Source organism: Cornus florida, unplaced genomic scaffold (genome assembly GCF_030987335.1).
Source record: "Cornus florida cultivar Cherokee Brave unplaced genomic scaffold, ASM3098733v1 CherokeeBrave_3.0.0_Hap2_Chr03, whole genome shotgun sequence".
NCBI lineage: Eukaryota > Viridiplantae > Streptophyta > Magnoliopsida > Cornales > Cornaceae > Cornus > Cornus florida.
Window position 1 is genome coordinate 21,917,180 of NW_026775573.1, and position 72,089 is coordinate 21,989,268.

At 34.7% G+C, this 72,089-nt stretch overlaps 1 protein-coding gene across 1 annotated transcript; it reads left to right on the forward strand.

Annotated features, from left to right (window-relative positions):
• The first annotated feature begins 29,683 nt into the window (after positions 1–29,683).
• LOC132299893 (calcium-transporting ATPase 12, plasma membrane-type-like) lies at positions 29,684–33,147 on the forward strand. Its single transcript, XM_059796766.1, has one exon. The coding sequence runs from the start codon at positions 29,822–29,824 to the stop codon at positions 32,951–32,953; it is 3,132 nt and encodes a 1,043-aa protein (XP_059652749.1). The 5' UTR covers positions 29,684–29,821; the 3' UTR covers positions 32,954–33,147.
• The last annotated feature ends 38,942 nt before the right edge of the window (positions 33,148–72,089 follow it).

The window sequence follows — 72,089 nt, forward strand, 5'->3', positions numbered from 1 at the left end:
TCTGAAGAAGGATTTAGTACTAGTTTAGGTACTTATTGGAATGACACCGACTGAGGATAGCAGACGGACTAAATCTTTATCAAGCTATTCTTAACCAGGACACTATTCATGAGTATGTCATTTGGAGGGGTTGCTGGTGTTGCAATTGGAGGAGGAACCAAAATCTCTACACTGTAAAATATGGGGAAAAAAATTTAGGGTCATAATTCGCAACAATTAGCTGTTGCTATGAAATTGATGACTTGTTTGGATGATGGAGAGGTTCTATATTCTTTTGAAGTTAGACAAGAAGTCAGATTGACACTTACTTGTGTTAGAGAAGTAGGATGTGTCACAGACATGAAGGTGAGACCGAACACTTAAATAAAGAAGAGGTGTATAGTGTCTATGGAAAAAATGTAGTTAATTGACTTTTGATAAATGGATTTACCGATAGATTTTCCATATCAGTCGGTTTATCATGAATCAGTATGTAAGAATTTAGTTACAAAGTGAACTTTTAAAGATGCTCCAATTTAAACAATGGGTGCAGACAAAAGCTGGTGGTACCAGACTAACGGTACTTTCTGTAGAGAAATTAGAAGGAGGATGTAAGGACTGAGGTCCAAAACTCTTAGTACTTTAGTTATTCTGGTGGAAACATGCTATTTCACGGTATGAAGTAGATGTTTGGAGGGCAAGCAGGAGGAGAGACATAGTAATTTTGTATCCAAGTCTAATATCTATTAGATACTCAGGATAGACCATCAGAGATTACTAGATCCTTCCATTCATTTCTTATACTGAAGTGAAAATGACAGAGTATTTTTCAACGGATCTAGTTCAGAGATTGCTGACGTTACACAAGGGTCAGGATTCTGGTTGGAATATTGGATGACTGATAAATTAAATCAACTTCATTTTGTCTATTTTGAACTGGTAAGATATCAGTTCATACAAATAGAACGGATCACTAGATGGCTTAGATGGATAGAAGTGGTGATTCAAATTTTACATTAAGTTCCGTCTGGTAAAATTAAATATGGAAGTGGATACTCTTAACAACCGATATGGTAATTAAACCTTCGGGTAGTTGTTGAGAAATCAGTTGAACTTATAGCTTGTTTAATAATGACACTGACTATTACCAAGGAAATTAAGAAGGTCAACTTCAACTATCGGAGCTGACCTTGGAGGCGGTGTTACCTTACTCAGATAGAGCTTAAGGTACTGAAGGAGGATTAGTAGGTTCTGTGAATGATGTTGGAGTGACTGAGATGTAAAATTTGCAAATTTCTCATGGTGCACTAAGATGGTTATGCGTTATATTGAGACATCTAATGTTAGTTGTGGTGAATCGGTACGGATAGGGACATGTACATATCTATCTATAGGTTTAACACCTGGTGGAAAGGTGAAAAATTGATAATCGGATATCATTGGGGATTTTTCCCACTTCATTTTTCAAATTGGGAGTATGATTAATCAGGACTGGAAAGTCGGTAGAAATTATCGACATTGAATTGGAAATATTTTCAAATGGGATAAGAGTGATGGATTGAGTAGGTTCGCTTATAAACATTAACTAGAGTAATGTTCACTTTGGAGTTTTATATTAGTTCTACTTTGCACTGATAATGGAGAACGATATAGCATGTGGATATCTGTTATAATGGATGAAAGTGCTATTTCGAAGGAATTTTCTGACGATGTTAGAGCAGTAACTTTGCTTCACATCTCCGGATGGGGGATTTGATCGGGACATTAGATTTGATCATGGAGGATATGCTTGGGACATATATCCTAGGTTTTCATGGATAATTGGAAGTGTTTACTTCACTTTTTAGAGTATTTGTCTATCATATAGTTGGCACAGGAAGGTTGGTGTGACAACGATTGATGTTTTGTATTTTATAATGCAAACCTCTCATTTGTTGGTTTTAAAAAAAAAAAGTAAGGGTTGTACAATCAGACCTTGACTTCATTTAAGGATACGAAATGTGTTTATAATTTTGGGCAGTAGCCTATAATTTAGCATTACCAAAACATTAGCATTGGGTGTATAGAAGTTTTGCAAATCTATGCTATCGAATTTGGAGGAATATGGATTTGTACTCTGGTATAAATTTTGGGTACAGATGAGTTGTTGTTACTTTCAACCTACGTGTCGTGTATATATATATATATATATATATATATATATATATATATATATATATATATATATTTCTATGTGTTTCTTAAATATAGGAACCATTAAGTTTCTAGGAGGAGTTGGGATTCAGTGGAGCCCATACACAGAGGCAACATCCGCAACGGAACGGAAATGAAAAGAATTCAGAGTTTTGTGAATTTCGAGGATGAAATTCCTTTTGTTAGGGGGGAAAAATATAATACCCCTAGTTTTCAAATGGATATAATTTGAATTTAATTTTTATTTTCTTGTGTATTTTAATGGATTGTGTGGCTTGATGGTATGTGTTTAATTGAATTAATTGTTTAATTGATTATTTGGCTAGTTGTAATTGTTTTAATTGTTTAATTGTTATTTTGTATAATTGTTTAAATTGGTTTACTTGTTGAATTGAAAGTAAATGTTTATATTATTTTTATTTTTAAACGGAGTTGGACTGGGATAGGATCAATGGACTATTTGGATAGTGTAAATGGGTACAGTTTTTACCCATGGATGGATATACATGTATATATGGGTATATATGTATTTTGGGTTAGTTTAATTATTAGTAATTGTTAATAATTAAATTAGCTTCATTATTATTATATATATATATGTTATATCAAGTGTTTTAGATATATTCATTAAAATTGCCAACTTATATACATATATATATTTTATATTTTATATTTTATTTCTGTGATTTCTTTGTCGACTCCTCACACGAATAGAATTAGGTTAAAACTATTTTGCCTATATATATATACATGTATATATGGGTATATATGTATTTTGGGTTAGTTTAATTATTAGTAATTGTTAATAATTAAATTAGCTTCATTATTATTATTATTATATATATATATATATGTTATATCAAGTGTTTTAGATATATTCATTAAAATTGCCAACTTATATACACATATATATTTTATATTTTATATTTTATTTCTATGATTTCTTTGTCGACTCCTCACATGAATAGAATTAGGTTAAAACTATTTTGCCTATATATATATATCACAGAAATAAAATATAAAATATAAAAAATATATATGTATATAAGTTGGCAATTTTAATGAATATATCTAAAACACTTGATATAACATATATATATATAATAATAATGAATAGGGTTTGTGTTTTTAAACCTAAGCAAACATAATACGATATATATATATATCGTATTATGTTTGCTTAGGTTTAAAAACACAAACCCTATTCACGAATAGTGAGGTTTGAGAGAAAACAGAGAGAACGAGTTAGGGTTTGACCAAAAACAAGGGCTGAAGCAAGGAGGGGTATTGGACGCTTGCTTGTGGGTTGAACCAGGAGGAATAAAGGAGTTGAGAACAGTCTCGGATTGCCCAAAAAATTAGGAAGACGACGTTAAGGTTTCAAAATTGAAATTAGAGGCAAGTTATATTTCTTGCTCTTTTCCTTTAACCTGTGTTCTATGCATGCATAGATAATCTCCAGGACTAAATCAAAATTTAAAAATGGTTATTCTATGCATGTTAATTCAGACTTTAAACTATATATTATGAGTTGATTAATTAAAATTTAATTGTTGGACAAATTGTTGTTTAAATTTTATAACGATGCGTATTAAGATATATGATTTTTCTGGATGATTTGGGACTTAGTCGGACCTCTAGGAACTTGAACTAATGATTTCAGAGGGTTTTTAACGTCATCGGAGATGAAAACGATGATAGGAAGCAGGGACAGAGCCGGCTCCTAAGGGGAAAGAGCCTGCTCCTTTTATTTTTTAGCCCGCGACTCTCTGTGAGAGAGAGAACCGGCTCTATGGATTGAAGGAGCCGGTTCCCAAGGTAGGGGAGCTGGCTCCCTTGTGTGGGAGCTTGCTCTCCACTTTTGAGAGCAAGTGTTCTTACATAGTAACTTACTGAAATTTTTTTTTAAGTATGGTTTTGATATTTTTGGGGTTCCCAGACTGTTCTGGGTTATTATTAAGGATTTTAAACATTATTTCATGTTATATTAAAACCCTATATTATATAATTTATATCTATATGCTAACGGATTGAACAGTATAAAAGTTTAAAAAATTTTGCATGTTGTTAACAGATATAAGGGATTTAATTGCTTAATTTTATTTTAGCAATTTAATGGACTGTAATATGATTTTTAAACCTTGTTTTGGATGCATGATTGGGTCATATACTTATCAGACTTTATTTATGTTTACATTGGATTTGCTTTAATTGATGCATTATTAAATTCTATTATGTCAATTACATGGATGTTATTCTAGATTTTAATTGATAAACTATTAAATTCTGTTCTGTCATTTATATGGATGTTTTTGTGGATTATAATTGATGAGCCATTAAATTATGTTTTGTCAATTATATGGATTTTGTGGATTTTATGCACCGGTATGAGACGGTGGCATATTAGGTACGGATTAGATCAAAACGCTAACTCCTACCTACTCTGGAATAAGGAAATGAATTATAAAATCAAATCCTACTTATATTTAAGTCAGATCAGCTGAACAAGTTGAATGACTAACTAGATTACTTGCTACTTATATTAAGTCAGATCAGCTGAACAAGTTGAATGACTAACTGGATTACTTGCTACTTATATTTCTGTTAGATCAGCTGAATAAGTTGAAAGACCAACTGGATTCCTTATGGATGGATATGATAGGATTTTTATATATATGATTATGGTACCACGATATGAGCTTGAGTCTCAAAGTAGATTGTTAGGGAGTGTATATGCATTGGGATGCATAGCTGGTTATGATGGTAGAGGTATACCCTGTTAGGCTTAGGTACGTACACATGCCCACTTCAGGTGCGTTTTGCATGTTGTCTTCTATTCATGTTGAGACCCCCTTTATAGTCCAGTAAGAGTCATTTAGTGTGGATATATATATATATATATATATATATATATATATATATATATATATATTTATGGACTAGATAGTTATTGTTGAGTTATCTAGGATGTATCTGCGTATCGGGTCTCTGCTTGGATTGTAGTTAGAGTAGAATTTGTTTGTGGGCCTGACCCACCATCGTTTTTCAGGTATTTATGAGGAGTAGGGATTGTTCGTGCTGAGCATGGATCATCTACTTCACTCTTCCGGATTGTGTTACTTAGGAGTTTCTTTATGTTTCAGTTTTTCTGATGTAGGCAGTTTTGCTGTCATTTGGTTAGTTTGGTTTTCCAGGGGTCCACATAGTATGGATTCCTAAGTTGTATTAGTAATGGAGGATTGGATGTATCAGAGTATTTTCTTATTTATAAAAATTTATTCTGAGGTTTTCATAAATAGATTATTGTTTTAGTTTTCTTTCAGCAATTTTATTTATTCCTATTTCTCATATTTGTATTCTGTGTTTGATTATTGCCATTTGTTTTTATATCCTCAGGTATTCGGGCGTGGGCCTGGCTAACCCGTATCTGAAAATCTGGGGGTATCACAGATAATGTGTACTGGTTTGTGGGACTAGCTTGGGATCCAAATAACACTATCCTTCTCAGTAGAAGGTAAGGGCAGGGCCTGCAATTGGGATATAAACAGTTGTGAGTGGCAAACTTGCCAATGCTATAATGATTGTGGAATTACCCACTGATTAGTGGAAATTAGGCTATCAACTGTGATGCGAGGATCCAGTTGAAGAATTTCCACATCAGATAGGTTAAGTTGTGAACAAAGTGGTCCATTTAGTAGCCAATAATCAAGCCACATCATAGTGCTAGTGCCTATCCCAATTCTATGTTTTATCAATCCCCTAGCCATCTTTCTTACCTTAAGTAGCCTCCTCTAAAACCCAACCTCAAAGAAGACTACTTAACAGTCCAAATGGATTTTGCCTTGACAAGGAATCTGTAAGTCCATGCAACCCAAAGGTTGTCCTTCCTAGTAAAAAAATTCCATATATGTTTTAGACTTGTAATTAAGTTGACCATCTCAAGATCAGGAAAGCCTAAGCCCCCCAAACATTTTTTTCTACATACTGAAACCCAAGCAACTTTTGCTCCCCTCTTCCCCATCTCAACACCAGACCGGAAGAAAGATCTAATAACCTGATTAACCTACTCAATCCCTTCTTTTGGAATAACAAATGTATGAGTCCAATAAGCATTGATGGAGCATAAAATTACTTTAATGAGAACTGCCCTTCTAGCATAGGATAGGAATCTTAAGGTTCAGCTCCCTATTCTAGCTGTAATCCTTTATACTAGGGTTTGACAATCCCTAGCATTAATTGAGGTCGATAAGAGTGGCAATCCAAGGTATGTGACTGGGAGAGAACCAGCATTACATTGTAACAAGGATAGAATGGATGCCTTTGTATATGGTCCACCCCTGTGAAGAAAATAGTACTTTTGCTGTAATTAATTCAGAGCATTGAGACTAAGACTTGAACTGAAGTAAGATTTCCAAGTGAGAATAGAAGTACATCATCAGCAAACATTAAGTGTGTTAGGGACAATTTGCTGCATCTCCAATGGAACTTAAATATAGGATTTTGTATAATGGCATTATTAATAGACAAAGTAAGGACCTCCATAGCAACGACAAACAACATAGGGGATATGGGATCTCCCTATCTAAGGCCCTTTTTCCCTTTAAAGAATCTAAACAATTCACCATTCAAGGATAAGGAATAAGATGGTGTGGTGATGCATTGTGCAATCCAATGGACAAACAAACTTGGAAAACCAAACAGTGAGAGAGCATTAAGTATAAACTGCCAATAGACTGAATCAAAAGCCCTCTTAATGTCCACTTTAATAGTGCAATTGGGAGTATGTGAAGATCTGTGGTACCTATTGAGAGGTTCATATGCCATTAAAATGTTATCAGTAATGTTTCTTCCCATTACAAAAGCATTCTGGTTTTTACTTATGATTAAAGGAAGGGCAAGGCTGAGCTTAGTATCTAGAAGCTTAGATATACACTTGTATAAGATGTTGTAACAGGATATAGGCCTGAAATCATTGACAGAAGTTGGGTTGGCTATTTTAGGAACCAAAGTAATATAGGAGCAATTAATCTCAGAGAACATCCTTCCAGAAGTGAAAAAATCTCTAACTGCACTAATAATGTCGTTACCTATGATACTCCAAGCATACTTGAAGAAGCAGGCATTATAACTATCAGGGCCAGGACTCTTACAAGGGTGAAAGGATAGGATACACTTCAGGATTTCTAAGTTTGTGGGAATAACACTGATGGATAGTAGTAGATGAGTTGGGACTATCTTGGAGATCAAATTAGAGAAGAAGGACATACCTGGGTAAGCTGAACACTGGCCCAATAGATTTTGGAAATGGTTGAGCAAAGCATTCTACAACTCCTGGCCTTGTAGCAGTTCACCATTGGGGTCCTCAAGGGATAACATCTTCCTCCTATCAGCTTTGGATGAGAAAATTTTCATAAAATAGGATGTGTTTTGATCCCCTTCCTTCAACCATTGGATTTGTGCTTTTTGTTTGAAAAAGATTTCCTTAGCGAGACACAATGTAACGAATTTGGCTGCAAATTCTTTCTCTATAACCCTCAACTGGTCATCTGCAGAATTACAATCTAAGCTTTGTTGACATTGATACAGCTCACTTCTGCATTCTTCAACTCTTTCTAATATAACACCAAACTCATTCCTATTTAAAAGCCTTAGTGGAAGCTTAAGGGCCCTAAGCCTCTTAACCATACAAAACATCTTTGTGTAAGTCACCTCCAGTTGCCAACCTTAATGTATGAATAATTGTGAATGAATGATGATGTATGATTGGGCCATGGATGAAGCTTATAGGTTAAATTAATGTAATTTTATATTTAGATGAATGTAATTAAGGCTTTGATTTAGCCGTTTGAAAGTTCAATGATGTAATTTAATTTTTTCCATTGTATTTCAAATTGTAAATATTTTTAAAGCCATGTAATCTTCGTCAAAAGATGTTATGAAGCTTCAAGAAGGTCCAAGAGGGTTAAATTCCGGAATTTTTCTGGAATTTTTTTAAGGCCTAATTTAATTTCTGGAATTTTCCGGCGACCGGAGAGTTGTTGGCGGCAAGGTTTTGGCCGGAGATCAAGAGGGATTGATGGGAAATAATCCCATGTGACGCGGCTAATGATAGACCCTCGTGCATTACTTAAAGCATATAAATGTTAAAAGCTAAATCCATTGGCCATTTAAATTGATTCTGTCTGTTATTTATTTATTTAACTGATGCATGGAATAATTAATTGTTTATTATTATTATTTATGCATTGGATCCATGATATTTAATTAAATGACTTGATTTATATTAATTAAATTATGAAAATTAATTGGATTTGATTACTAATTAATTTGAGAGCACTTATTGGGAAACGAAAAAATTATTTTTGTAAATTATTTTTAAAGTGTGCCTCAAATTAAATATTAGTGAATCGTTTAAAGTCCAAATATTTTCTAAATTTAATTGGATTAAAATCAAGACGTTTTGCATGCATTATATCATGTAAATAGATAAATTCAAAACCCTAATTATGAATGATTAAAAATTGAGTGGGAGCAGCGATTTTTATACATTACCTCATGGCCTTTGTTATTAACACCATTGTAATTAGATCTTCAAAAATAAGGCCCTACGCATGATTTGAAGAGTCTTAATATTACAAGAATGGTTATCTTATGAAAATAATAATATTAAATGTTCATTGTAATTAAATCTTTAAAAATAAGGCCCTACGCATGATTTAAAGAGTCTAGATTATAATGACAAGATATTTAATATTTTATTTTTCATTAGAGCTTTAATAACGTTATACACTCAATCTAAAATCAATAGTGTTAGCTCCCCAATGGAGTGGTCTACACTAGGTGATTTTAGAAAGGCTAAACATAATCGGAAATCATTTCATATAGATAGACAAGACATTGTCTTAAGAAATATGGAGATGATGGGATTTGCCCGCCAATAACAATAATGAACTTCGCCAACCGAATAAGTTATTGGTGTATTGGTTATCCGATTTTTCAAGCAGTGGTTAAGGGACCCACATATTATTTTAATAGAAGTGCTCACCTAATAGCAAATGAATCTCTACAATAGTAATAATGAACTCCTCCAACAGGATAAGTTATTGATATATTGATTGATTGATTTATTATGCTACAGAGTTGAGGGATCCACATTAATTAAAAGGGATTGTTCACCAATAATGATAATGATCTCTTGTTCGATTGAGATTTATTATATTATGTGGTAAACAAACTCATTTTAATTTTAAATATGCATGACAGTATTAATAATTCACCTTGCATATTGTATGAATGCAATTATATTCAGACTAATTATGTCTAATCCATTTTATCTGCTTGCTAATTTCAATGTATGTGGACTTCATTTATAATGACTAGAAAAGGAATTTAGATATTTTATTCACAACGTGGTGGTACAAATGTATTTACTACTGCTAAAACCTAATCCTTTTACTTTAAGATACCCAAGAGAACATTAATGCTTTGAATAAGTGAAATAAGGCAAATGAGATGAATTGGTGCAATATTCTTAGAGTTTACCTCGAATACGCTCCAAAGCTAACATTTACATTATTTTATTTTCTTCAAGTATCATGTTAAATGTCAATAAGATGTTTTGATGAGATTAGATAGAGAGTATGCTAAAGTACTATACCAGACTTGAATAGCATCAAGATAGCCTAAGGAACTCCAGTATGAAATCGAATTTTGGAAAATGATTGTTTATTATTTAAAATTAGCTGGAGATCAATAGGGCTGACTTGGGTGGTAAGTTTCAAGTTGACATGATTATTGCCTTGTTACCAAACTCGTTCGACTCTATTAGAGTGAACTAAATAAGGAATCAGTTTGAGCTCACACTCGCTAATATTCTTATAGAATTGGTAACAGATGAAGGGATAATCAAGAGTTTGGGCGTTCCTATCAATCTAACCTAGTCTATACCATCTTCTTCTAGGCCCAAGTGGACGGGCAAAGCAAAGAAGAAGGATGATAATAGGACTAGGCTAGCACAAAACATAGGTATCTAAAAGGTTAAAGGAAATAAGGCAGTGTATGTTGAGGGCGAATGAAACTGTTTCTTTTGCCTTTAACTAAAACACTATAGGACGAACTGTCTAAGCAATAACGTGGCATAAGAAAATATATATTTAATCATTGAGCCATGTTATGTGGTTGCATCTATTAATTCCTGATGGATAGATTCTAGAGCTACTAAACATGTTTGCAATTCATCGTAAGGATTTCAGGAATCCAAAAGCCTTGATGATATGGATATATATTTATCTTTTGACCTGATGCCAAGGTTGTAGTTAGGTCAGTGGGAGTATTACATCTGAAATTAGAGAGTATGAGGATATTAGTATTAGAGAACTATCTTTATGCACAGAAGTTAGACGCAATCTAATTTTTGTTTCACTTGTGGTTTATAAAAACTGTGTTGTTATTTTGTAAAACTGGTTTTATAAAATTGAATAGATATGCGATTGCTTCTGGTGCATTGAAAGATGGTTAATATACTATAATCACAAACTCTTAAGATTTGCAAGATGTAGAAACTAATGTTGCATCTTCTAGATTGAATGTTAAGAGAAAATTTGTTATTCCTGACTCATTGTATTTTTAATATCTATTTTTGGGTTGTTATCAATCAAAATGAGATTCAAAGATTGGTCAAAGAAGGTTTATTACCTAGTGAGGCAGAGGAGCCTAAACTAAACCTGTGAATCCTGTTTTGAATGATAGAATACTCTAAGGGCTTAATCAGCCAAATGAAATAGACATAAAGAACAATTGGAGTCGGTACACACGGACACGTGTGGTCTTGTGAACATCCAAGCAAGATTACTCACATTTTGGATAAATTTACCTGTTGCGACACAAGTCTTATACTTTTGGTATATTCCGAGAGGGTCAAGACTGATGTGGAGCACAGATTAGGTAAACTTATCAAGACACGTCGATCTGATCGAGGATATGAGTATTTCTTGGGATAGTGCAAAGACTATATGGTCAATGAGGGTGTTGTGTACTAGTTTTCCGTAATTGACGCTAAATGCATTTAGGTGTCAAATAGGAATAACAGAATTCCACTTAACATGGTTAGATCTATGATCAGTTATGCTATATTATCTCTTTTATTTAAGAGTTTAGCGTTAATTACATCGATGCGCAGTATGAACTGCATTCCATCTTAGTCTGTCTCAAGGATACCGTTGAGCTATGTTTTTGACTAAATCTTAGTTTGAATCACATGTACATATTGGGTAGTCTTGTACATGTGCGCTTGATATGGACAAGTAAGTTGGAAACAGATCATACGCATGATAGATTTGATAGCTACTCTAAAAGTCACTAGGATGGATTATTTAATGATCTTAATGATAAAAGTTGATTGTTTACACTCACTGTTTATCTATAGGAGGATCATATTATGAATTACATACCTAATAGCATAATGTTAGAGAATATGGTATGAGTACCAGATGTACCATATGTGAACACACTTATTATAGAGATTGAGAATAATATATGGATTCTCTATTGATGCGTCAGTATCATCTAGTACACAGATTCCTCCATCGGTACATTAATGTAGTGGGAGGATTATCATCCAACCGATAGAATCATGTTTTTAGGTGAGACTATTATGGACATCCCTGTTAAACATGAGTTGGACCCACTAAGCTACACGGAAGCGTGAACCGATATGGATACAGATCGTTTTGGCGAGTTACTATGAAATCATAGTTGGAATCTATGTATTCTAATAAATTCTGGGATCTTGTAGAACTTTCTAGTAGGGTGATACCTATGGAAGGCAAGTTAATCTACAAAAATATACCAGAAGATTTCTTAGTGAATAAATCATGAGTGTCCAAGGGAATGTCATTATTTTTCTTAATTCTATATATTGATGACATCCTACTCATTTATAATGACATGGAAGTTTTGTCATCAATAAAAAGGTAGTTGTTCAATTACTTTTAAATGAAGGATTTTTAAGATGTAAGCTATATTCCTAGGATCAAGCTTTTGCAAGATCAGGTTAAAAGGAAAATAGGCTTATCTTAATAATCCTACATTAATAAAGTTTTGACCAGGTTTGGTATGCATAACTCAAAGAATGAGTTCTTACTTTATTAATATGGATTGCTCTCTCTAGTAAGTAGTTTTCCAAGACTAGCAGAGGAGATTGAGCAAATGAGACTGAAACTATATGCTTTGGCATATGAGAGTCTCATATATGCCATAGTCTATACCAAATAGGACATCCGCTACATTGTAGGGATAGTCAGATGATATCAGTCCAATCCTGGACTTGATAACTGGTCTGTTGTGAAAAATATCATTAAGTATCTAAGGAGGACCAAGGATATCATACTTAGTTATGGATGTGATGATATGGTCCTAGTCAGGTATGCTAGTTCTGATTTTCAATCAGAAGTAGATACTATGAGGTTCATGACTTAGTGTATGTTCACTTAATGGAAGGAAAACCAGTTGGTAGATTGTTAAGCAGATTTCAACTGCTGACTCAAACCTGCAGGTGGAATATATTGCAGCCTGCCTATCGAGCTATATTGCGACAATAGTGCAGAAGTAGTCCAAACCAATGACCCAAGGTTCCATAGATGAACAAAATACACTGATAGGAAGTATCATGTTCTACATGATATTGTCCGGCAAGAAAATGTACTTGTGGCTAGAACATTGCATTGGAACATAACTTTGTTGATCCATTAACAAAGGTGTCGTCGATCAATAGTTTTAATCAACACCTGGATAACATTAGAGTTAGATGCAATTTGAGTTGGCTATGAGGAAAATGTACTTATGGCTAGAACATTGCATTAGAACACAACTTTGTTGATCTATTATCAAAGGTGTTATTGATCAATAATTTTGATCATCATCTGGATAACATTGGAGTTAGGTGCAATTTGAATTGGCTAGAGGGCAAGTGGGAGCTGTTGGGATTTATATGCCCTGGCATAGCAAATTCCTGTTTGGATTAAAGTGACATATGTTCCTGACGTTTATGAAATATTTATGTTTTATACAATTGGTGAATTCAATGTATTATATTTCGATTCATTATAGAATTGATAGTGTCCATTTGATTACAAGAGATATTAATATATATGTTTGTGATGGCAATCAATGCATGATATATAAATATTAATCATAAATGGTTCATAGTCGGTAATTATAGATGGACTCATAATTAATTAAGATTTGAACTGGATCCGCGTTAGGTTGAGATATATTGCAAGAGCCGTCGTATGCAATTGCTCCCTATCACCGTCATGGCATTTGACTCTTAAGTATGAGAAAATTATAGACTCTTTTATTAATTAATAATTACTTTGATTTATTCGGCAGATTCTTCGGGATCCTTAGGCCGACACTTTGGGTAGTTATGTAATTAATAGTTAGAGGGTTATATTTTCAATATTTGCATCATTGCTACTTGTATTTATTTTGTATTGATTATGGTTGATCACAAAGTAAATTCGAAGGCCTTCGTGTATTTTTAGACAAAATGATTTATTATATATTTATTTATTTAAATTATTATTTTTGTCAAACAAATGTTTTATTGTGATCGAGCCAGAAATAATCAAAGGTACCAAAATAAATATATTAATTAAGTAGTCGGATTGATGGCTTTATTTATCCGATAACTAATTATGCATAGAGGGGTCAAAGTGCAATATTGACTTAGAGGTTATTTATTATTTAATTGGAGTTCAATTAATTTCTTTTCGTGGAGTATAAATTAATTTATGAATTAATTGAATTGGGTCCATAGACCGGGCCAATTATTAATTCATTGTAGCCAATAAAATAATAGGCCCAATGGATTCTCACTCATAGCCCAACTTGATATTGGAATCATATTAGATTTGAGACATATGAATTAGAGATTGAGAAGGATTAATTGTTTCCTTTTCTTTACCTTTATGTTGCCTATAAATATACATGATCTATGTATATTTTAGGGGTGATTTTTAGTAGAAGGAAAAATGAATATATTTTCTCTCTCTAGAAAATTAGGGTTTATGTTCTCATCTAATGGAGGCTCCCACAAGCCTAGTTTTCCAAGGTCATTCATGGAGGCATATGAGTGATTCCTAAAGGCAAAACAATTACCAAGAAGATGGAGATCCAAGGAGAATGCATCTTGCTAAGGGATCTACAATAAGTGAGAACATTCACTTTAGAGGAGAGATCTAAGGTTTACTCAAACCTTGATGTAAGTATTCAATCTTTTAATTGAATGATACATCATGTTTTATTTTTGCATAAAACTTGTCTCTATATAATGAATCAAGATCTATGAATTTAAATCCCTCAAAAAGTTTTTAAAACTAGCACGTTTCCTAACAGGTTGAATATAGAATCCACAACAAGCCTGTAGAAATTTCCATAGAGGCTGGATAAATGAACAACTAAAAAACAAGTGATCATTAGATTCAGGTTTTGCATTGCACAGGGTACACATTGTGGAATTAATATGTGTTGTACATCTTCTATCCAGTGTAGGCAACCTCTGCTGAATTGCAACCCAAAGTGTAAATGAGTGCTTGGGAATAGAAGACTTGAACCATACAAGGTGAGTCCAAGGTAAAGTAGGGTACTGTAGGTTATAGTAATCTATGGTTCTTGCTATGGAAAATTGGCTAGACTTGGAAGGAATCCAAATGTATTTGTCAATGCAGTGGGTTTTAGGATTAGGCAGTGAGGAGGTGTCCAGTAGTTGTGACAAAAGGGTTGTAATGGATTAGGGAAAGGACCATGAGTTGTTGCTAATAAAAGTGTTCACTTTGGTCTTGTTGTCAAATCCAGCTGAAGTAATCTGATAAGGTAATATGTGTTGATGCAGAGGGCTATGTTGACACCATTTGTCAAACCAGAAACTGAATGAAACTCCATCACCAATTTCTAACTTGACAAGAGGCTTGATTGAATCCCTAAGCCCAAGCAATCTTCTTCAAGTCTAAGAACACTGTCCAGGTACTTTAACCTCCCATACACTTCTACCTTTAAGAAGGTATATGTGAATCCATTTGACCCACAACATATCCCTCGAACATAGAATGTTCCAAAAATGCTTCATGACTGCACTTTCATTCCAAATTTGCAAGTTTGGAAGACCAAGACCTCCAGCTTTCTTGGGAATGCAACACTTTTCCCAAGCAACTTTGGCACCAGTCCTTTTTAGTTCAGGGCCAGACCACAAAAAAACACCAAAAATGCTTTCAAGCTCATGTAGAATACTCATAGGTGGGATAAACTTAGAGCTCCAATACATTTGAGTTGAAAAGAGAATTGCTCTGATGAGTTGGAGCCTTCCAACAAATGAAAGGTGTTTGCTTGTCTAGTGAGCAATTCTTGAAGTGATTCTGTCCATAAGAGTTCTACAATCATTGGCTCTTAGCATTTTAGTAATCAATGGTACACCAAGGTACCTAACAGGAAGAAGACCTTTCTCAGTTCCCAGCAATCCAAGGATATCAGATTCTAGTTGTGTGTTCACCCCTAAAAGAAAGACCTGACTCTTGCTTAGATTGACTTGAAGACCAGAAAGAGAGTAAAACATGTCTATAGCACCCTTAAGTGTTTGAATTGATGGCAGACTAGCATGTGAGAACAGCATTTGATCATCTACAAAAATTAAGTGAGACAACCCCAACTCCTTGCATCTCCAATGGTACTTGAAGGACCTTTCAGCAATGAACTTGTCAACAATTGAGGTGAGGCCTTGCATAACAATAGTGAAAAGGAAGGGTGAGAGAGGATCACCCTGCCTTAAGCCCTTGACACTTCTAAGATAACCACAAAGTTCACCATTAATTGAGATGCTGAAGGAAACTGAAGATACACAAGTTTTAATCCAGCCCATGAACATACGAGGGAAACCTAGAAGCTTTAAGGAATCAAATAGGTAATCCCAACAGACTGTGTCAAAGGCTTTCTTGATATCTAATTTAATGGTACATCTTGGTGAAAATGCAGACTTATGATAGCCATTAAGAAGCTCTTGTGTAAGTAAGATAGAATCATCAATACTTCTGCCTTGAATGAAAGCTAACCATGTAGGTCCAATAATGTGAGGGAGAGTAGGTTTAAGCTTGTTTGCAAGTAGAGTGGATATACATTTGTAGAGTGTGGAACAACATGAAATCGGCCTAAAGTCACTAAGGTTTGTTGGGTTGGAAACTTTGGGAGCCAATGCAATGCAGGAAGTATTAACCTCCTTAAGAAGTTTCCCACTGATAAAGAACTGTCTGATGGCCTTAGTAACATCTTGTCCAATGATTGGCCAAGCTTTCTTAAAGAATAAAGTATTGAAACCATCAGGCCCTGGAGCCTTATCACTATTTAGTGAGAACATACACTGCTTAATCTCATCATCAGAGGGTATAGAACATAAAAATGGATAGAAGTGAGTCGGTAAAACAGGCTGTAGGAATGGTGAAAGATGGTCAATACCTAGATAAGGGTGTGGATATGATCCCAGTGCCAATGTGTAGTGATTGATAATTTCAGCTTTGATGGTAACTTCAGTGTCTAACATAGAACTATTGGCATATAGCAGAGATTAGATCTTGTTCCTGTTGTTTCTTGCAGCAACTGACTTGTAGAAAAAAGATGAGTTGGAATCTCCAGATTTGAGCCACTGAATTCTTGATTTTTGTCTATATGATTGCTCCTCAGCAGCACTCAACTTGGTGTAATTGGAGATCAGCTGCTTCTCATGAACTCTGAGGTCATTGTCATCAGGATTGGCGTCAAGTGCAAGTTGATAAGCTGTAAGAAGATCCTTAGCAGCTTGAACATCCACTTTAAAGTCCTTAAAATTTTTAGAGAAAGCTTTCTTGAGAGGCTGCTTGAGGCTTTTGAGCTTAGTGATAACTTGAAACATAGAAAAGCCTTCAACTTGCTTACTCCAAATGGAATAAACCAATGGTAAAAAATCATCACTACCAGCCCAGCAATTGAAAAATCTGAATGGGATTCTCCTCCTTAGTTTAAGGTTACCTAATTTAATAATCATTGGACAGTGGTCAGAGATGCCAGGTGGGCAGAAAATGCAGTGAGATAAAGGAAAATTTTGATTCCAAGTATCATTAAGCAACACCCTATCCAGTTTCTTGGATATATTTGCCACCCCTGAGCTCTTGTTGATCCAAGAGTGAAAGAACCCTGAGAAGTTAAGGTCCTCAAGATTTGCATTGTGAAGACACTCCCTGAAATCAAACATTGCTCTTGTGGTCTTCTTAGAACCCCCATAGCACTCAGTAGCTGACTTGATTACATTAAATTCCCCACCAAGAATCCATGGAGAAGATAAGAGAAGAGATGAATGATTTCCAATATCTTTCCAAAGAGACAATCTGTTTGCAGCATCATTAGCCCCATAAATGAAGGATGCATAAAATATGGTTCTGCATTCCAGGATTGTAATATAACAGTGAATGGCTTGATTGGTGCTATGCATAACCTGAAGTTGAACTGAATTAGATTTCCACAAGACCCAAATTCTGCCAAGGTGAGAGTGCTGGTTATTGTGTGCTAGATTCCAATTCTTTGCAATAGCCTTGTGCACAGCATCAATGTTAACTGACTGAACTTTAGTCTCTATGATGGCAGTTATATCCACCTCATGCTCTTTAAGAAGATTCTTTACTTCTACTTGTTTTAAGGGATCATTAAGACCCCTTATGTTCCACACAGCTAATGATACCATTGGATGGTATTGAAGAAGCTGCCACTAGGAAGAAGACTCCCTCTTTGAGTTCCAGCAGGTTTCTTGAGCGAAAATTTCTTTTTCCCTTTTCCTCTACTTCCAATCTTAGGCTTGATTTTGTTAAGATCTGCTGGTAGACTTGATGTTGATTCAGCCTCTGATAATGAACTCTCTGGTTCAACTGGATGAAAGTGGTGAGATGAAATTTGACAGTTTAATTTGGTAGAGGAGGTAGCCTGTGAGGTTGTCTCAGTTAGGTCCATGGTATCCATATTGGCAGGTTTATAAGGGCTAAGATCAATGGTGAAGTTATCATTGGGTTTAAAGTAATGGGTAATAACATTCTGTCCAGAGTGAATTGGCAAATTAGTTTCCATTGGGGAGGTAGTTTTAACAGTGGGAGGTGGGGAATTGATGGACTTCTTTAAGGGTACAATTTGCCATTCATTTGTAGATTTTGCTGGATCTTTTTTAGTAGAGAAGCAGGTTTTGGAAGTATAGCCAAAATTCATACATGAGTAACAGATTGCAGGACAATTGATATACTCCATAATAATATTTTCAACTTTCCCACTGCTCATGTGAAGTTTAAGTGTGGATGGGAAGTCATCAGAGGTCTTAGCATTGATGCAGACTTTAGCATACCTGGTTTTATGCTTGTGTTCAGTGATCTCATCAGTAAAGAGGGGCTGGCCAATGCTGCTTGTAATGTAGCTTAACCCAGGTCCTGTCCAATACTGGAGTGGAAGACCATGAAGCTTGATCCAAAGTGGTAATGAAGAGTGCTAAGATTTCTTGAAATTTGGCTCCCAAAGATTAAGAATGATAGGTTTGTTGGATAAGAACCATGGACCTTCAGCAAGAATAAGCTTACATTGATCCAGGGAGGAAAAATGGAATTCGAAAATGCCTTTCTCTGAGCTTGTAATTTTGGTTAGCCCTTTCTCAGCCCAAAGCTCGGTGCACATGTCCCTGACCATTCCAAATGGAAGAGGTTTGTGAACAAAGTAGCCTAAGAGACTTGATTTCATAAGCTAAATGCCGGCTTGCTTAATATCTGGAGGTGGGGAGATGACAGAGTCAATGATCTCAGTTTGGGTAATAAATTGCAGAGGAGTTCTCTTTTGGTTTTTGACAATAGAGGCCCAGGTAGGGACTGCTTGATTTTGTTTGTGGGAAGTGGGTTTGTTAACTAAGTTTGGGGTGGTTGGTATTGTTGGGAAACGTGATAGTTTTAAAAACTTTTCGAGGGATTTAAATTCATAGATCTTGATTCATTACATAGAGACAAGTTTTATGCAAAAATAAAACATGATGTATCATTCAATTAAAAGATTGAATACTTACATCAAGGTTTGAGTAAACCTTAGATCTCTCCTCTAAAGTGAATGTTCTCACTTATTGTAGATCCCTTAGTAAGATGCCTTCTCCTTGGATATCCATCTTCTTGGTAATTATTTTGCCTTTAGGAATCACTCATAAGCCTCCATGAATTACCTTGGAAAACTAGGCTTGTGGGAGCCTTCATTAGATGAGAACATAAACCCTAATTTTCTAGAGAGAGAAAATTTATTCCTTTTTCCTTCTCATAAAAATTGCCCCCTAAAATATACATAGACCATGTATATTTACAGGCAACATAAAAATAAAGAAAAGGAAACAACAAATCCTTCTCCATCTCTAATTCATATGTCTCAAATCTAATATGATTCCAATATCAAGTTGGGCTATGAGTGAGAATCCATTGGGCCTATTATTTTATTGGCTACAATGAATTAATAATTGGCCCGGTCCATGGACCCAATTCAATTAATTCATAAATTAATTTCTACTCCACTAAAAGAAATTAATTGAACTCCAATTAAATAATAAATAACCTCTAAGTCAATATTGCACTTTGACCCCTCTATGCATAATTAGTTATCGGATAAATAAAGCCATAAATCCGACTACTTAATTAATATATTTATTTTGGTACATTTGATTATTTCTGGCTCGATCACAATAAAACATTTGTTTGACAAAAATAATAATTTAAATAAATAAATATATAATAAATCATTTTGTTTAAAAACACACGAAGGCCTTCGAATTTACTTTGTGATCAACCATAATCAATACAAAATAAATACAAGTAGCAATGATGCAAATATTGAAAATATAACCCTCTAATTATTAATTACATAACTACCCAAAGTGTCGGTCTAAGGATCCCGAAGAATCCGCCGAACAAATCAAAGTAATTATTAATTAATAAAAAAGTCTATAAGTTTCTCATGCTTAAGAGTCAAATGCCATGACGATGATAGGGAGCAATTGCATACGACGGCTCTCGCAATATATCTCAACCTAACGCGGATTCAGTTCAAATCTTAATTAATTATGAGTCCATCCATAATTACCGACTATGAACCATTTATGATTATTATTTATATATCATGCATTGATTGCCATCACATACATATATATAAATATCTCTTGTAATCAAATTGACACTATCAATTCTATAATGAATCGAAATATAATACATTGAATTTACCAATTGTATAAAACATAAATATTTCAGAAACGTCAGGAACATATGTCACTTTAATCCAAACAGGAATTTGCTATGCCAGGGCATATAAATCCCAACAGCTCCCATTTGCCCTCATAGCTAATTCAAATTGCACCTAACTCCAATGTTATCCAGATGATGATCAATGACACCTTTGATAATGGATCAACAAAGTTGTGTTCCAATGCAATGTTCTAGCTACAAGTACATTTTCTTGCCGGACAATATCATGTAGAACATGATACTTCCTCTCAGTGTATCTTGTTCCTCTATAGAACCTTGGGTCATTTGTTTGGACTACTTCTGCACTATTATCGCAATTTAACTCGATAGGCAGGCTAGTATGCTCCACAACCTCTAAATCAGTGAGATCAAACCCAAAGGCTTCCTTTGCCCCCTTTAAGGCTGCAATGTACTCCACCTGCAGGTTTAAGTCCGCAGTTGAAATCTGCTTAACAATCTATTAACTGATTTCCCTTCCATTGAGTAAACATACACTAAGTCATGAACCTCATAGTATCTACTTCTGATTGAAAATCAGAATTAACATACCTAACTAGGACCATATCATCACATCCATAAATGAGTATGATATCATTGGTTCTCCTTAGGTACTTAATGATATTTTTCACAACACACCAGTTATCAAGTCCAAGATTGAACTGATATCATTTGACTATCCCTACTATGTAGCGGATGTCCTGTTTGGTATAGACCTTGGCATATATGAGACTCCCATATGCCAAAGCATATAATTCCAGTCTCATTTGCTCAATCTCCTCTGCTAGTCTTGGAAAACTACTTACTAGAAAGAGCATCCATATTAATAAAGCAAGAACTCATTCTTTGAGTTATAAATACCAAACCTGGTCAAAACTTTATCAATGTAGGATTATTAAGATAAGCCTATTTTCCTTTTAACCCGATCTTGCAAAAGCTTGATCCTAGGAATATAGCTTACATCTTAAAAAATCCTTCATTTAGAAGTAATTGAACAACTACCTCTTTATTGATGACAAACCTTCCACATCATTTTATACGAGTAGGATGTCATCAATATATATAGAATCAGAAAAATAATGACATTCCCTTGTACACTCATAATTTATTCACTAAGAAATCTTCTGGTATCTTTTTGTAGATTAACTTGCCTTCCATAGGAATCACCCTACTAGAAAGTTCTACAAGATCCCAGAATTTATTAGAATACATAGATTCCAACTCTGATTTCATAGTAACTCGCCAAAACGATCTGTATCTATATCGGTTCATGCTTCCGTGTAGCTTACTAGGTCCAACTCATGTTTAACAAGGATGTCCATAACGGTCTCACCTAAAAACATGATTCTGTCGGATTAGATAATTATCCTCCCACTACATCAATGTACCGATGATGGAATCTATGTACTAGACGATGCTGACGCATCAATAGGGAATTCATCTATAATTCTAAATCTCTATACTAAGTGTGTTCATATGTGGTACATCTGGTACTCATACCATATTCTCTAACACTATGCTACTAAGTATGTGATTCATAATATGATTCTCCTATAGATAAACAGTGAGTGTAAACAATCAACTTTTATCATTGAGATCATAAAATAATCCGTCCTAGTGACTTTTAGAGTAGTTATCAAATCTATCATGCGTACGATCTGTTTCCAACTTACTTGGCCATATCAAGCGCACATGTGCAAGACTACCCCATATGCGCATGTGATTCAAACTAAGATTTAGTAAAAAAACACAGCTCAACGATACCTTGAGACAGACTAAGATGGAATGCAGTTCATAATGCGCATCGATGTCATTAACGCTAAACTCTTAAATGAAAGAGATAATGTGGCATAATTGTTCATAGATCTAACCATGTTAAGTGGAATTCTGTTATTCCTATTTGACACCTAAATTCATTTAGCGTCAATTGCGGAAAACTGGTACACAGCACCCTCATTGACCATATAGTCTTTGCACTATCTCAAGAAATACTCATATCTTCGATCAAATCGAAATGTCTTGATAAATTTACCTAATCTGTGCTCCATATCAGTCTTGACCCTCTCGGAATATACCAAAAGTATAAAACTTGTGTCGCAAAAGGTAAATTTATCCAAAACGTGACTAATCTTGCTTGGATGTTCACAAGACCACACGTGTCTGTGTGTACTGACTCCAATTGTTCTTTATGTCTATTTCATTTGGCTGATTAAGCCCTTAGAGTTATCTATCCTTCAAAACAAGATTCACAAGTTAGGTTTAGGCTCCTCTGCCTCACTAGGTAATAAACCTTCTTTGACCAATCTTTGAATCTCATTTTGATTGATTACAACCCAAAAATTGACACCAAAAAATACAATGAGTCAGGAATAACAAATTTTCTCTTAACATTCAATCTAGAGATGCAACATTAGTTTCTACATCCTGCAAATCTTAAAAGTTTGTGATTATAGTATATTAACCATCTTTCAATGCACCAGAAGCAAACGCATATCTATTCAATTTTATAAAACCAATTTTACAAAATAACAACACAGTTTTTATAAACCATAAGTGAAACAAGAATAAGATAGCGTTTAACTTCTGTGCATAAAGATAGTTGTCTAATACTAATATCCTCATACTCTCTAATTTCAGATGTAAAACTCCCACTAATTTAGCTACAACCTTGACATCAGGTCAAGTATAAATATATATCCATATTATCGAGACTTCTGGATTCCTGAAATCCTTGCAACAATTGCAAACATGTTTAGTGGCTCCAGAATCTATCCATCAGAAATTAATAGATACAACCACATAACATGGCTCAATGATTAAATATACATTTTCTTATGCCACGTCATTGCTTAGACAATTCGTCCTTGAGTATCATAGTTAGCGGCAAAAGAAACAATTTCCTTCGCCCTCAACATACACTGCCTTATTCCCTTTAACCTTTTAGATACCCATGTTTTGTGCAAGCCTAGTCCTGTTGTCATCCTTCTTCTTTGCTTTGCCCGTCCACTTGGGCCTAGAAGAAGATGGTATAGACTAGGTTAGATTAATAGGAACGCCCATACTCTTGATTATCCCTTCATCTGTTACCAATTCTATAAGAATATCAGCAAGTGTGAACTCAAACTAATTCCTTATTTAATTCACTCTAACAGAGTCGAACGAGTTTGGTAACAAGGCAATAATCATGTCAACTTGAAACTTACCACCCAAGTCAGCCCTATTGATCTCCAGCTAATTTTTAAATAATAAACAATCATTTTCCAAAATTCGATTTCATACTGGAGTTCCTTAGGCTATCTTGATGCTCTTCAAGTCTGACATAGTACTTTGGCATACTCTCTATCTAATCTCACCAAAACATCTTATTGATATTTAACATGATGCTTGAAGAAAATAAAATAATGTAAATGTTAGCTTTAGAGCGTATTCGAGGTAATATCTAGAATATTGCACCAAGTCATCTCATTTGCCTTATTTCACTTATTCAAAGCATTAATGTTCTGTTGGGTATCTTAAAGTAAAAAGAATTAGATTTAGGAGTAGTAAATACGTTTGTACCCTTACGTTGTGAATAAAATATCTAAGTTCCTTTCCCAGTCAATATTAATGAGGTCCAGTTACATTGAATATGTAAGCAAGCAGATAAACTGGATTAGACATAATTAAATTGAATATAAATGCATTCATACAATATGCAAGGTGAATTATTAATACTATCATGCATATTTAAAATTAAAATGAGTTTGTTAACCACATAATATAATAAATCTCAATCGAACAAGAGATCATTATCATTATTGGTGAACAATCCCTTTTAATTAATGCGGGTCCCTCAACTCTATAGTATAATAAATCAACCAATCAATATGTCAATAACTTATCCTATTGGAGGAGTTCATTATTACTATTGTAGAGATTCATTTGCTATTAGGTGAGCACTTCCTCTAAAATAATAATATGTGGGTCCCTTAACCACTGCATGAAAAATCGGATAACCAATACGCTAATAACTTATTCGGTTGGCGAAATTCATTATTGCTATTGGCGGGCAAATCCCATCATCTCCATATATCTTAAGACAATGCCTTGTCTATCTATATGAAATGATTCCCGATTATGTTTAGCCTTTCTAAAATCACCTAGTGTAGACCACTCCGTTGGGGAGCTAACACTATTAATTTTAGATTGAGTGTATAACGTTATTAAAGTTCTAATGAAAAATAAAACATTAAATATGTTGTCATTATAATCTAGACTCTTTAAATCATGCGTAGGGCCTTCGTTTTTAAAGATCTAATTACAATGAACATTTAACATTTTTATTTTCATGAGACAACCATTCTTGTAATATTAAGACTCTTCAAATTATGCGTGGGGCCTTATTTTTGAAGATCTAATTACAATGGTTTTAATAGCGAAGGCCATGGGGCAATATATAAAAATCCCCGCTCCCACTCAATTTTTAGTCATTAATAATTAGGGTTTTCAATTTACATGATATAATGCATACAAAACGTCTTGATTTTAATCCCATTAAATTTAGAAAATATTTGGACTTAAATGATTCACTAATATTTAATTTGAGGCACACTTCAAAAATAATTTACAAAAAATAATTTTTCGTTTCCCAATAAGTGCCCTCTAATTAATTTTCATCAAATCCAATTAATTTTCATAATTTAACTAATATAAATCAAGCCATTTAAATAAATATCATGAATCCAATGCATGAACAATAATAATTAGTATTAAATTATTTCATGCATCACATATATAATTAAACCACAGATAAAGAAAATTAAATGGCCAATGGACTCAGCTTTTAATATTTATATGCTCTAAGTAATGCGCGAGGGTCTATCATTAGTCGCGTCACATGGGATTATTTCCCATCAATCCCTCTTGATCTCCTGCCAAAACCTTGCCGTCGACAACTCTCCGGTCGCCGGAAAATCGCCGAAAAATTCCAGAAATTAAATTAGGCCTTAAAAAATTCCAGAAAAATTCCAAAAAATTTCTAAAAAATCCCAGAAAATTCCTGAAGCCTAATTTAACCCTTTTGGACCTTCTTGAAGCTTCATAGCATCCTTTGACGAAGATTACATGGCTTTAAAAATATTTACAATTTGAAATACAATGAAAAAAATTAAATTACATCATTGAACTTTTAAACGGCTAAATCAAAGCCTTAATTACATTCATCCAAAGATAAAATTACATTAATTTAACCTATAAGCTTCATCCATGGCCCAACCATACATCATCATTCATTCACAATTATTCATACATCATCATGTATCAATATATATCAACATATTAAATCATACATCAACATACATCAATAAAAATATATATGAATATAATTTTGGATCCATGAATGATGATTTTCATAAAATCATGATCTTTAGTAATGAATCAAACCATGCTCTGATACCACTCTTGGGAAACGTGCTAGTTTTAAAAACTTTTCGAGAGATTTAAATTCATAGATCTTGATTCATTACATAGAGACAAGTTTTATGCAAAAATAAAACATGATGTATCATTCAATTAAAAGATTGAATACCTACATCAATGTTTGAGTAAACCTTAGATCTCTCCTCTAAAGTGAATGTTCTCACTTATTGTAAATCCCTTAGCAAGATGCCTTCTCCTTGGATCTCCATCTTCTTAGTAATTATTTTGCCTTTAGGAATCACTCGTAAGCCTCCATGAATTACTTTGGAAAACTAGGCTTGTGGGAATCTTCATTAGATGAGAACATAAACCCTAATTTTCTAGAGAGAGAAAATTTATTCCTTTTTCCTTCTCATAAAAATCACCCCTTAAAATATATATAGACCATGTATATTTATATGCAACATAAAAATAAAGAAAAGGAAACAACAAATCCTTCTCCATCTCTAATTCATATGTCTCAAATCTAATATGATTCCAATATCAAGTTGGGCTATGAGTGAGAATCCATTGGACCTATTATTTTATTGGCTACAATGAATTAATAATTGGCCCAGTCCATGGACCCAATTCAATTAATTCATAAATTAATTTCTACTCCACTAAAAGAAATTAATTGAACTCCAATTAAATAATAAATAACCTCTAAGTCAATATTGCACTTTGACCCCTCTATGCATAATTAGTTATCGGATAAATAAAGCCATCAATCCGACTACTTAATTAATATATTTATTTTGGTACATTTGATTATTTCTGGCTCGATCACAATAAAACATTTGTTTGACAAAAATAATAATTTAAATAAATAAATATATAATAAATCATTTTGTCTAAAAACACACGAAGGCCTTCGAATTTACTTTGTGATCAACCATAATCAATACAAAATAAATACAAGTAGCAATGATGTAAATATTGAAAATATAACCCTCTGATTATTAATTACATAACTACCCAAAGTGTCGGTCTAAGGATTCCGAAGAATCCGCCGAACAAATCAAAGTAATTATTAATTAATAAAAAAGTCTATAAGTTTCTCATGTTTAAGAGTCAAATGCCATGACGATGATAGGGAGCAATTGCATACGACGGCTCTCGCAATATATCTCAACCTAACGCGGATCCAGTTCAAATCTTAATTAATTATGAGTCCATCCATAATTACCGACTATGAATCATTTATGATTACTATTTATATATCATGCATTGATTGCCATCACATACATATATATAAATATCTCTTATAATCAAATGGACACTATCAATTCTATAATGAATCGAAATATAATACATTGAATTTACCAATTGTATAAAACATAAATATTTCAGAAACGTCAGGAACATATGTCACTTAAATCCAAACAGGAATTTGCTATGCCAGGGCATATAAATCCCAACAGATATTTGGTCAGGATTATGAGGGGAGTCATTGTTCGGTAAAGTTATAGTGGAACTAGGACCTGAATTTGGTTTATGATTTGTTGGGTTGGGGGAACGGTCAAATGTACAAGGAAATGTGGTTGGTGATGCTCTGTGGGTAAGTGACAGAGAGGGGTTTGTAGGCTGGCTATTCATATCAGAATTATTACCAAAAGAGGGGGTGACAAGATGGTCATTAGGTGGAAAGTGGTTTGGAGTGTTACCTGAGATGACCGAACTCTTGTTTGAATTCAAATTTGCACATTGGATTGCACAACTCTCAAGGTGGTTTTGGTGACCATTCTGGTGAGAGCCGGAGGTGGAGGAGGGGGGAACTGGTGGTGGTGAGGGACGGTGGAGATGAGACTGTGACGCATCTAACTCCCCATTATTGCTTGTTTCCTCATTTGACTGAAGATGATACTCCAGTGAGATGGATGATAGATGATTAGCTTTGATAATTTGATCACTATGATCAGTAATCCGAGCTCTTAGCCTTGCTTGATTTTCCAGACCAATGCCAATAATTTCCCTCAGCCATTGCACTTCTTCAAGGAGGAACTTGTACTTGTAGTTGCTTTTGTATTCTTGAAGATCAACCCTCAGCCTAAAAATTTCATCTATTAAGGCTTGAGTGTTCTGTGGGTCAATGTCATCAAGAATGTGGTTATGATCATTAGTGAATTTAGGTTTAGAGCTGGTTTTTGAAGGAGTTAAAGGTAGGAAGGTAACTCTTTTTGGAATATTAAATAATTTGGAGTTATGATGGGAAGCAACTGGTTCAATGGTATTTGGTTTTTTAAGGATGGAAACAGGGGTTTTAGGGAGAGATTTGTGTTTATGAGCTAAGGTGCTTTGATGGTGGAAAAGATTGGTGGCTGGCCAGAAGGGAGGTTTGAGATGATTGGGTTGTGGATTCCGGTGAGAAGGTCTGTGAGGTCTTGGTGCTCTCATGGAGTTTTCTAGATACCTGATTAGGTTGAGACAATATATTAATGATACTTCTTCACATTTCAAAATAGAACGTGAACTGTTGTGTATAAACTCCGATATATATATATATATATATATATATATATATATATATATATTGCAAAGAAAAAAAGGAAATAATTTCATATAATTCTCGTATAGGAATATGAATGTTACGTAATCAAAGTGGAATAATTTCATTTCCGTGTTGGACAATTTAGTGTCTCTTACTTAAAAAATGAGTGTGGAGACGCTAAAAAACAATTTTCATTTGTCACTCTGCACTACACTTTGAGAAATTGTTTCCATTTCCTTGCATAGAAATGTGTGGAAGTTGTGCTTTGCTTTTGTATATTCTGGAAATTGAATGTATAATGAAAGTGAAAGGACTTCATTTTCTTGCTCTTTAATTTTATTTCGTGTGAGTCTAGATGTGTATATCACACGATAATGATTAAATGGTTTGAAATAATTGACGAAAATTTATTCCGATGTGATCAAAGACGATGAATAGTTCAATTACGTGTAAATATGATATTTATAAATTTGATAAAAGCATAGAAAAAAAACTTTTGAAGTCTTTTGCAAAAAAGTCATTAGGCATACCCTAGAAAGAAAGAAAAAATAATAGTGATCTGTAAACTTTATATTGCTCTCCAATTTTATTCTGTGTAAGTCAAGATTTGTGTATCACGCTGTAATAACTAAATGGTCCAGAATAATTGACTAAATGGTCCAACTAGGATAGACCTTGTTACAAAAAATTTCAATAAGAAATAACAACGAATCAAAAATAAAAATAAAAAATGAAAAGAAAAAACACATAAGAAGTCTCTCCGCCAAGCCTCCTATTATTTGTGGGTCTAAGCTTTTCCCATACGCGCACATAATGTTAATAATTAGAACATGCCATGCCCCAGGTTGGAAAAAAAGCACATAGATTACTTAACGCGTAAATGGGCTCCATCGGAAATTATCCCACTGGTTTAGTTGGCGGAGTCGGTAGACGAGTGTACCTATATTCAAGTCTCTCATCTCTTATTTGAAAAAATATATATAAACCTCCAAAAACAAGATTACATCCAAATCTCTCAAGATTTCAATAACGCGTTTTTGGTACAATTTTTTTTTAAACTAAACAATTTTTTTTCAATGCATTAGTGTGATACTTATTCCATCAAACATGATTGTATATTGATATATATATATATATAGACACACACACACACTCACTTTACTTCGGACTTACTTGAAGAATCCCGGTCTTTTGCTTGGAAAGAGGAAAGAGTAGTGGTTACAACCTAAACAATTGGAAGAAATAACCAAGAAGACCACAAGAAGGCCACACAGAAGCTTTTGAATTAAACTTCTCCTTAGAATCGCTATATATAATGTTAGAAAGAGAGTTAAAAATAAAATAGAATCAAATATTTGAATCATAAACAAATTTCAGATTATCAGTTGCATTGTTTCTTCACAACATGTTGGCTTCACTTCCTACTTCTTCAAAAATTCCTAACAAGCCCCGTCTTTGTTCATTATCCTCTCGTGATCCACCTGCACTAGTGATCAATATCCCCACTTCTGAGCTGATCAGAAAGCCCAGAAGGCGATGGCGGTATGCTTTTGCAGTAATCTATTCTACCCGCGCTCTGCTTTCTCTTGCCAAGGGAATTGTAGTTCATGCAAGTCATACCATCCTCGACATCAATCCAAGAATTGAATATCGCAGTTTAAGCAATCAAAATGATCACCACCACCACGTTGAACCAACACGCCTAGTGAAGATGGTGAAGGAGAAGAATTTTGATCTTCTTCGTCAGCTAGGAGGAGTACAAGGCATTGCGACAAATCTTGAAAGTCATGTTGATAAAGGTATCCGTGGGGATAATGAAGATGTGAGAAGGCGACGCGAGGCCTTTGGTTCAAACACTTACCACAAGCCACCTCCAAAGAGCTTTCTTCATTTCTTGTTGGAAGCTTTTAAAGATGCCACAATTATTATCCTTCTGGTATGTGCAACTCTCTCTCTTGCTTTTGGCATTAAAGAAAATGGGATAAAACAGGGTTGGTATGACGGCTCGAGCATTCTTTTCGCTGTCCTTTTGGTGGTTGTTGTATCAGCAGTGACCAACTTCAGGCAATCAAGACAATTTGATGAATTGTCCAAGGTTAGTAACAATATCAAAGTTGAAGTCACAAGAAATGGGAGGCCTCAACAAATCTCCATATTTGATATTTTAGTTGGAGATGTGGTGAATCTGAAGATTGGAGATCAAATTCCAGCTGATGGGTTGTTCTTGTATGGCCATTCCTTACAAGTAGATGAATCAAGCATAACAGGAGAGAGCAACCACGTCGAAATTGATGAGAATGTCAATCCATTCTTATTTTCTGGAGCCAAGATAGCGAATGGGTATGCCCGGATGGTTGTCACAGCAGTGGGGATGAACACTTTGTGGGGTGAGATGATGAGCTCCATAAGCCATGACTTGAAAGAGCAAACTCCATTGCAATCAAGACTCAACAAATTAACTTCCTCTATCGGAAAGGTTGGTTTGGTTGTTGCTTTTCTTGTTCTGCTTGTGCTGCTAATTCGTTACTTCACAGGGAATACCGAAGATAAGAATGGAAATCGTGAATTCAATGGCAAAAGAACCAAATTTGATGATATTATGAATGCCATGGTACTTATTATAGCAGCCGCCGTGACAATTATTGTTGTAGCGATTCCTGAAGGTTTGCCGTTGGCAGTGACACTCACTTTGGCCTATTCCATGAAAAGAATGATGGCTGATCAAGCAATGGTTAGGAAACTCTCGGCATGTGAGACAATGGGCTCAGCAACCATCATTTGCACTGACAAAACTGGTACACTTACCATGAATAAAATGAAGGTGACCAAATTTGTGCTAGGCAAAGATCACATTACAGGCAATTTTAGGGACATAGTATCCCATAGTGCTCTTGAATTGCTCTACCAAGGAGTGAGTCAGAACACTACAGCTAGTCTTTACAAAGCCACTGAAGGGTCTGAGCCTGAATTCTCGGGCAGTCCAACTGAGAAAGCTATCCTTTCTTGGGCTGTCCAAGAATTAGACATGGACATTGAAGAATTGAAACAAAATTATGTCATCCTCCATGTGGAGACCTTCAATTCGCAGAAGAAACGAAGTGGGGTTCTGACAAAAAGTAAGATTGACAACACTTTCCATGTCCACTGGAAAGGAGCTGCTGAAATGATACTAGCTATGTGTTCAAGTTACTACGACAAGTCTGGCAACATCAAAGCCATGGATGATGGTGAAAGAGGGGATATCAAGCAAATAATTGAAGGTATGGCTGCTGAAACCCTTCGATGTATTGCATTTGCTCATAAACAAATTATAGAGCCAGAGTCACATTCCACGGATGACGGCAAGACACATATAAAATTAAATGAAGACAGCTTGATTTTCTTAGGCATAGTGGGTTTGAAGGACCCATGTAGGCCTGGGGTGAGAGGAGCAGTGCAAGTCTGCAGAAAAGCTAGAGTGAACATAAAGATGATCACTGGTGACAATATTTTCACTGCAAGGGCTATAGCAATTGAATGTGGGATACTTGGATCCGATCAAAGCATGCGTGATAGGGAAGTAGTAGAAGGTGTAGAATTTCGAAACTATACCTCGGAAGAGAGGATGGACCGGGTTGAAAAAATTCGCGTCATGGCAAGATCTTCCCCACTCGATAAGCTTCTAATGGTACAGTGCTTGAAGCAGAAAGGCCATGTTGTCGCGGTCACAGGGGATGGCACAAATGATGCGCCAGCTCTAAAAGAAGCCGATGTTGGACTGTCTATGGGCATTCAAGGCACTGAAGTGGCTAAGGAGAGCTCAGACATTGTCATTTTGGATGACAACTTCACTTCAGTAGTGACAGTTTTGAAGTGGGGGAGATGCGTGTACAACAATATCCAAAAGTTCATCCAATTTCAGCTCACTGTCAATGTCGCGGCCCTTGTGATCAACTTGGTTGCAGCATGTTCTGCTGGTGAAGTCCCACTAACAGCAGTCCAATTGTTGTGGGTTAATCTGATCATGGACACTCTGGGGGCTCTAGCTCTGGCCACAGAGAGACCAACTGATGAACTCATGGAGAAGAAGCCGGTGGGTCGAGTTGAGCCACTTGTGACCAATATCATGTGGAGGAACCTCATTTCTCAAGCACTCTATCAAATCTTGATCCTCTTGATACTTCAATTCAAAGGTCAGTCTATCTTCAATGTGAGCGTAGAGGTAAAGAACACCCTTATCTTCAACACGTTTGTTCTTTGCCAAATCTTCAATGAGTTTAATGCTAGGAAGATGGAGAAGAAAAATGTCTTCAAAGGGATACACAAGAACAGGTTATTTCTCTGGATTGTGGTGATTACTTTTGTTCTTCAAGTTATAATGGTGGAGCTTTTACAGAAATTTTCAAATACAAAAAGGTTGAATTGGCTGCAATGGGGTTTGTGCATTGGATTAGCATCAATGTCTTGGCCACTTGCTTGGGTTGTGAAGTGCATACCAGTTCCTGAAAAACCATTTCTTACCTCTGTAAAAGGGAAGCTCTTGAGAAGTCCGATTTAGACGTATATATATATACATACATAGTGTTTGTGTGTGTTTGTTAGAGAATGTTTGTAAGTATTCATTAATAAGATGAAATGTAATTGATATATCTATATAAATATATATATACATAACATGTATAATCAATGTGGACACTGCTTTTTACAAAGCAAAAAAAAAATGTGGATTTAAAATTATATATATGTATTTGATATGCTTTAGTAATAAAATTAGAAATTAAATGATGTGCTGTAGTTTTTTCTCTTTTTTCTACACCGTCTCTGCCCAACCTTGTCTAAGCTTTTCCAAACCGTTCCCACTTCAAATCTTCAAACAGTCATTTCAATCCAAAGTGAGTTGGATTGAGATTGTTATTATTATTATTATTATTATTATTATTATTTTTGAAGTCTCTAATTTCTTGATTTGGTCCTAATTAGTAATTTTTAATAATCAGATCATTTCTAGTAGCCCCACTATAAATAATTGTAGTTCTCAGGCTTTTGAGTAGTTTTTATCATTAATACCAATTAAGTTCTCTCTCTCTCATTGAATTAACCCTTTGAGAAATTTCTAATAAGTTTTTTTATAATTATATTCAGTTTTTATTTTTTTATTTTTATGTGTGTGAGTAATCCGACTCGAGACTTCACCGAATCTAACCTGATTTTCAGTCTACCAACCATTGTGATTATGGATCCCACTATCCCCATCAACGAGGAGTGCAATGCACTCTTTTCCAAAGTTGAAAGAATAAGTGGTCATCAACAAAGAGTTAAGAATAAGTTCTCTAAAGTTAGGGGAGTGAATGGGATTAGATACCCAATAGTCCTAGGCATAAACAATGGATACTAGGCCTTGCGCATATCGATTTGTGCACTGTGGTAACTAACGCGTTAAGTATTCTGTCTAGGGAATACGTTCACAATAATGAAACTCAAAGAAATTGACGGGGCCGCGCATGCGGTGGAGCAAAGAATAAGTGCCTACTCGGTTTCGTTACACTGAAGGACACAATGTGCATTTATCAAATGAACATTTAAGAGAATCAGGAAATAAATATGGAACCAATATAAAGAAGAAATTTCATTCTTTGTTATTCTTTGTTCTTCAGCTGAAACAGGGAAAACATTTCATTCAACCTAATATCTAATAAATTAAAGGAATTGATTAGCAGCAAAGAACATTCATTATATATATATATATTCAAACAACAATACTTAAAAAAAATAAAGGGTAATTTATACAAACCTCCCCTGTGATTTGTCATAATTACAGGGATCTCCCCTCCTGTTTCAGAAATTATGCGGACCTCCCCTAAGAATGAAAATAATCCACACGGACCTCCCTTATGTGTGATGGACCGTTAAATACACTAACGGACCTGTGAAAATTACTGAAATACCCTCTCCTTGGCATTTGAAATTACTAAACTACCCATAAATTATGGAATCCACGTGCTTATATTACCCGCATATATCTCCCTCCTCCTCTCACCACCGCCATAACCTTCCCTCACCGCCGGCAACTTCTTCCATTGCCATCTCCTCCCTTCGTCAACAACTTCTTCCATCGTCGCCTCCTCCTCCCACCACCGACGACTTCTTCTACCACCACTACCTCAATCCACACGCCACCGCCACAACCCCTCTCTCTCTCTCAACGTTCTCCCATGACCTCCCACTTCCACCACTTCCTTCCACTGTCGTCACCGTCACCACCAACATAGCAACCATCTCACTTTTTCTTTATCAAATACATATCTATAAGATATATTGATTGAAGTTTTTTTCTTTTTTTATTGGGTGTCGTCAATGAGAGTCTCATGAAAGATCCAATCTCTGGTACACAAAAATAATATCTTTCATAGGATAGATTAAAGTTCTCATAATAATGGTGGGATTGTTAATTTACACTTGCAGCAGCGATGGAAGAGCAACGAATTTAGGCATAACCCAGATTGATTCTACGCAATTGATTTTGGTAATTAATTTTCTTCTTTTTTTGGTAATTAATCTTTTTTTCTTCCAAAATTATAATTCTTCCATTCTAAACCAAATCTGAGAGTCAACCAATTGTTGATATGATATACTAATAAAATTGTGATTCAGAATAACAGCCAAAAGAAGAATTCAAGGAGTGATCAAATGATTATGTATTCTTCTGATATATATATAATGACCCGAACCCAGGGGTCCAAACCGTATCCGGGTCCTTACTCGAACCCGAAGTCCTCTATTGTTACTTCAGTCATTCCCAATTCTAAACTACAAGGGAACACATCATACCAAATCTTAAAACTGAAATACGGATTCTAAGTTTCTAAAGTCTCGTAATTTCCAAACTCATTTGTGAGCCATACTAAAGGCTAACCCTGTCCCACAACAGTTACCACATGCATCTATAATAGTAATATCATGATCACATACATAGACGAAAAACCAAAAGTTCATGTACATGAAACATTACATCCAACTACAGTCGTTGAACATAAGCTTACGAAAGCGATACAAAACAAGTTTAAAGTTTTACAAAACTTGAATATACAACAGAGAATTAACACAAGAAAGTCGGTCAAGTCATGTCTAGGCCTATGGGGGAATGTCTTTCGCCACTTCCTTTCCGTATCTTGAAAAATAATAGTAAGGAGTGAGCACAACGGCTTAGTAGAAGATGCCTAAAACGCACTCCTTAACGCCTCCGTGAATCCAAACAAAGAATAGCGACAAGAAAATGGGTCATGCGTGTTCGGAAAGTAATAATCGTCACATAATGCAATCTCATGATTGTAATGGAATGCAATGCTAATGAGGTGCCAATGTCTCTCCCCACTTTACAAAATTTCATCCAACGCCCCAATCATTTTTCCAAAAATTAGTTTGCTTTCTTTTCAAAACATAACATCCTCCATTTCAACAAAAATCCATTTTACCCCATATAGTACCCAATGTAATGCATGAATGACATACTTCATAGTCTCATAATGTTATATCAATTCCAACATCAAATTTCAGTCCTATAAATTACAACAACCCAACCATTAAAATTACTAAAATTTTCAGCTTATGCACATCAAGACAATCAACAACTAAGGAGCTCAAATTCGGTTCTTAAAGCACACTATGCAACATTTAGATAGAAGTTAAAATTTTAGCAGTTAAGCACATATGGCTATAAGAATATTTACAACAAAACAGTTCCAAAATTGAGGTATATTGAACATGAAAATTTTAGGTTTTTTTTTTTTTTTTTTTTTTTTAGCAACAACACCACCATCATAATTACAAAATTTCAGTTTTTGTAGCAACAACAATACCACCATCATGATTACAAAATTCCAGTTTTGTGCACAAAACATAATCAACAATTAGAGGGACTCAATTTCAACATTTAAAGCACATAACACATCATTACTATATAAGCTAAAATTTTCAGATTTCCACTGCATAACATACTTGTAAACCAACTTCAATTCTAGCCACCTAATAGTCCAATTTGAAAAGAGATACACAAGAAACAAAGGAAATTGAGGTTTAGGACTGCCACGCCCCGAATTTTTCAATAAAATCTTCTATTTATACAAATCCAAATACATCAAAATACACAAAAAATTTTCCTCTCTTTTATACAATGTCAATTTCCTCAAATATATACAAAAAAAATCTCCAAATAAATAAAATAAATCCTGCAACACCGACTCTTCATCCTAAGCCCGTATCTAGCAATCCCCGTTCATCTTCGGTACCTAAAACTGGAGGGTGGTGAGACTGAAAGTCCGAGTAGGAAAAACCATAACAAGAATTTCATGGTGGTTTAATAAAATAGCTTCACAAAATATACATATTCATGTGAGTATATAAACAAAATACATATGCATTTAATTAAAGCATTTAATAAAAACATTTAATCAAAATCATTGAAGCAAAATCACCCCATGCCATTCAAGGTATAGAGAACCATACATTAAAAAAAAAAAAAAAAAAAAAAAAAAAAAAAAAGAATTTCCTTACTGGATCACCAAATCTCAAGCTCCGGCCCCCTTTGCAACTCTCGGCTCCTCACTATTCTCGAACACTCTCTGTCTTTCTCTCGGCTCACTCTTATCTTTATTTCTCTCTTTCTATATCTTTCCAAGGTCAGAAAGCTGATACAAATTTATAAACAAGACAACCCATTGACTCAATCACTGCTCACACAAATATCAGCTTAAAGGACAATGGACCCCGCCACTTCCTCCTCATCTCTTTTCTTTTCATTCTATAAATATCAACTAATAACTATATCAACCATCCCAAAAACAAAGCCACGTGATTAAAAATCAAAGCCCAAAAGCATTTTAGCCACAATTCTCCTAGTGGACCCCACGTTAAAGCATCACATTTCCATCTTTTTCTTTCCTCATTATTTCACCAACTGCTCCCTTCTACTTTTTATCTCCCCAGCCGTCCACCTTGCTTGCTTATCCCAGTAGGTTACCTATATATATATATATAATATATAATATAAAATATCAATTCAAACCCATTCATCATTTTTAGATGGGACTCGCGCCAAACCACTTAGCCATTTCTTTCTTTTCTCACCAAATTGCGGCTGGTTCCTTTTTATTTAGCCCACATACCTTCCTCTTCCATTTGATAAAAAAATAACTATACATATATATATATAATCAAAAACCAAATCAAAGACCTATAAAATATCATACAAGTGGGACCCGAAATTAACATTACAATTAAATCTTTCCCTTTTCCCTTTTTCCATGGCTGGCAGCTTCCTTCAACATACTATATATATATATATATATATATATATATATATATATAATAATAATAATAATAATAATAATAACAACCACAACTAAAATAAACTCAAAATAATAATAATAATAATAATAATAATAAATTATAAATTAAAATCTAAAAAATTTGAGTTATCATAATCTCCACCACTTAAAAAGAATTTCGTCCTCGAAATTCAGATCCAATAGTTTTCGTATACCCAAAAACACCAACAACCACAAAACCAAAATCCAAATCCTTACCCCAGGCGATGTGAGATATAGTAATATGTAAGACATTGTGGTAGCTGCCAATGGTAGTCACCCGCCCACACACTCCGTAACCGTTATGGTACCTAGTCGATGTGTCACCCGCTCACTAAAGAAAATAAACAATATCAAACATGGGCTACCTGCCCAACCACACTAACCAACCATCCCAGTAACTACCGGTGAATGTCATCCGCCCACATACACCCGGCTACGAGTGGTAGCTGACCAGTACTACACACTCACCCACTCACACCCGTCTACAACATCACTACATTCACATTTCTGGCTGGGTACAACTCTGATACCATTTTGTCATGCCCCGAATTTTCCAATAAAATCTTCTATTTATACAAATCCAAATACATCAAAATACACAAAAATTTTCCTCTTTTATACAAAGTCAATTTCCTCAAATATATACAAAAAAAATCTCCAAATAAATAAAATAAATCCTGCAACTCCGACTCTTCATCCTAAGCCCGTATCTAGCAATCCCCATTCATCTTCAGTACCTGAAACTAGAGGATGGTGAGACTAAAAGTCCTAGTAGGAAAAACCATAACAAGAATTTCATGGACGTTTAATAAAACAGCTTCACAAAATATACATATTCATGTGAGTATATAAACAAAATACATATGCATTTAATTAAAGCATTTAATAAAAACATTTAATCAAAATTATTGAAGCAAAATCACCCCATGCCATTTAAGGTATAGAGAACTCTACACTGAAAAAAAAAAAAAAAAAAAAAAAAAAAAAAAAAAAAAGAATTTCCTCACTGGATCACCAAATCTCAAGCTCCGGCCTCCTCTGCAACTCTAGGCTCTTCACTATTCTCGAACACTCTCTCTCTTTCTCTCGGCTCACTCTTATCTTTATTTTTCTCTTTTTATATCTTTCCAAGGTCACAAAGCTGATACAAATTTATAAGCAAGACAACCCACTCACTCAATCACTGCTCACACAAATATCAGCTTAAAGGACAATGGACCCCGCCACTTCCTTCTCATCTCTTTTCTCTTCATTATATAAATATCACCTAATAACTACATCAGCCATCACAAAAACAAAGCCACGTGATTAAAAATCAAAGCCCGGAAGCATTTTGGCCACAATTCTCTTAGTGGACCCCACGTTAAAGCATCACATTTCCATCTTTTTCTTTCTTCATCATTTCACCAACTGCTCCCTTCTACTTCTTATCTCCTCAGCCGTCCACCTTGCTTGTTTATCCCATCAGGTTACCCATATATATATACATATATATATATATATATATATATATATATATATATAATATAATATATCAATTCAAACCCATTCATCATTTTTAGATGGGACCGCGCCAAACCACTTAGCCATTTCTTTCTTTTCTCACCAAATTGCAGCTGGTTCCTTTTTATTCAACCCACCTACCTTCCTCCTCCATTTGATAAGAAAAAAACATACATATATATAAAATCAAAAACCAAATCAAAGACCCATAAAATATCATACAAATGGAACCCGAAATTAACATTACAATTAAATCTTTCCCTTTTCCCTTTTTCCACGGCTGGCAACTTCCTTCAACATACTGTATATATAATAATAATAATAATAATAATAACAATAATAATAATAATAATAATAATAATAATAATAACAACAACCATAACTAAAATAAACTTAAAATAATAATAATAATAATAATAAAATAAAATTATAAATTAAAATCTAAAAAATTTAGATAATTACAAGGACAACCCCTACCTCAACAAAGCAAGATTTTCAAAACAACCCCCAAATTCGATATTCCTAGCCCCTTGCAAGATTGGTCTCAATTAAAAGCTCTTCTCAAGCTCATCACTCTTCCACCTATGGCTTCATTAAAATCCCACTTTAATCTTTCCAAAAACAAGCTTCAAATTTAGAAGACAATAAGTGCATATAGATAGATATAGGATGAGAAAGTGAAGGTTTTGAGAGAGAAATGTGTTCTGCCGAGAGGAGGAAGAGATAAATGAAATGGTTTGGTCAAAAATTGACTTACGGTCCATGACTTGCCACTTGTCAAAATGTATGTGTTTGTTACTTTTCAGTTAGTTACCTTTTTGCCCATCAACATCCATTGCAATACAAACAAGATCCCTAAAATATCTCTCACCAAAATAGGTACACACACACACACACACACACACACATATATGCATGTGAAATGGCTATAATGCATCTCACTTAAAACGAGAAATCTGGAAGAGGTTCCCGAGTCCGGAAATTATCCTGACTTTTCAAAAAATTCCAAAAAATGATACCGTCACTTCCAATTGTCTTAAAATGACTAAAAATAAATTTCCAAAACCCTTGGCTCAAGGAAATGACCAAAATAACCCTAGAGGCCAGCGTGACCCGCAAAACGAGGCAAGTATTAAAATAATCCAAAAAAATTAAATAAATTCTAGAAATTAGAAAATAGAAAAAAGTAGTAACTTTACAATTTCCCCAACTTTAAAAGATTTCGTCCCCGAAATCAACCCACCTCATAAGAGAAAGATGAAATGATGCAAAAATGGAGCATGTCTCCGAGCACCCCGCGCAACACGTAAAGAATCCTTCAATCCAAGTCACCACGACACTCAATCCTCTATTCTCGCAAATGAGATCAAGGAAAAAAAAACACTCAACCTCGGTCAAAACCAATCCAATGCCTAAAATCGCACAAACGCGGTTTACACGAGATATCCAACCAAAAAGCTGTCGGATCTCATACACGGTAGGTCCAACTAGCAGCGCTTCACACAATCCGTGCCAAACACCCTAACGCCCACAAAACCGTGGTTACAAAACCACTCAACGAACCATCATACTAGCTCAACTCGCTATCCCAAAAATACCCCTAAAACTACTTTTGATAACTGTTACCCTCAATAACTATGTCATAGCTAAACACTTACAACTAATGTACCATTAGGTACCCGGGAAAACAACCCATCAGCATAGTTTAAGGATCAATTAATCCAACAACTGAAACTCCTTAGACACGTTGTCCTACACCAAGTACACCATCATCCACAACAAGTCACCTAAACACGTACAAAGAATACCATTTATCCCAAATAAGACTCACTCAAAAGTTAGGATCACACAACCACACGTACACAATATACAACACCGCACTCCAACTGTCACTAAACATACTAAAATCAATGATCATTAACATTTGACCTAATATTATGTCAAGGAAAGACTGACTCAGAGAAATGGTTGGCCAGGCCATTCCCATCGTCGATCCGACCTCAACACCAACATTGTTCTTATCTTCAAGTCTAATCCTCAAGCATATATACATACCAATCCTTACACCTAACTCTAGACACACGGTTCATAACACACGGTCTAACCATTCCCCACACATGAGTCATATCACAACTACTAGATACTATTGTTAACTCAAAGATCCTAAGAAAACATATACATAGGTAAACAAGTCATGTCTCATGCCGTATCAATCATAACCTCTCGGAACGAATCCTTCAAAACCCAAAACTTCACCTCCTCCCGTGGAAGTAAGTCGGACGATCTAGATCAAACTCGTGGTCCCTAACAAAAGAGGGAACTCTATAAAGCCCTTTCGTCCACTGACACACACAACTCTTATGTGGAAATACGAAACTTACTGGCAATAATGTCCTTTCTAGGATCAAAACAAGAAGAAGGAAAAACAAGTCCCTTTCCCGCGACAGAAATGAACACACACCAATCGACACCTCGCATACGAAACACTAAAAGAAAGGAACTAAACAAAGACGAAACAACTCGATCTGGAATTTGTACACTTAACATCCACATGCAAAAGAGAACAGTGCCATTTCCCAAACACTAGGGCTAGACAACGACTCCTAAGACATCATGTCCCATGCTGCCCAAAAAAGAACCTTATAAGAAAAAATCTATGCCCTTCATTCATAGAAACAACTAAGTAATGCTGACCACTACCTCAATAACCTTTAAAGTAGTATGGCTAAAACCTTTCTGTCATTAATCAATCATTAAAACCAGTACATAAGAGCTCAACTGCTCACAAAATACACATCATAATCCAATAAAACTGTTTGGAATACTTATATAGTCTTATAAATACATCATTGCCTTAATACATAACAGTCACAACTGGTACATCAGTACAACTTAAAACTCATACAAAACCTCTCGATCTACATCCTGCCCCAAGGGCTCACACTAAGCATCATCAACATCGTCCAGTCCAGAACCACACTACGAGATATGTCCACTATCCTGGTACAGATGAACCTGATGCTGCACAAAGCATACATGCACCTGTCCAAACTCACGGGTAGCCCCCGTTACCAGAACAACAGTGTGCAGGCATCTCCTATCATACCCAATCTCGAAGGTATCCCTCGCTACAAAACTCACAGTTATCCCCCATTACAGAACTGATAGGTATCCACCATTACAACAGTCACAGGTAGCCCCCGTTACTGTACCAGACTCATAGGTATCCCCCGTTACGACACAACACAACTCACAGGTAGCCCCCGTTACCACACGACACGACGCACTGGCAATAACATGACAAGACACACATATGATAATACAACATGACTCCCAAATAACTATGCAACACGACTCACAGACGACCATGCAAAACGACTCACAGACATCCATGCAACACGACTCACAGATAACCATGCAACACGACTCACAGGTGTCCCCTGTTACAACACGAACTGACTCACAGGTATCCCCCGTTACAGCATAAGCTAGCTCACAGATGTCCCTTGTTACAACCGAAATGACTCACAGGCATCCCCCGTTACAACCCAGTCACAGGTAACCCCCATTACAAAACTCACAGGAAGTCCCCATTACATCCAGCACAACTGTGTACAGACATCTGCCCAATCTTATAGGTATCCCCCGTTACACAAGAATCAATCACAGTGACGTCTCATCTCCTCTATGGACAATTTCTCTTCATGTGGCCCGGCTGACCACACCGAAAATAAACTCCAGAACTAGGTCTATCAAGAGGACACTCCGCCTTGCGGTGTCCTGGCTGCCTACAATGGTAACATACCACACTCGCCCTAGAAAACCCTGAAGAAGCACCAACAATAGGAGTAGCACATGTCGTTTGCTGCTCTTAAGAACACAATGAAGCACCTATGTGCCTCTTCCTGTCCTGGCTCCTGAAAGAAGTACCCATACTTGTACCTCATCCCTGAGAACCCACAATACCACTCTTTCTTGCCAATCTTTGGCTTCTGCCTCTACCATCAGTGCTCTCGTAACCGCTCCCGAATAATTTTTTAATCCCAAAAGTGTCACTCCTGGCCTAATAGAATGATTTAGGCAGTACACAAAATGCCATATCTTCTCTTCTTCATTCCCTAACACATCTGCAGCGAAACGTGAAAGAGAAGTAAACTTATTCTCATACTCTGTCACTGACATGTCACATTATTCAAGTCCGTCAAACTGCGTCCTCAATTCAGTCTCTTAGTTTGTGAAAAATACTTATAAAAAAAAGACTCTTGAATGTATCCCAACTCATACTGTCAATATCGTGCGCGCTAGTCATGGTCTTCCACCATACCACCACATTGCTAACAAACTTATACGTGGCTAAGGTGATCTTTAACCGATCATCGGGTACGGCTATTGCCCTGAAATACTTTTTAACTTCATCTAACCAATCGTCTGCTACCAACAGGTCTGGACCTCCCTTAAATACTACTTTCATGAGTTTGTTAAACCGGAGCAGGTACCTAAGGTTCTACTCCATCTCTGTCTCATGTGGCTGAATAGCAGGTCGTGGTACCACTTGAGGAGCTGTGGCACTAGCTAAATTCTGAAAGGCTGAGGCTATAGCCCTCTCTAGTAGAACGTTGTCCACCGGTGCTTGTGGATTATCATCCACTTCTCTAACTCGGCCCTGTCCCAGTAAAACCCTATCCGGCTGGGATGGCCCTTCAGCTACTCGCTCTTCAACTCCATTCGAATCCATCTCTTCATGTAGTCCTCAAGCACGGTACTACAAAAACAACTATACGATCAAAACAGGAATACATAAAGTAGCTCAATCCATGAGCTACGATGATCACATTATTCGTTCGTTAAGAACTACAACATTTATAAACGTAATAATGAACAGCTCTTCATATACGTGGGTCAGAACCCTCCGTAGCCTAACACACAGCACTGCCACGAACACTCAAACCCGTCAACAACAAAACCAACAAGTCATGCATACATCCACTCTTTAGTGGATGAACGACCACAACATGAACCTAAACATGCAACTACGTCCTAAACCAGGACTATATATAGCTTGCATAAATAAATGTCATCACATCACATAATTCATGCTTTCATAAATAATAAACACTTAATAATTAGATACATAGTCAATGAAACATATTTTCATCTATAGTAACAATTAAACATGTAACAAATCGAGCATGTATTAGGCAACTTAATCATATAATCAGCTACACATAAACATTTAACAAATATGCATGCTTTCACATTTACTAAATAATAAACTTAATATCAATAATCACGTTATCATTTAGCATGCATGTAAACACATAGTGATAAATCATTCTTTCAATTTAAACAAGTAATAACCATATAAATATGCAACACCGTCAAACTCAATTCTAACTCCTCTAGGTCAACCCTACCCGTCGTCCTTAGGTTTTCGAGCCTAACGCTCCGATACCAAATTTGTAATGACCCGAACCCAAGGGTCCGAACCGTATCCAGATCCTTACTCAAATCCAAGGTCATCTATTGTCACTACAGTCATTCCTAATTCTAAATTACAAGGGAACACATCATACCAAATCTGAAAACTAAAATACGGATTCTAAGTTTCTAAAGTCCTGTAATTTTCAAACTCATTTGTGAGTCATACTAAAGGCTAACCCTGTCCCAAAATAGTCACCACATGCATCTATAATGGTAATATCATTATCACATATATAGACGAAAAACCAAAAGTTCATTTACATGAAACATTACATCCGACTATAGTCCCTGAACATAAGCTTACGAAAGAGATACAAAACAAGTTTAAAGTTTTATAAAACTTGTATATACAACAGAGAATTAACATAAGAAAGTCCGTTAAGTCATGTCGAAGCCTGTGGGGGAATGTCTTTCGCCACTTCCTTTCCGTATCCTAAAAAATAGTAGTAAGGAGTGAGCACAATGGTTCAGTAGAAGATGCCTAAAACGCACTCTTTAACACCTCCGTGAATCCAAACAAAGAATAACGACAAGAAAAGGGGTCATGCATGTTCGGAAATTAATAATTGTCACATAATGCAATCTCATGATTGTAATGGAATGCAATGCTAATGAATTCCCAATGTCTCTCCCCACTTTCCAAAATTTCATCCAACGCCTCAATCATTTTCCCAAAAATCAGTTTGCTTTCTTTTCAAAGCATAACATCCTCCATTTCAACAAAAATCTGTTTTGCCCCATGTAGTACCCAATGTAATGCATGAATGACGGTAGATGGGAAAGGCCTAATTATATTCCTGAGAGAGTTTTTAATGTTGTATAAAGGATAAGAATTATACTCGATTCAGATATTATTGGCTGGAAGCATGGTGGCTTTTCTTTAAAATCAGCTTGGGATTTATGAAGGTATACACATCAAATTGTGAATTGGAGTGACATTTGCTGGAAACATTGAAGACCTCGAATTGTTGTGGTGGTTTGCATTATTTTACACAACAAAATTTATCTTTGGTGAATTTGCAGAAAAGATGCATTATCTTAGCTGCAATCTGTCACAATTGTATGAGGAATGTGGATTCTAATGACCATTTGTTTTGTACTTGTATCTATGCAAATAAGGTCTGGACAGAGATTTTTTATTTGCTACATATAGTGTATCCAGGCTATACTTCTGTGCTGCAGATGGTCGATTGGTTTGGTTTGCAAACCATTACCAATTCTACTAAATCAAAAGTGTTGAGTGCAATCTTTTCAACTGCTATTTGGAAAATTTGGGCTGTTTTAAATGAATCTTTGCACAAGGGAAGTCACGAGCAAGCCACACATGTTGCTCAATTTATTGTTTGGGAGGTTCTATCTTATCTTAAGATTCGTTTAGAAGACTTACTTAGTCTTTTTTAATGCTGTTCAGTTTTGGTCGCTAATCAAGTGGAATTGGAGTTTTGTCTCATCGGATTTCAAGATTGATGTTTTGAGAAGACCTTTCAATTTCTTTGTTGTTGGTTTTTGCTGCTGGTTTGAGGAAGATTATTGCAGAGATGCAAGCTTTAGAGCAGGATTTTTCTATTTTATTTTGTTTTTGTTCCTTCTAGTTCACTCTAGGCCAGCTTGTTTTTTCTTTTGCTGCTTTGAAAATGGACTTAGTCCATTACTTTCTTTGTACTGGAGGACGTCCTCCATGTTTTTGTAATTGTACTATTCGGTTTTTTCTTATATAAAACAAAAATCCCATTCAGGGAAAAAAAAAAAAAATGACATACTTCATAGTCTCATAATGTTATATCATTTCCAACATCAAATTTCAGTCCTATAAATTACAACAACCCAACCATTAAAATTACTAAAATTTTCAGCTTATGCACATCAAGACAATCAACAACTAAGGAGCTTAAATTCGGTTCTTAAAGCACACTATGCAACATTTGGATAAAAGTTAAAAATTTCAGCATTTAAGAACATATGGCCATAAGAATATTTACAACAAAACAATCCCAAAATTGAGGTACATTGAACATGAAAATTTCAGTTTTTTATTTTTTTTTTATTTTTTTAGCAACAACACCACCACCATCATAATTACAAAATTTCAGTTTTTGTAGCAACAACAATACCACCATCATGATTACAAAATTTCAATTTTGTGCACAAAACATAATTAACAATTAGAGGGACTCAATTTCAACATTTAAAGCACATAACACATCATTACTATATAAGCTAAAATTTTCAGATTTCAACTACATAACATACTTGTAAACCAACGTCAATTCTAGTCATCTAATAGTTCAATTTAAAAAGAGATAATTCACAATAAACAAAGGAAATTGAGGTTTAGGACAACCGCTACCTCAACTAAGCAAGATCTTCAAAATAGCCCCCAAATTCGAAATTCCTAGCCCCTTACAAGATTGGTGTGATACCCCTCAATTCTAGAGCCACGGGTGATCAAATCTGAGTATAGATCCGAGGGATACCAAACAATTATTATGTACTGGAACACGGAATACAAAAATGAAATAAGAAATAAATAATTAATGCTGGAAGAATTCTAAAATATAATCTTTAAAATTAAATAATTAAATCCAATAATCCAACAACCTCCACTAATTAAACAACTCGGGAATTCATCTAGTGGGCCCCTATTAAAATCCCAAACTAAAAAGGAAACAACTGAAACAAAATCCAAAGCTAAATATGGAAAGCAATCCTACGTAGTCGGAGGAATGAGTGACTGTATCTACTCAGCACAATCAAACTCTAAGCCTGGAACTAACGAACACCTGAAAAATAAGAGTGGGTCAGGCCCACATGCAAGTTCTATCCTACTACAATTCAAACAGAAATCTGATATGCAGATACATCCTAGGTAGCTCAACAATAACTAATGTAGTCCATATATGTATAAATACGCACTATAGGATGTTCACTAGCCCACAGTTTTGTCTCAGCCTGAGAAGAAGGAAACATGCAAATCATACGTAACGTGGTTATGTATACCTAGACATACCAGGGAACATCATTCGGTCTAGTTATCCATCCTAGGCGATATACGTACCCTAACTATGATCATGAGACTCAAGCTCATATCACGGTACCATAAATATATATATAATATCCTTCCAAATACAGAATTAAAAACAAACATCCGATATATAGTGTAATACCCCTAATTTTAAAAAGGACAGTCCTGGAATTTTGGAATTTAATTATTTTAAATGCATTTGAATTATTTAATTGATTATTTATTTTAATTGTTTATTTAGTTAAATTGTGTTTAATTGTTTAGTTTCTTGTATTATTTGTTTATTACTTATGTATTTTATTTATTTTATTAACTGACATGTTTTTAATTGAAATTATGCGACTGTTTCAAAATTGTGTTTATATGAAATATTTCGTGTTTCGGTGTTATATGGTTTCATTAGGGTTTCTTTCTGCTTTTAATTAAATCGTGTCTAGGATTGGAGCCAAAATACAGTTGGTTTAGGATTCAAATTAGGGTTTCAATTAAAACCTATAAATACATAAGTATAGGTCTACCAAGAGTTTTGTTAACCCTAGTCACGTAACAGAATCATACAGAGAGTTGTGAGGGCAAAGAAACAGAGAGTGAGCTTGAGTAATTTACAGAGAGGCTTAAGGAGGAAGGAGTAGAGTGCTTCTGGGTTGAACTAAGAGCACCGAAGGTGTTGAACGGCAGCCTAGGAGTTGACAGAAAATCCAGAGACGTTGGTTTACAGTTTCAAAATCTAAAACTGCGAAGCAAGTCTCTGTTCTTCTCTTTCCCTTTAATTCATGTTCTGTGCATGCCTAGTTAGACTCCAGGGTTTTATTAAAGGCTAAAACGGATTGAAATAAATATAATTACATGTCTTCCATGCGTATATGAATTTATTTGATCTCGTTGTATTAACTATTTTTCATAATCATTGAAATTCTGTAATCTGTTCCTTCTGTGTTTACAATTAAGCATTGTTCTAATTGAGCTTAATATTATAATTGGATGCCTCGTAATTAATCTAGGACTGAGTTTGAACTCTAAAACAAGTTCATAGAACAGTATTTAATTGCACAAAATTAATTGGAATTAAATCTGTAAAAACTTGCTTAAAAATTTCTAACAGAGGTTCTGTGTTCGTGGCTTTAAAAATTAGATCCTATACATGTTGGGATTGGATCTAAGAGATTTAAGATGAACCTAGGACTGAGTTAGAACCTAGAACAAGGATTTAAAACATCACAGAGGGTCTAAGTAAACACCGGAGTTGGTGAATGTGATTCCTGGACTATGTTGGTGAATGTGATTGCTTAAATTTATTGTAGCAGTTTTCATTATTAGATTTGGATTTTGGGCTCTATAATGAATGCCTAATATTTATGTACATGCATTAAATTTATCTTGTGCATATTCTGGAGTGTGGTTGATGACTGTTTAATATTGTTTTGTCAACTATGTTCACTGGAGGATTGTATGTACCGGTATGGGACGGTGACATACTAGGTATGAACTAGTTCAAACACTAAGTTCTACCTAATTTGGATTAAGGTATTGATTAATCATAAAGGTTAAGTCCATCACCTACATGTGTCATATCAATTGTGAATTGAATGACCTACTATGGTTTCAGGATGGAGTGTTTACATATATCAGACTACTATACAGATGGCTGATATTTTGTGATAGGAGTACGGATTTTATATATTTATTTTATGTGCCATGGTTTGGGCTTGACTCTCAGGACCATGGTTAGGGTGCATATATTGCCTAGGATGGATAACTGGACATAGGTGTTGTTCCCTGGTAGGTCTAGGTATTCATACCCACCTTGATGTGCGATTTGCATGGTATCTTTACTTAGGCTGAGACAGACCTACTGGACTAGCGAACATCCTATAGTGTGTACTATATATACATATATGGACTACTTTAGATATTATTGAGTCCTTCTAGGATGTATCTGCGTATCAGATTACTGTTTGGATCGTAGTAGAATAGGACTTGCATGTGGGCCTGACCCACTCCTTTATTTTTCAGGTGTTCGTCAGTTCCAGAGTTACAGCTTGGACGTGCAGCGCAAATATAGACATTCATTCCTCTGAGTGGGAGCTGAATATGAGACAGCGTAGATGGTTGGAATTTGTTAAGGACTATCATTTTTTTCTATACAGTATCATCCAGGGAAAGCGAATGCAGTGGCAGATGCACTTAGTCGCCAACCTGTTGGTAGTCTTTCTGCTTTATTTACCACTGAGTGGAATGCTCTGAAGAATATGGATGAGTTATCAGACGCTTTCATGGCTTGTATGGTAGTTACACCTTCTATCATTCACAAGGTTTTGCAAGCACAACTCCCAGATCAGCAGTGTATTGACAAGGTTGTAGAAATAGCTTCTCGGGAGGTTCCATTTTACCATGTTGGGACCAACGGAGGCTTAAGGTACAAGGGACGCTTCGTGGTACCTTCTGCCGATGATTTGAGGAAGGACGTAATGACTGAGACTCATCATTCTGAGTTTTCTGTTCACCCAGGAGGGGACAAGATGTATCAGGATATGAAACGGCAGTTTTGGTGGGCAGGTATGAAGAAGGACATTGCTCTTTTTGTATCTCGGTGTAATACTTGTCAGATGGTTAAAATTGATCACCAGAGGCCGCCAAGAGCTCTACAACCACTACCGATACCGCAGTGGAAATGGGAGAGCATTTTTGTGGATTTTGTGGAGGAATTGCCCAATTCTTTCAAGGGTCATAACTCTATTTGGGTCATTGTGGATAGGTTGACGAAGTCAACTCATTTCTTACCTATTTGCACTGACTATACTTTGGAGCTGTTGGCGAGGCTTTACATTTCAGATATTGTAAAGTTACATGGTATCCCGTTGTCTATTATATCGGATCGGGATTCGAGTTTTGTGTCTAGCTTTTGGAAGAGTTTTCAGCAGGCTTTGGGTACAGAGTTGCATCTTAGCACTGCCTATCATCCTCAGACTGATGGACAGACTGAGAGGGTGAATCAGATCATGGAAGATATGCTTAGGTCGTATGTTCTTGACTTCAAGGGACACTGGGAGGATTACCTATCATTTGTGGAGTTTATTTGTAATAATAGTTTTCAAAAGACTATTGGTATGGCACCATTTGAGGCATTGTACGGCCGACTGTGTCGATCGCCTGTTTGTTGGATGGAGGTTGGAGAGAGCAGCCTCTTGGGTCCTGAGTTCATTAAGGATACTTCTGAGAAGAACGCTCTTATTAGGGATCGCATGCGTACTGCTCTGAGTAGGTAGAAGAGTTATGCTGATCGGCGTACTCGTGCTTTAGAGTTTGGAGTTGGATATCAGATTCTACTCAAAGTGTCGCCTATGAAAGGTGTTATGCGCTTTGGGAAGAAAGGGAAGTTGGCACCGTAGTTTGTCGGTCCATTTATGATTACGGATCGAGTTGGTGCTGTAGCTTACCAGTTGGCACTTCCGGATAACATAGATTGCATACACAATATGTTTCATGTTTCCATGTTGCGGAAGTTTCTACGAAATGAAGATCGGTATCAACTTATCGATATTGGAGAGATTGAGTTGCAGCCGGATGCAACTTATTTGGAGCCACCGTGTCGTATTGTCGACCGTAGGGATCAAATCCTTCATAACAAGGTTATCCCTTTAGTTCGTGTGCAATGGAGTCATCGCAATGAGGCTAAGTCCACTTGGGAGTGGGAGGATGTCATTCGCTCGCAGTTTCCTGAATTTTAGGAAGAAGATAAGAGCGAATTCCGAGGACGGAATTCCTTTTGTTATGGGCGAAGAATGTAATACCCCTAATTTTAAAAAGGGCAGTCCTGGAATTTTGGAATTTAATTATTTTAAATGCATTTAAATTATTTAATTGATTATTTATTTTAATTGTTTACTTAGTTAAATTGTGTTTAATTGTTTAGTTTCTTGTATTATTTGTTTATTAATTATGTATTTTATTTATTTTATTAACTGACATGTTTTTAATTGAAATTATGTGACTGTTTCAAAATTGTGTTTATATGAAATATTTCGTGTTTCGGTGTTATGTGGTTTCATTAGGGTTTCTTTCTGCTTTTAATTAAATCGTGTCTAGGATTGGAGCCGACATATAGTTAGTTTAGGATTTAATTAGGGTTTCAATTAAAACCTATAAATACATAAGTATAGGTCTGCCAAGGGTTTTGTTAACCCTATTCACGTAACAGAGTCATACAGAGAGTTGTGAGGGCAGAGAAACAGAGAAGGAGTTTGAGTAATTTACAGAGAGGCTTAAGGTGGAAGGAGTGGAGTGCTTCGGGGTTGAACCAAGAGCACTAGAGGTGTTGAACGGCAGCCTAGGAGTTGACGGAAAATCCAGAGACGTTGGTTTACAGTTTCAAATTTTAAAACTGCGAGGCAAGTCTCTGTTCTTCTCTTTCCCTTTAATTCGTGTTCTGTGCATGCCTAATTAGACTCCAGGGTTTTATTAAAGGCTAAAACAGATTGAAACAAACATAATTACATGTCTTCCATGCGATATGAATTTGTTTGATCTCATTGTATTAACTGCTTTTCATAATCATTGAAATTCTGTAATCTGTTCCTTCTGTGTTTACAATTCAGCATTGTTCTAATTGAGCTTAGTATTATAATTGGATGCCTCGTAATTAATCTGGGACTGAGTTTGAACTCTAAAACAAGTCCATAGAACAGTATTTAATTGCACAAAATTAACTGGAATTAAATCTGTAAAAACTTGCTTAAAAATTTCTAGCAGAGGTTCTGTGTTCGTGGCTTTAAAAATTAGATCCTATACATGTTGGGATTGGATCTAAGAGATTTAAGATGAACCTAGGACTGAGTTGGAGCCTAGAAAAAGGATTAAAAACATCACAGATGGTCTAAGTAAACACCGGAGTTGAAGAAGATGAAGCAGGAACGGACAACGGCATGCAAGGGAGCAAGAACAGGCTCCAAAAAGGGAAAGAGCCAGCTCTAAAATCCTTAGAGCTGGCTCTTGGCTGTTTAGAGCTGGCTCTTAGAGCCATAGAGCCAGCTCAATCCATAAAAGAGCAGGTTCTACTTTGTTTTGAGCCTGCTCTAGTCCAGAACTCTCACACTATATGTTTTTTTTTTATTTTTCTGTGCGTAGTTTGAGTTGTATAGTGTATAGCATCTCTTTTAAACTATTTTAATTGATGTGTTGGGACTATAATAGACTTAATCTAATATGGAAAACATTAATCCATGATTAAGCTAAGGAATGGAGCAAAATAAATCTAAAGAAAAACGATAGATTGCAAACTGGGTTTTTGTGCGTCGTTTCGACTATTCTGAGTATTTCTATTGTGTTTAAACTATTTTAAATATTGGATGGAACTATTTTAGACCTAAAATTAGTATAGAGGAACACTAGTCTATAATGGGATTAATCGAACGAGTAATATAAAGTTTAAGAAAAACTTAAATGATGCACACCATTTTGCTAGTTTTGTGCACTGGAATTTAGCAGATTTTTATTATATGATTTAATGATATATATAAATCATGTTCTTACAGTGTTTTTAAGTATGGTGACTTAATTAAACTCAACTATACTTAGATTGTATTTAATTGGTACATAAATCGTTATGAAATTGTATCAATTCATGGATAATGTTGGAGGATCTGCTAGGTTTATATACTGGAGTTTAGCAAGGTTGTTATATATGGTTTAACTATAAATATAAATCATATTTCCATAGTATTATAAGTATAGTGAATTAACTAAAATTTCATATGCTTAGCTTGGATGTAATTGATACTTAAAATCCTATTAACGGTATCAATTCCTGGACTATGTTGGTGAATGTGATTGCTTAAATTTATTATAGCAGTTTTCATTATTGGATTTGGATTTTGGGCTCTATAATGAATGCCTAATATTTATGTACATGCATTAAATTTATCTTGTGCATATTCTGGAGTGTGGTTGATGACTGTTTAATATTGTTTTGTCAACTATGTTCACTGGAGGATTGTATGTACCGGTATGGGACGGTGACATACTAGGTATAGACTAGTTCAAACACTAAGTTCTACCTAATTTGGATTAAGGTATGGATTAATCATAAAGGTTATGTCCATCACCTACATATGTCATATCAATTGTGAATTGAATAACCTACTATGGTTTCAGGATGGAGTGTTTACATATATCAGACCACTATACAGATGGCTGATATTTTGTGATAGGAGTACGGACTTTATATATTTATTTTATGTGCCATGGTTTGGGTTTGAGTTTCAGGACCATGGTCAGGGTGCGTATATCGCCTAGGATGGATAACTGGACATAGGTGTTGTTCCCTAGTAGGTCTAGGTATTCATGCCCACCTTGGTGTGCGATTTGCATGGTATCTCTACTCAGGCTGAGGCAGACCTACTGGATTAGCGAGCGTCCTATAGTGTGTACTATATATACATATATGGACTACTCTAGATATTGTTGAGTCCTTCTAGGATATATCTGCGTATCGGATTACTGTTTGGATCGTAGTAGAATAGGACTTGCGTGTGGGTCTGACCCACTCCTTTATTTTTCAGGTGTTCGTCAGTTTCAGAGTTAGAGCTTGAACGTGCAGCGCAGATACAGACATTCATTCCTCCGACTACGTAAGAATCTTCTCTATGTTAGATTTTGACTTCATTTCAGTCATTTCAGTTTCGGATTGAGAATTTTAATAAGGGGTCCACTAGATGGATTCCCGAGTTGTATGGATTGGAGGTTTTAGATTATCGGATTTGATTAATTATGATACAAAGATTTTCTTTTAGTTTCTTTCAGCTTATTATAATATTTCTTATTTCAATTTGTATTCTGTGTTCGTTATAAAATACTTTAATTGTTAGATATTCCCTCAGGCTCGGGCCGGATCTGATCAACCCGTGTCTCGGATCCGTGGGGTATCACATATAGGCTTTCAAAACACTTAATTCTAATCCCAACCTAATTATAAATCGGCTAACCTAATTACACAAAATAAAACCCTAAACTATATACGACATATATAATTTATAAACAAATTACGTCCACCTAAGCATACACGAAAATTAAAACAAATAACTCATATAAGCTAATAAATACAACAATTCAATTAAACAATTAACCAACTAATTAAATTAAACAATTAATTTAAATAAATACATAATTAACTAAATTAAGCAAATACACAAATAATCAAATAAAAACTCTAAAACAATAATTAAAATGCCGAGACTATCATTTTAAAATTAGGGGTATTACATTAAAGAAATTCCTTCCTTAAAATTCACTCTTACCTTCTTCCAAAATTTCAGAAAACTGCGAGCGAAAGACATCCTCCCGTTCCCAAGTAGATTTAGCCTTATTATGGTAACTCCACTGAACACGCACTAAAAGGATAACTTTATTACAAAGAATTTGATCCCGACGGTTGACAACACGACACGTGGCTCCAAATATGCTACATCCAACTGCAACCTAATCTCCCCAACATTGATATGTTGATTCCGATCCTCATCTCGCAGAAATGTCCGCAATATGAAAACATGGAATACATTGTGCACACGATCTAAATTATCCAGAAGTGCCAACCGATAAGCTATAGCTCCAACGCGATCCGCAATCATGAATGAACCGACAAACCACGGTGACAACTTCCCTTTCTTCCCAAAGCGCCTTTCTCCTTTCATAGGAGATACTTTGAGTAGAACCTGATCCCCAACCTGAAACTCCAATACACGAGTACGATGATCGGCATAACTCTTCTGCCTACTCTGGGCAATATGCATGTGATTCGCAATAAGAGCAATCTTTTCAGAAGTATCCCTAATGAACTCAGGATCCAAAAATCTGCTCTCGCCTACCTCCATCCAACAAACAGGTGATCGACACCGTCGGCCGTACAATGCCTCAAATGGTGCCATACCAATAATCTTCTGGAAACTATTATTATATGCAAACTCCACTAGTGGCAAATAATTTCCCCCCAGTAGCCCTTGAAATCACAAACACACGAACGAATCATATCCTCCATGATCTGATTAACTCTCTCGGTCTGTCCATCAGTCTGAAGATAATAAGCAGTACTAAGATGTAACTCTATACTCAAAGCCTGCTGAAAACTCTTCCAAAATCCTGACACAAAGCTCGAATCCCTGTCTGATATAATAGATAATGGAATGCCAAGCAGCTTCACCATCTTTGTAATGTAAAGTCTCGCTAACTGCTCCAAAGTGAAGTCAGTGCGAATAGGTAAGAAATGAGCTAATTTAGTCAACCTATCCATAATGACCCAAATGGAATTGTGATCCTTAAAGGAATTAGGCAATCCTTCCACAAAATCCATAAAAATGCTCTCCTATGTCCACTCTGGTATAGGTAGTGGCTGTAGAGCTCCTAGCGGCCTCTGATGATCAATCTTGACCATCTGACAAGCACTACACCGAGGCATAAAAAATAGTAATGTCTTTCTTCATACCTGCCCACCAAAACTGCTGCTTCATATCCTGATACATTTTGTCTCCTCCTGGATGAACAGAAAACTCAGAATGATAAGTCTCCATCATCACATCCTTCCTCAAATCGTCAGCAGAAGGTACCACTAAATGTCCCTTGTACCTCAAACCTCCATCAGTCCCAACATAGTAAAGTAGGACCTCCCCAGAAGTTATCTCCACAACTTTGTCAATGCACTGTTGATCCATGAGTTATGCTTTCAAAACCTTATGAATGCTAGAAGGTGTAACTACCATGCAAGCCATGAAAGCATCCAACAACTCATCCACAGTCTTCAACGCATTCCACTCAGTGGTGAATAAAATAGAAAGACTGGCAGCGGGTCGGTGACTGAGTGCATCTGCCACCACATTCGCTTTCCCTGGATGGTATTGTATAGAGAAATAATAATCTTTCACAAACTCTAACCATCTGTGCTATCTTATATGCAGCTCCAACTGAGTGAATAAATACTGTAAACTCTTGTGATCACTAAATAATCTAAAGGACTCTCCCAACAGACAATGCCTCTAAATGCGTAAGGCAAAGACCACAGCTGCCAACTCCAAATCATGTGTTAGATAATTAAGCTCGTGAGGCTTAAGCTTACAAGATCCATATGAAATCGGTCGCTCCTCCTGCATCAAAACACATCCAAGACCTTGCAAAAAAGCATCTATGTAAACAAGATACTCAATCTCGCTTTGTGCAGTAGACAGAATCGGTGCAGAAGTCAACTTACGCTTTAGCTCATCAAAATCTTTCTAACAGTGTTCATCCCACATGAACCGTACACCCTTTTTAGTCTGATGAGTGAGAGGTCCCGCTATCTTTAAGAACCCCTGGATGTACCTACGATAATATCCTGCCAATCCGAGAAAACTCCAAATCTCGGTAGATGAAGTAAGTTGTCCCTACTCTACCACTGCTAAAACCTTGGCTGGATCTACCACTATTCCCTTTTCTAACACCACGTGACCCAGAAACTTCACTTCCCGCTGCCAAAATTCACATTTCTCGAACATGGCATATAACTGGTGCTCACGAAGCGTCTGCAAGACTACGCGAAGATGTTTAGCATGATCGTCCTCTGAGTCAAAATGTCATTTATGAAGATAATGACAAATTGATCTAAGTAAGCCATGAAGACTCTATTCATTAAGTCCATGAAAACTGCTGGTGCGTTAGTCAGTCCAAAAGGTATGACACGAAACTCATAAGAACCATATCTAGGGAGAAACGTCGTCCTCGGAACATCTTGCCCCCTAACCCGAAGTTGATGATATCCAGAACGCAGATCAATCTTAGAGAAGTATGTAGCTCCCTTCAACTGATCAAAAAAATATCAATCCTGGGCAAATGGTACTTGTTACGATTAGTAACCTTGTTCAACTCCCTATAATCTATACACAGGCGAAGCGAACCATCCTTCTTCTTCACAAACAGAACTGGTGCTCCCCAGGGTGAAGTGCTCCTATGAATAAAACCCTGGCTGAGTAATTGTTGAATCTGATCCCTCAGCTCTCTAATCTCCACTAGTGTCATCCTGTATGATATCCTAGCAATAGGCGTAGTGCCTGGAGCCAAGTAAATCACAAAGTCTATCTCGCGACTAGGTGGCAACCCTGGAATCTCCTGAAAAACATTCGAAAAGTCCTGTACAATTGGTATGCGATCCAATGACAGAGTAACCTCCTCCTCCGTTTCTTTCTCCACATGGAACAACTAAATACTAGTGACCCCGTTAGAACGTGGCATGCAACATCATACAAATCCTAACCAGGTATGGTAAAAACAACAGACCTATCATGCCAATTAACTTAGGCATGGTAGTTCGATAACCAATCCATCCTAAATAACATCATAAGTGTGCATGTCCAGGACCACTAGATTGGCTAAAAATCTGAGTCTACCAATATCTTGTGTCACAGGCACATCACTCTCAAATAAAATGGCAGTATCGCCTAAAGGTATAGATATACCCTGAGAACTATTGCTTACCTGTGCCACCAACTTAACCATAAAAACCTAAAATTCCTGAATACTCTGTAGAGCAAAACACGTAAGGTAATACAAAATGCTCTGAACTCTACTCACTTTTAAATTATCACTTTATCTTGGGAATTCTTCCCTCAAAATCAAACTTACATATTGATTTATACAATTACTTTTATAAACTCCATGGTTATCATCCCGTCTCAACACAACATACTTACAAGCAAATATTTGTTAGCTTGTCCAAAACCAATCACTCCACTGTGATATTCCTTTGTCATCGCAACAAACACATTCAAATATAGCTTAATGCAACCATTTATGGAAGAAAACTCAAAAACCCATATGAAACACCATTGAGGTGCCAAAACTACCAGTTCACTTTATTAAAAACTTCTTTAAATCATAAACCTCCAAAAGAATAATTGTCAAATATTCTTTAACATACTACTAGTGTACGTGATTAAATCTATACTACACTTTTATTAATATCTTCACTACTACTAGTAATTAAAATTACTCTTAAAAGAGAATTCATCCTTGAACTCCGGTGCCCTCCATCTTAGAAGCACCGGTATCTCCTTCATCATGATCTTTTTTAGGGTCCTCCTCTACACTTGGCTCAGCTTCGAGCACCGCTGAAGTTGTGTTAGGTCCACAGTATGGTGGCCAATCTCGTACACCAGAAACCTTACTTGACTTATACTCCGAAACAACATCTATTGGAAACAATTCCTTGGTCTCCAATACTGCCTTCTTGATCCGCCTTCGCAAAAGAATCATCGGAGTAATCTTTTTCCTCCTTTGGTCCTTCTTTGCTTTCATCGCGGACCACATCCTTTTCCTAGTGCCAAACATTCTGAAATTACAGAATAGACTTGACATCAGTACGTTCTAAACGAACCGTAAATGAATAAAAGAAATCCTAAACTTAAGCTCTAGACAAAAGAATACGTTACACGGAAGTCTTATATGATAGAATCCTAGAGACACTGAACCTGGAGTGCTCTCATACCAACTGTGATACCCCTCGATTCTAGAGCCACGGGTGATTAAGTCCGGGCACAGATCCGAGGGATACTAAACAATTAATATGTAATTGAACATGGAATACAAAAATGAAATAAGAAATAAATAATTAACGCTGGAAGAATCTAAAATATAATCCTTAAAATTAAATAATTAAATCCAATAATCTAACAACCTCCGCTAATTAAACAACTAGGGAATCCATCTAGTGGACCCCTATTAAAATCCCAAACTGAAAAGGAAACAACTGAAACAAAATCCAAAGCTAAATATGGAAAGCAATCCTACGTAGTCGGAGGAATGAGTGACTATATCTGCTCAGCACGATCAAGCTTTAAGCCTGAAACTGACGAACACCTGAAAAATAAGAGTAGGTCAGGCCCACATGCAAGTTCTGTCCTACTACAATCCATACAGAAACCTGATACGCAGAAACATCCTAGATAGCTCAACAATAACTAAAGTAGTCCATATATGTATATATACACACTATAAGACGTTCGCTAGCCCACAGTTCTGTCTCAGCCTAAGTAGAAGGTAACATGCAAATCGCACGTAACATGGTCATGTATACCTAGACCTACCAAGGAACATCATTAGGTCTAGTTATCCATCCTAGGCGACATACGCACCCTAACTATGATAATGAGACTCAAGCTCATATCACGGTACCATAAATATATATATATATATATATATATAATATCCTTCATAATATAGAATTAAAAACAAACATCCGGTATGTCATTCAACTGTTTTAGTTGACAAGACATGAAGATATGTAGAATTTAACTGTTTTAGTTAATCCATTCCGTATGTATAAATAGGTAGGAATTAGCGTTTTGATCTAATCCATCCCTAATATGCCACCATCCCATACCGGTACATATAATGCATATGATCCATAAATGATGCAACATTTAAAGTAGTACATCAAATAAAATCTACATAATCCATATAGTTGATAGAAACATAATTTAATGGTTCATCAACCAAAGTCCAAAACAACATCTATGTAATTGATAGAATAGTATTGAGTACTCATTAACCATACTCCAAGATATGCAAAAATAAAGTTTAATACATATATGACCATATTAGGCATTAATTATAAGACCTAAAAATCATGTGCCAATCCTTTAAATTACTAAAATAAAGCTAAGCATTTAAACCCTCCAAACAGTCCATAAATTGATGCAGTTTGTAACATATTAAAAACATCAATTTAATCCAATCCAAGCATAGCTAATTGTAGATAATCCACTATACTTACAACACTGTTGAAATATGATTAAACATTATTAAATCATATACAAAATATTTGCTAAGTTTCAGTAAGCAAATAAATCAACAAAACAATATTCAACATGCAGGCTTTTCTGTAACTTCATGTTGCTCCATCCCTTAATGCATTAATGTAATAATGTTTCCCAGTAGTTTTATAGGTCTATAGTAGTTATTTAAATCAGTTAGTGCAAATTAAACAACCTAGGAATACCCCAGACAGCCCCAAACAGACCCTAAAAACAGTTTTGGTGTGTTTCAGGGCGAGAGTAGGCTCTCAAAAGTTGAGAGCCTGCTCCAAACACATGGGAGCCGGCTTCCCACCCTTGCGAGCCATCTCTAAGGAGCTAGGAGCAGGCACCTTACTCTTGGGAGCTGGCTCTATCATTAAGGGAGCTAGCTCCCTCATTCAGGGAGATGTCTCTCCTCCCTACGAGCCGTTTTACCTATTCTGATCATCTTCTTCGCCTCCGGCAATATCCAAACCCTCTATATTGCTTATATTTATATTATTAGGGTTCAATCTCAGTCCTAGATTAATCATAAAACATTATTATACATCAACGACATGAATTAAACACAAGCTTCAAACCAACAGCAGTAAGATTTAATTAAAACATCAATCAACCCCAAACCAGTTTAATTCAACGAAATCAAATACAGTTTAAACATGCATAAAAGATATGTTTTAACATTAATTTAAATCCTGAAGTCTACTTAGGCATGCACAGAACACAGGTTTAAGGGAAGGAGTTAGAATAGAGACTTGCCTTAGGTTTCAGTTTTAAAACCTTAAACCATCGTCTCTGAGTTTTCCGATAGATTTTCGACTGTCGTTCAACATCTCCGTTGCTCTTGGTTTAATCCAGAAGCAATCCCTTTTTTCCTCCTTTAGCCTCCCACGTTATCTCTCAAGACCCTCTCTGTTTTCCTCTTAAATCACTATTACGTGAATAGGGTTTTCCAACCCTAGCAGACGTAAACAAGAATATATATAGGCTTCCAAAACACCTAATTCTAATCCCAACCTAATTATAAGTCGCCTAACCTAATTACACAAAATAAAATCCTAAACTATATACAACATATATAATTTATAAACAAATTACGTCCACCTAAGCATACACGGAAATTAAAATAAATAACTCATATAAGCTAATAAATACAACAATTCAATTAAACAATTAACCAACTAATTAAATTAAATAATTAAACAATTAATTTAAATAAATACATAATTAACTAAATTAAGCAAATACACAAATAATCAAATAAAAATCCTAAAACAATAATTAAAATGCCGAGACTATTCTTTTAAAATTAGGGGTATTACAATTGGTCTTAATTAAAAGCTATTCTCAAGCTCATCACTCCTCTGCCTATGGCTTCATTAAAATATCACTTTAATCTTTCCAAAAACAAGCTTGAAATTTAGAAGACAATAAGTGTATATAAATAGATATAGGATGAGAAAGTGAAGGCTTTGAGAGAGAAATGTGTTCTGCCGAGAGGAGGAAGAGAGAAATGAAATGGTTTGGTCAAAATTTGACTTGTGGTCCATGACTTGCCACTTGTCAAAATGTATGTGTTTGTTACTTTTTGGTTAGTTACCTTTTTGCCCATCAACATCCATTGTCTCTCACCAAAATAGATATATACACACACACACACACACATTATATATATATATATATATGTATGTATTTGAAATGACTACAATGCCCCTCATTTAAAATGAGAAATCCGGGAGAGGTTCCCCAGTCCGGAAATCATCTTGACTTTTCGAAAAATTCCAAAAAATGATACTGTCACTTCTAATTGTCTTAAAATGATTAAAAATAAATTTCCAAAACCCTCAGCTCAAGGAAATGACCAAAAAGACCCTAGGGGCCCACGTGACCCGCAAAACGAGGCATGTATTAAAATAATCCAAAAAAATTAAATAAATTCTAGAAATTAGAAAATATGAAAAATCAATAACATTACAATATATATATATATATATATATATATATATATATATATATATATATATATCAATTAGATTATGTAGAGGGAAATAAAATCTGCATAACAAGACTACTATGGATTCACAGAACTTGATCTGTTGAGATTCAACTCGAAAGATTTGCAATTACAATACGAAAAATTTGGATAATTTAGTCTCCTCATCCATGATAATGAGTATATACATAGTATTATGTATATATAGAAAGGGAGAGACACAGAGAGAGAATAGGGCAAGAGCACAAATCTTTGTGTTCATATAAATGGCATACAAATTCTTTATGGGTCAAACCCTAATTTCAAGTTTTCTTCTTCATTGGAATCTGATCGTTGCCTTCATCGGAACTCATGGTTGGAAGCTTTCTCTTGTCTCCGGTTGAATAATTTAGAAAGAGAAACTGAGGAGTGATATATATATATATATATATATATATATATATATATATATATATATATATATTCTGGACATTCTATATACATATATATCTTTTAAATATATAATATGAAATTATATAGACAATGATATTTTAGGGATTTTAGTAAAAATAGTAGTTGACGTCATCATTTTCCGTCGTTGATTGCCGTTCACTCTAATAGAAAGGACGTCCGTGTAAATTATTTTCATTCTTAGGGGAGATTCACGTAATTTTCCAAACAGTAGGCGAGGTCCCTGTAATTATAGCAAACTATATAGTGGGTTTGTGTAAATTACCCAAAAATAAAATAAAAGATTAGTATAGTGACACTTGTGTTAAACAAATGAGCAATTAACAGAAGTAAATGGCATAGTCGTGATTATGTGAAAATGAGTGCACACACAGAGACCCGTATGCATGTTCTATATATATATATATAGAAAGAGCTAGTATCTCCATTCAAAAGCTCACTGACAGACACAGAGCTGACTGATTGTACGGATTGAAGATTGAATAGTTTATGTATTTCTAGGGTTTTTAAAAGGAGGGGACAAGACAAACATGCCTGTTCGCTGTGTGGGGGGGATGAGGAACCATTGCACTGGTCTATAAGAAATTAAGAATTCGTTCCCGGATTTGGGTTTTTGGAGTAGAATCGGGTTGACCCACTATGTAATGGATCGTTTGTGGGTCACGAATGGGCCTGGTAGCATGTCCAATTTGAAAATTAGTTTGATTTTTGCAAATTTGAATTTACTGGATTGGGCCAGTGCATGGATTACTTGGGTGATCCTTTTTTATTTTTATTTTTTCTGGCAAACTAAGGGAGGGGGGACTTGACACAGACACACCCGTTCAAGGAGTTAAGCGTTCTACCAACTAAGTCACTCAATAATACTAAGGTGATACTTATCTAAGCCAATATTGAAACTTGTTCACCGAATTATTGAAGTTTGCTTATTGGCCCATCAATTTTACTGGAAAAATCCCTTGCAAACTTTTTACACCTTCGAAACGAAGGAGTAACGATACAAAAATTGAAGCCAATGAATAGAGTTTAACAAAGACTTTAGAGCCAATGAATAGAGTTTAACAAAGACTTTATGCTAGTGAATGAATAAACTCTAAATAGCTGACACATCAGTCTATTATTGTCAGATTTAGTTAGTTGAAAATTGAAACAACCCTTAATTGCTAGGGTTTAAAGGAAGTTAAAAATTACCCTAATTGTTGCAAGCAAGGAAACCTGCAAAGGAGCTCTAGATGATCCTTCTTAAGGGACCGTGGGACTTATATGACATAATAGATACTTCAAAGAAATCATTGATTCAATTTTTATGAGTAAAACTAAGAGTATCCAGTGATATCTTCTCTGCCTTTCAAAGTGGATGGTTAGGGTTCGAGTCTCCAAAAGAGCACAGTGGAATGTGTAAGTGATGTGTATGCGTTTCTTGCCAATAAAAAAAGTAAAAATTTTTGTCTCCAATTTTAATTTCAAAATGTTAGTTTAAATTACTATGATTTTTTTTTTTTATGCCAGCAAGAAGTTCATAGTGTAAGATTATTTATTTAATTGTGGCCTACATGATTCGGACATGTGACATATTATTTGGTGGTTAAATAAAATAGATATCAGATTAATATTATATTATTTGATCAACTTATAAATTACCTTTTTGGTAATTACTTATGGGAGAAGTGTTTTCCTTTCTTGTTCCTTACTTTAATGGAAAGTGGAATTAAGTTACTAAAAAGAAAACTGGTCCTATCTCTGCCTTTATAAAAGTGCATATACTCCATCAATTATGTACGCTAATGATACAACACGTAAAATTTTTATGTGTGCAAAAGGCCAAGAGAGAGAAATCGGTTTCCATGTTTTGACTATTGCAGTTTAGCACGTTGTTCGTTACGTAGTAAGGATCTCGACGTTGGACTTGATCTCTACGATATTTGCAATCACAGATCAATGTATTTATATCTAACTAAATTTATTTATGCATTATAGATATGTGAGAATAATTAAGTTCTAAGATTATGGGATTCATGTTTATTTGTGATAAATGACTTAACATGAATTAATTATAGTTTACATGTGGTATCAGAACTTATGGTTTAGGAACTCGTTATTTTCCACTAAAGTTTGCATAAATAATATATATATATATATATAAATTAAAATTAAAATTAAAATTAAAATTAAATAATTAGATTTGTTTTGGAATCGTGGGTGCATAATGGATTGGTATGATGGATCAGTTAATCAATTTATTTTGGTTTGCATGATCGATTTTTGAGCCTGTAAATTGATTTCTATAAGTTGATTTCTTATCCTTACTGAATTGTCTAATAGTTGAAGTATATGTATGAGTTTGTTTTTTTATTTCATGCATGACTAGAATAGCAATTGGAATTGAAATAGTTGGTTTTGCTTTTTGCGTAAATCGAGGTGATGAATTTTAATGCTAACTACTGGTTTTTGTACAAACTTATATATATACTTGTTATCATATATCATTAATTACATATATGATAAATTAATGGAGAATGATTTATTTTATTGTAGAAAATTAAATTTCTGGAATAATGTGTGAGTTTAGAAATTTAATTTAATTTTGTTAGACATATAAATAAATTATTATTTTGTATCCAAACATACATATATATTGGAGAATCACTTTTAAATTGATTCAATTGTGATCTTCAAGTCCGAAAATAAAAATAACATATTTTATTATGTATATAAAGTAAAAATGATATTTTTATTGAATTTTTGGACTATTAAGTTTCTAGGATAGAACCTACCTAAATTTGGATCGATCAGTATAAGTATGTGTGAATAATATTAAATGGGCAAATTAATGATTATATAGTTACTAGCTAATTTAATATTTATATTATGTGATAACTAGTAGCTAACAAAGTGGCCTAATCATAATGATCGATGAATATTAATTTTAGTAGTAAATATAACTTAATGATTAATTAATCTATGTCTAATTTAATATTCATATTATGTGAAGATTGGTAGCTACCAAAGTGGCCCAATCATAATGATTGATAAATATTAATTTTTGTAGTAGACATAATTAATAATAAATTAGTTACTATCTAATTTAATATTCATATTATGTAAAGGTTGGTAGCTACCAAAGTGGCCTAACCATAATGGTTGATGAATATTAATTTTAGTAGTAAACATAATTGCAACATTTCATGAATTATGATGCTTATTATTTTTTGTGATATTTATGAATATTAAGTTTATTCAATTATGAGAAATAATTCTCCAAAGAGAATTGATTTTCAAATGATTAAATGAAAATTAAGGGATTGCAAGTATTTTTTAATTAGGTAGATATAGGATATCCAAAGGTAACTTATCTATTTAATTAAATAATGCATCACCAATGAAGGTATACATATAAATACAAATAAGCATCATTATTAGTATTTTATAGTTGCCACCCAAAGGGGTACTATAGTTATACATTATATTTATATTTTTACGTTATATAAACATGTTGTTAACTCAAAGCATTATTGTTGTGAGCATTTTATCTTATTATATTTATTTTATTATATCTCTTAATGCGCATGCTACATTTGTTCTGATTCTTAATATGACTAACTTCTCATAATGGAATGAGTAAGTTGAGTTCAAAATTTAGATGTGTTAAATCTTTATTTAGCATTTTAAATTGAAAAACCTACTGTTATTACTGATAAAGAATGTGAGGGGGAAAAGATTCTCCATAAAGTTTGGAAGAGATCGAACAGATTAAGCATTATAGTTATGTGAATAATTGTTTCCCATAATGATAGTGCTAAGGAATATTTTGACTAGAAGCATGTTTTCGTATTGTAGATAAATATCTAAAACAAAAATTATTAATTTATATCACTACTATGCAATTTTGTTGGTACTCTTACTATGTATGGGTATGTTCTTAAGATGACTAATATTGCTACAAAATTGAGAACCTTATGGATGATTATGGATGAGAAATTTCTCATTAAATTTATTCTGAATTTCTTGTCCACTCAGTATGGGTCATTTCGAATTAAGATAAGTAGAAGTGAATGAATTGACCATATGTTAATTTAGGACGAGACAAGGCTTAAGTAGCTAGTAATCATTATTGTCATCTAATTACTAAAGAAGTTATAAATAAATTTTGGGAATAAGCTTGTAAAATGCATTAAGTGAGCAACACCAAAAATTAAAAGATTTAGGTCAATCTATTAAAAGAAAGGAATGTAATAATGAAAAAGTGTCATTAATGTATTCAACACTTTTAGAAAGAGTATATGAAATATAAAAAATGATTCGAAAAAGAATGGTAAGTTTTTAGCTTTTGTAAATTTCGAATTACTTATTAAAATTTTTTTCTAATACATGATAGGTTGACTTAAATACTAATCTTTATGTTTCTAATAGATGCAAGAATTTCTTATGGCCTAAATCCCAAATTTAAATAAGAATTTCTTATTTAATAATTGGGAAAAAGTTTTGTTGAAACCATTATGACATTATGTTTAATGTTAGACAGTGGATTTTATTTAAATTATTTTAAACTTTTTATATTTATTCAATTTCCCATAATATGATTTTATTTCAAAAATTTTATGTTAATGATTTTTCATTTAAATTTGATAATGATATTTATTCAAGAAATTCTAATTTGTGAGTTATGGTATTATTGTTGATGATTTCTGTAAATTCAAACTTGATAATTTGTTTATTAAAAATATTTTGATCTTACATTATAATGTTAGATTAAGCGTAGCTCAATTAATAGAAAATTTATCTTTCTTGTGGCATAAAAGACTAAGTCAATATCTAGTAAAAAGTTAGAAAAATTAGTAAATGGTGTGATTCTCCTAAATCTAAACTTTACTGATTTTGGTGTGTGTGTAGATTGTATTAAGGGTAAACAAACTAAATACACAAAGAAATGAGCCATAATAAGTATAGGGTTTCTTGAAATTATTCATACAGACACTTTTAGACCTTCTGATGTTCCATCTTTTGGTGGAGAAAAGTATTTTATTGCCTTTATAGTTAATTTTTCACACTATGGATATATTTATTTGTTGCATGAAAAATCTCAAACAGTGGGTACTCTTGAAGTATACATAAATGAGGTTAAAAAATAACTAAATAGAAAAGTGAAAATCATAAAGTCATATAGAGGTGGTGAAATCAGTGGGAGTGATAAAAAATAAGAATGTGATCATTTAAGAAGTTAGGGTACAAATTTCTTTACCCGTAACTTCTAAGGAAATAATTGTTCCTTCAGTTGTTGAATTGTATAACAACGAAGAATAATTAAATAATCAACAACTCTATAATGAAATTGTCACCAATGAATAGATTGTAAAAGAATCATAAGGAATAACATTAAGACGATCTCAAAGAGAAATAAGATCTGTTATTCCGGATGACTATGTGATATATCTGCAAGAATCTGATTTTGATATATAGTGAAATATATACGAATCCGGTTACATATACACAAGCCATTAACAGTAATGATTTTACTAAATGGATTAGTGCCATGAATAAAGAGATTATAAAGAAACCTTCTCTCCAGTATCTAAGAAGGAATCTTTTAAAATATCATGGCATTAGTAACTTATTATGATTTAGAGTTACATCAAATGAACGTGAATACAACTTTTATGAATGGAAGTTTAGAAGAGGAAGTCAATATGGAACAACCTGAAGACTTCGCATTAGAGGGTAAAGAATATATGGTCTATAAACTTAAGATGTCAATATATAAACTTAAATAAGCTTCCCGACAATGGTATTTTAAGTTCAATGATACCATTATTTCTTTTGATTTTAAGAAAAACACTGTTAATCAGTGTATATACTAGAAAGTTAGTGGGAGTAAGTTTGTACTTCTAATTCTATATATTGATGATATTTTATTTGTTAGTAGTGATCTTAGTTTATTATATGAAACTAAAAGTTATATCTAAGAACTTTGAAATGAAATATATGGATGAGGCATCCTACGTGATAGGAATAGAAATATTTCACGATAGATCACGTGAATTTTTTAAGATTATCTCAGAAAGCATATATTGAAAGAGTTTTAGAAAGATTTGGTATGTAACATTATTCAACCAGTATTGTTCCATACATAAAAGGGGATAAATTCAGCCTAATGCAATCCCAAAGAATGAGTTAGCTAGAAAGTAAATAAATGAAAAATATTCTTTATGCATATATTGTGGAGTAAATGGCATAGTCGTGATTACGTGAAAATGAGTGCACACATAGAGACCCGCATGCATGCTATATATATATAGAGAGAGAGAACTAGAATCTCCATTCAAAAGCTCATTGACAGACACAGAGAGCTAACTGATTGTACGGATTGAAGATTGAATAGTTTCTGTATTTCTAGGGTTTTTAAAAGGGAAGGGACAAGGCAAACAAGTCTGTTCGCTGTGTGTGGGGGATGAGGAACCATTGCACTGGTCTATAAGAAATTAAGAATTCGTTCTTGGATTTGGGTTTTTGGAGTAGAATCGAGTTGACCCACTATGCAATAGATTGTTTGTGGGTCACAAATGGGCCTGGTAACATGTCCAATTTGAAAATTAGTTTGATTTTTTGTAAATTTGAATTTACTGGATTGGGCCGGTGCATGGATTACTTGGGTGATCCTTTTTTTATTTTTATTTTTTCTGGCAAACTAAAGGAGGGGGACTCGACACAGACACACTCGTTCAAGAAGTTAAGCGTTTTACCAACCAAGTCACTCAATAATACTAAGGTGATACTTATCTAAGCCAATATTGAAACTTGTTCACCGAATTATTGAAGTTTGTTTATTGGCCCATCAATCTTACTGGAAAAATCCCTTGCAAACTTTTTACACCTTCGAAACGAAGGGGTAACGATACAAAAATTGAAGCCAATGAATAGAGTTTAACAAAGACTTTAGAGCCAATGAATAGAGTTTAACAAAGACTTTATGCTAGTGAATGAATAAACTCTAAATAGCTGACACATCAGTCTATTAATGTCAGATTTAGTTAGTTGAAAATTGAAACAACCCTTAATTGCTAGGGTTTAGAGGAAGTTAAAAATTACCCTAATTGTTGCAAGCAAGGAAACCTACAAAGGAGCTCTAGATGATCCTTCTTAAGGGACCGTGGGACTTATATGACATAATAGGTACTTCAAAGAAATCATTGATTCAATTTTCATGAGTAAAACTAAGAGTATCTAGTGATATCTTCTCTGTCTTTCAAAGTGGATGGTTAGGGTTCGGGTCTCCAAAAGAGTACAGTGAAATGTGTAAGTGATGTGTATGCGTTTCTTGCCAATAAAAAAAGTAAAAATTTTTGTCTCCAATTTTAATTTCAAAATGTTAGTTTAAACTACTATGATTTTTTTTTTTATGCCAGCAAGAAGTTCATAGTAGTTAGATTTGAGTTCATTTAAGTGTATTGTAAAAAATTTCTTTTTTAAGTTTGATATTGTTGTTTTTAGTGACAATATAAAAATAATAGTAATAAAAATAAAAATAAAAATCTCCTTTCTTTTAGACTTGGGAAAGCATCCAAAGTTTCAACATTGCTCTCTAGTGATTTGGGTAAATTGCATGTATTTTCACAAATAGATTATCAAATGAAATCAATTTTATCCTCGGTATAAATTACTGATGATCACAAATGCCTAACCTAAGTCGTATCTCTTCGGATAATAACCATTATGATAGGTGAGGTTCAAGTTCTAGTTTGAACAATGGTATAAAAAAAAAAAAATTTAAAAAAAATTGAAATAAAATTAGTGATAGTTTTTTATTTAAAAATAAATATTTAGTGATTATCCTCAAATTAAATGAACTTACAAATCACATGAGACTATCTTTAATACAAATTAGTTAAAGGAATAGGACTGCACTGTGTAAAAGGGATAGCTCGCTAATGCATGATTTGGATAGGGTCAAACTTGCATAGTCTTGGTAAATCAACTTTATTAATTAAAAAAGGGAAAAAATACAAAGGAAGCAAGAAGGTTATATTTTGTTTCAAGTCCAAATCACAAGTAGAATAACTTTATTGTTATATTAAGACTATCCCCGAACATGTTTTTGTCCACTATGTTGCCAAGTCTATCATATTAAGAAAAGAACTTTAAATTTTACTAGTGGAGGTAAGTTCATGGATTCTCAAGAAAAAAATTTCAAAAAGAAATCCTCGTGGGCGGTTTTAAATGAAATAAATTAAAGAAAATCGACGAATAAGGGTCTATATATGTTGATTTGGCTTATCTTTCCTTGTAAAAGTAACACTTGGACGGGGTTAGAACTTATAACCAAGTCTAACTTATCTTACTTTTGTTCTATCTTTTTGACATGTAGAAGCACTCTTTAATCTTATGCTGATTCTTTTCTTTTCAATAGAGTTTAGTTAGTTTATTAATTTTTTCAGTCATGTTTTGTTGGAGGTCTCTTTATATGCTTTGCGAATTAGACATAATTTCTCACACGGTTTCATTTGGTTATATAAAAATTAATACTGATAAAAGTGAAAGAAAGTAAAGTTAAAGAGAAGAAAATAAATTTTGTATAATTCATTTGGTTAGCATGAAATTCTTTCAAGAAATTTGTGCAAAAATATAATTTTCTTTCCTTTTTTTCTTTTCTTAAAATTTCTCTTTTTGACACACGTATTATATTTATGTATGTACAGAAACCTTCTTTTTTTTTTTTTTTTCTTTTTTTTACATTCTCTCTTCTTATTCTTTAAATTTATTGCTACAATTTTATGAGCTTGATGTCCAGGCTTTATGTTTCTAAACTTTTCTTTAACACAACTATTTTCAAATTAATTTTTCATTTTTAAAATTAATTTTTACCTTCATTACTAATGGGGATGGAACTTCCATACGATTTTAGAATTTTGTTCATGTTGCTTGATTCCTACGGGGTGGGACATGGCGCGGCCGGCGAGGACACGAACTTCTTCCCTAAATTGGAATGAAGTGGCTCTTTGTCGTGTTGTGCGTGTAGGTTTGACTTTTATTTAAATCTTTTGGGAGTAATTTGTTAGGAACATTACCTCCCTCCAATC

What these genes read in the sequence shown, in the direction of transcription:
- LOC132299893 (XM_059796766.1), top strand. Translation starts at nt 29,822, where the DNA reads ATGTTGGCTTCACTTCCTACTTCTTCAAAAATTCCTAACAAGCCCCGT.